The sequence below is a fragment of the Bos taurus genome, chromosome 6 (genome assembly GCF_002263795.3).
Source record: "Bos taurus isolate L1 Dominette 01449 registration number 42190680 breed Hereford chromosome 6, ARS-UCD2.0, whole genome shotgun sequence".
NCBI lineage: Eukaryota > Metazoa > Chordata > Mammalia > Artiodactyla > Bovidae > Bos > Bos taurus.
This window is the reverse complement of record NC_037333.1, coordinates 111,560,934-111,633,022: the sequence shown is the minus strand read 5'-3', so window position 1 is coordinate 111,633,022 and position 72,089 is coordinate 111,560,934. Positions and strand designations below refer to the sequence as shown.

General features: G+C 44.6%; 1 long non-coding RNA gene across 1 annotated transcript; it reads left to right on the top strand.

Moving 5' to 3' along the window:
- Positions 1-45,421: 45,421 nt before the first annotated feature.
- LOC132345591 (uncharacterized) lies at positions 45,422-58,490 on the top strand. The gene is made up of 3 exons (XR_009495044.1): positions 45,422-45,579; positions 50,791-50,898; positions 58,010-58,490. It is a non-coding gene; the product is annotated as an uncharacterized lncRNA (long non-coding RNA).
- Positions 58,491-72,089: the final 13,599 nt, after the last annotated feature.

The following is a 72,089-nucleotide window of genomic DNA, read 5'->3' as shown; positions in this document are numbered from 1 at the left end:
AACCTTTCTGACATGCCAAAATTGATATACAATAACACGTAATGGGGACTTCCCAGGTGACTCAGTGGTAAAAGATCCACCTGCCTATGCAGGAGATACAGGTTTGATCCCTGGGTTGGGAAGATCCTCTGGAGGAGGAAATGGCAACTGTCTCCAGTATTCTTGCCTAGAGAATCCCATGGACAGAGGAGCGTGGGGGGCTATAGTCCATGGGGTGGCAAAGACTCAGACACGATTAAGCAACTGAGCACACAATATGTAATAAAGTGTTTCCCCTCCCTTTCTTGTCTCCTTGAACTAGTGAAATTCCACATGTGATGAAGTAAGACCCAGAGGACAGCAAATGTAAATTAATAAAGAAAAATTAAAGCATAATTTACAGCTTTGTTAATGTAAAAATATACTTTACACTTTAGGTATTTGGAGGATTGGGCAACTTCAGAAAAAAAAATTCAACATTTATTGAAACCCCGTTGTATGCCAGGCTGTTGGCCTCTGAGGTACGGAGGTGAGCAGAACCAATGGGGTGGAAAAGGGTGAAAGCATTCGTCACTCAGTTATGTCCTACCCTTTGCAACCCCATAGACTGTAGGCTATGCCTCTGTCCGTGGGATTTTCCAGTTAAGAGTACTGGGGTGTGTTGCTATGCCCTCCTCCAGGAGACCTTCCTGACCCAGGGATTGAACTGGCGTCTCCCACATTGCAGGCAGATTCGTTACCATCTGAGCCACGAGCAGCTCCAACTCTGCTACATTTGCACTTGGGCTTCTCAACCAGATATCCTTCTCATAAGCTCAAAATATTTCTTTATCCAAGAAAACAAATCAACATCACTCTGAAAAAGAAAAAAGAATCAGGAGAGAAGGAAGATAGGGAGGGTGGAAGAGAGAAATAAAATCGTAGCCTGGGTTCCTCATAAATCAAAGTCTGAGACAATGGTTTATGGGGGGGACGTTTACTTGAGAGTGTGGGCTCTGGAGGAAGAATTGAGAGAAGAAGGACTAAAACAGGAAAGGAAAACATCATCTTCCTTCCTTCCTCCCTGCCTGCCTTCCATTCCCTGTGGACTGTCAGGCGACTGGATTCTTGGTCCCATTCAGGAGCCTTTTAACACGTTATTGACCAGAGACCTATTAATACATCTCTTTTTACCCAAACGTTATTGACTGGAGATATATCAATATGTTTTTAGAGAGTGATACAATTAACATCATAGTGGGAAGTTGTTAAAGCTTAAAATTGATCAAAGGTTCATTATACAACTTACGACGGTTGTTATCCTTCACATTGTGCTTCAATTACATTTTTGTTCCAACTTTATGTATATTATAAATGCAAGCTTATTACCATAAAATTTTCAAAAATGATGCATCCTGAAATTTTGGATGAAGATGAATTTTTTAGTGAATTTTATGCAGATACTGTCTCCAGCTAATGTTTCAGAAGGTAATAGTTCTTCAGAATAATTCTGATTCAGATGATGTGACTTTACAATAAAAAAAGACAAAAATCTTTAAGGATTGATTCTGAAAAGGAAAGTGAAAATGAAATTCAGGGTGCTGGGGAAGATTTTACAGGTGTGTGAGGTGTACCTATTGGATATAATAACCTTCAAAGTGTTAGTGACATAACAGATTTTTTGGCCAGCCAAAATAAAACTTGCCAGCCACAGGCGTTAGTTTTTGCCAAAAATCCCCTGGTTAGTAACGAATTAAAAATGCAAGGAAGGAAAGAAGAGAGGAAGGAAGGAAGACAAGCTCTTGACATTTTGATTTTGGAGTCAGAAGCATTAACAGAAGCAACACTCAAATATTTGACAGAGGCGCAGCGGTAAAAAATCCACCTACCAATGTGGGAGGCACAAGAGACATAGGTTCGATCTCTGTGTTGGAAAGATCCCCTGGAGGAGGAAATGGCAACCCACTCCAGTATTCTTGCCTGGGAGATCCCACGGACAGAAGAGCCTGGTGGGCCACAATTCGTGGGGTCGCTAAGAGTCGGACACAACCGAGCACACGTCACCATGTCTTTAGTTATTGTGGCTTACCCTTACTGATGACTTCATTCGCTCTCGAGAACAACCCTTGGAAGTAGGGATCATTGCTCATAGAGTAGTGAGCTTCAAAGTGTGGGCTCTGGAGTCAGACAGCTTGGAAAGAAACACTGCTCCATCGCTTATTAGTTATGTGACCTCAGGCAAACTGCTTACAGTTTTTCTCATCTGTGAAAATGGAGATGATAAAGGCACGTACCTCCAAGGGCTGTTTGTTGTGAGGATTAAATGAGTTAATATTTTTAAAGTACTCAAAATGGTTCTGGCAAAGAGTAAGTTAGCTATTATAAAAGCCTGTCTTTTTTTTTTCTGATGCTCTTAACTGGGCTAAAGGACAGATTTCAAATGCTTTCTGATCCATAAAATAGGAACAGCTCTTGCATTAGCAGAATTACTTTGAAACTCTTCAAAGTGAAATGTGCAAGAAACTGTCCTCAACAAGGCTACTGGGCAGCCGGGAAGCTCTGGAACAGAGAGGTGGGGCTCAGCTGGGAAAGGGCGTTTGGAACAAACCCACGCTTCACTCATCAACAGCTTCTTGTGGGATGTCTTCCCTCCATCGTTTCTCTAAAATGTAAGATCGTCATTCTGGGCAGGGTGCCAGGTTTCTCTCTCCGGGACCCAGTGAGCCAGTGTTCCCTTCTCCCTGGCCATTTGGAGCGAAAGAGAAGCCAAGATCTTGTTTCAGTCCAAATGTTCAATGTTTATGGAAATGGGTTTGGATGGTTTACAAAAGCTAACCACTCTCCCCCTTTCCACTCCAGTGGACTGATTTTAGCAATTCCGGGGTTCTCTTCCCTGTTTCCTATCCCGCTTCTTGGCAAACTGGCAAAGAAGTCTCCTCTCCCTCACGTCTCAACATCCCACAGATTCTACACGATCTGTGAGGCCATCAGCACGTTGACAAAAAAAAGTACCCCTAGCTGAAGCCTGGGAGGCCACACTTAGCACAATCAGGAGTAGGGAATATTTAGAGAGCAGGTCTATGGTTTGACAATGGGGGACGCCGTGTCGCAGCTGACTCACAAAGCCTTCAGCCTTGACCGAGAGAGAAACCGGGAAAACAGTGGGAGCAGGCAAGACGGTGAGAGACGCTAAGCCATTTTTCCCCCACTTGGGAGGTGTATTAAATATTGGCAGACAGCAATCATTGCAAAATGTGTATTTATTTATTTATTGGAATGGATGTACTCAGCCATTGCCTCTTCCCTCTGGGGGCAGCCGGGAGAGACAGAAAATGAGCCTGACTCATACCTTGCTTTTACAGCTTAAACGACTCCTCTCAGAGTCCATAAACACAAGTCATCTCTTATAGTCTCACCCGTGCTCACACCCACCCTCGGATCTCAACCCAAATTCCATTTAGATTCTAGAATCTCCAAACCAAAATGGACCAGTGTGTTTCATAGCAGTGGTAAAAGGGAAACTAGAGGCTTGCTCTCTGACTCCTTCCTGCTTATAAATTGTGTCCATCTACACACACATTCTGAAGGAGATCAGCCCTGGGATTTCTTTGGAAGGAATGATGCTAAAGCTGAGACTCCAGTACTTTGGCCACCTCATGCGAAGAGTTGACTCATTGGAAAAGACTCTGATGCTGGGAGGGATTGGGGGCAGGAGGAGAAGGGGACGACAGAGGATGAGATGGCTGGATGGCATCACTGACTGGATGGACGTGAGTCTGAGTGAACTCCAGGAGTTGGTGATGGACAGGGAGGCCTGGGGTGCTGCGATTCATGGGGTCGCAAAGAGTCAGACACGACTGAGCGACTGAACTGAACACACACACACACATGCACACACACAAGAATCCTGTACACAATTCTGAGTCAAATAATTGCACGCTTCACTGAAAAACCGTTTAAGCTTTCTGAGAATTGTGGAAATCTTCTATAGTCCCCAACCACCCCAGATCCCTCTCATTTCCCCTTCATGCTGAACTTTCTCTTCCACCCTATCCACATTATTTACAGTTACTCAACTATCAAGCAGGCTTCCCTTGTAGCTTACTTGGTAAAGAGTCTGCCGGCAATGCAGAAGACTTGGGTTCGATCCCTGGGTCAGGAAGATCCCCTGGAGAAGGAAATGGCAACCCACTCTAATATTCTTGCCTGGAGAATCCGATGGACAGAGTAGCCTGACAGGCTACAGTCCATGGGGTTGCAAAGAGTCGGACACGACTGAGCGACTTTCACTCCATTTCAGCTCTGGTTGTTTTCCTGATCCTGTCTTTGTCTTTACTGATTCACACAAGATTTTTTTTTCCCTCAATAGAATATCTCTGTCTTTTGTGTTCCATTAAATGTTAGAGCCAAGAGGTTACCCTTCAGAGTTCAACTGTCTTCATTTCCAGGTGAGATATTAAAAAAGCCTGGAGAGAAAAGTGATGTGTCTGCTCTAAGACGACTCTCCAAGTACTTACTGGATTTTGAACCCAGAGTGGAACACTCCTAAAGGAATACAGAGATATCTCTTAAACTCTTGTGCGTGTCTCCACCATTTTGGAAGGGAGTGGCCACAATGTTTGTGCAGGTTGTACAAAACAATTTACTAATAGTCACAGTTACCCACATGAGTTAGCGAAGTCAGTCACTGGATGGGGGATATGAGTTCAAAATTCACCTTAGCCTCTCTGTGGCCATGGGCAATTTGGTTATGCTCACCAACACTTTAAGGGCTTGGCTTCCTCATCTATAAAATGGGGGCATGGATACAGCACTCATAAGGTGGTCATAGGACCAAATGAGATCCTGAGTTACTGTAATAATTAAAACAGTTAATATTAATTGAGGACTGGACCAAGCATTTTAAAAGCCATTTTTCAAGGCGTGACGAGTTGCCAGAGCTTAGGCATGATGGGGGTGAGAGTGGCGGTTGTGTCTATGAAGGGGTAGAGAAATCTCTGTGGTGACAGAAAAACGCTGTGGGGGATTAGATGGATCTCACAAGATAAAATGCCACAGAATTACACCCACATTGTCCCAATGTCAATTTTCTTGTTTGATACTGTATTCGAATCATGTAAGATACAACCACTGAGGGGAAATTGAGGTAAGAATACACAAGACCTCTGTAATATTTCTGCAATTTTTGTCAATATATAATTGGGCTTCTCTGGTGACTCAGACAGTAAAGAATCCATCTGCAATGCAGGACACCTGAGTTTGATCCCTGGGCTGGGAAGATCCCCTGCAGGAGGGCATGGCAACCCACTCCAGTATTCTTGTCTGGAGAATCCCATGGACAAAGGAGCCTGATGGGCAACAGTCCAGGGGGTTGCAAAGAGTCAGACACAACTGAGCGACTAAGCACACACACATATAATTAATTAAAAAAAAAAAAACATGAAATGAATAAAATCCATTTCCAATGAAAACACTAGACTTTAGAAAGGTTAAATAACTTGCCCAAGGTAACACAAGCATTACATGACAGAGACAAGCTTCCGGCCCCACCTGCTGACAGCAAAGACCGTGTTTTCCCACTCTGCGATGGCACTGAACATGGCACCAAGTATTGCCCCCTATCCTCCATGTCCAGGCCATAATACGTAAAAACTGATCATCTGCTTCTGTTTCTGAGACAAGCAAGGGACAGCTAAGTACTTGCTCTTCTACCCCATTCCTTTAGGCATTTACAATGTGAACAAACCCTCTAGATTTCACAAAAGCCACAGAGATGTGAAAATGGTCATCACTAATGATCCTAATTCAAAGGTTTAAGGACACATCAACCTCAGAACATAAGGTGTCACCTGATATATATTTGAACCCTGTTTACCTCACCCTGGAATAATCAGCACGTTCAGTTTTGATCACACAGACTCAAGCAAACCTTACCTCTAGAGCAGGCACAGTCACTTTGGGATTTCCTCCACGCTCAGCCAGCACTCAGCTACTGAGTGCTCCGTAAATGTCCCCTCGGAGCTAGCTGGACACATTCGTCTCCAGAGCTGTTTGTGTGACCACGTGGCTCTTCCCTGCTGAACTGAGTACCATCTCTGCGCTTCTTCCCTTTTCTTCAACCCATTTCCATTTTTCTGGTTTGCTCTTTTACACAAAGCACTGAGCTAGGCTTTGTGCAGAGTGAAGAAAAGAAGTGGGTTAAGCCAAAACTCAATTAGCAGTGTTCTTTCCTGGAAGAGTGGTCCAGATGAAAAGATACAGAACATCAAAGAACAATGAAAAGGGTAATATATGATAGGGAAGACTTCATGGAGGAGGTAATACCAAGATGGACTTAAAAGTTCATTGATTCAACTCTTTTCCCCCTGAGGGCATAACCTTGGCAGAGAGGAGGTTCTAGGTACCAGCTGTTGTTCAGTTGCCCAGCCGTGTCCGACTCTTTGCGACCTCACGGACTGCAGCACGCCAGGCTTCTCAGTCTTTTCCAGCACCACGGTTCAAAAGGATCACTTCTTCAGCGCTCAGCCTTCTTTATCAGTATCAGCTGGAGTTTGAACTAATCCACTCCATATTCATCTGTTTTTATCGAGTGTGAAGAGGAACTAAAAAGCCTCTTGATGAAAGTGAAAGAGGAGAGTGAAAAAGTTGGCTTAAAGCTCAACATTCAGAAAACAAAGATCATGGCATCTGGTCCCATCACTTCATGGGAAATAGATGGGGAAACAGTGGAAATAGTGTCAGACTTTATTTTTGGGGGCTCCAAAATCACTGCAGATGGTGACTGCAGCCATGAAATTAAAAGACACTTTCTCCTTGGAAGGAAAGTTATGATCAACCTAGATAGCATATTCAAAAGCAGAGACATTACTTTGCCAACAAAGGTTCGTCTAGTCAAGGCTATGGTTTTTCCTGTGGTCATGTATGGATGTGAGAGTTGGACTGTGAAGAAGGCTGAGTGCCGAAGAATTGCTATTGAACTGTGGTGTTGGAGAAGACTCTTGAGAGTCCCTTGGACTGTAAGGAGATCTAACCAGTCCATTCTGAAGGAGATCAGCCCTGGGATTTCTTTGGAAGGACTGATGCTAAAGCTGAAACTCCAGTACTTTGGCCACCTCATGCGAAGAGTTGACTCACTGGAAAAGACTCTGATGCTGGGAGAGATTGGGGGCAGGAGGAGAAGGGGACGACAGAGGATGAGGTGGTCAGATGGCATCACTGACTCGATGGACGTGAGTCTGAGTGAACTCCAGGAGTTGTACAGGGAGGCCTGGCGTGCTGTGATTCATGGGGTCGCAAAGAGTTGGACACGACTGAGCGACTGAACTGAAGGACAGAATCTGTGTTCGAGTCAAAACAAGTGCAACAGTCCACGGTACGTTTTTAAAAGTCTGAAGAACACCATGGTAGCTCTTGTTGCGTTTAGTCACTCAGTCGTGTCCAACTCTTTGCGACCCAATGAACTGTAGCCCACCAGGCTCCTCTGTCCTTGGGATTTCCCAGGCATGAATACTGGAGTGGGTTGCCATTTCCTTTTCCAAACACCATGGGGAGGATGCCAAATATTCAGTGTAGATTCACTCCTTAACAATAAAAAATCCTTCCCATTTTCTTCAAAGGCACAGTTGAGATAAAAACATAACCAACCTACATTCATGAACAGAACATGAGTATGGCCGCAGGCAGTTGACAGATGGCCAGGCCAACATTTCTCTTTTTCCTTGACCTGCAGGAAGCACTGGGCCACCTGCGGTCAGTCCCTACAGTCATCCACCCAAACCTGGACACACCCAGTGCAGAAAGCCCCCACAGGGCTTCCTCTAGGGCCCTTGCCTGCTCTTCTATTTCCCCAAGGTACTGGAGAAGTGGGACTTCCCGGGTACTAGTGGTAAAGAGCCCGCCTACCCGTGCAGGAGAATGAAGAGATGCAGGTTCGATCCCTGGGTCAGGATGATCCCCTGAAGGCGGAAATGGCAACCCACTCCAGTATTTATGCCTGGGAAATCCCAAGGACCAAGGAGCCTGGCAGACTACAGGCTACAGTCCATGGGGTTTGAAAAGGTCAGACACGACCAAAGCAACTTAGCACGTTGGAGAAGTAGCTCCAACGGAAGTAACTCATCCTCAGAGTGGTGATGAGATCTGAGTCTCAAGTTTGTGTTTTATGTAGGCAAGTAGAGAAAATGGGCTTGTGAATTCCCTTTGAGAATAGCATATCAGGCTGATCAAACTTAAGGAAAAGCATTTGCTCTTCTAAAGCCCAACCTCTCCACCGACTTCCCCTGCACTCCCAAAGTTACCTCTTTCCCTCAAGGGCGGAAGCTGGGTGTCCATCTGCTGAGATCATAGTACAGATGTTCAGGGATGCTATTTCACCTGGATAGAATCATCTCCCAAATAGTTCAGGCTCTTGGTTATATTCATGTGTTATTTTGCATTATTTTCTCAGCATCTTTTAATTGACTATAAATAGTTGCATAGTCCCAAGCAGTCATAGCTACACAATTACAACTTAATGTTCCAATTCTGTGTTCTCATACTCGTTAAAATACACATACAGCTGTTAAAATGAGGATAGGTAATTACCTCCTACCACCTACGGTCATCTGCTTTACCATTGGCGGATGTGCAGACCCATTTTGGGAACTGCCTTCCGATGCTACAATTCTGATTATCACAGACCCGGTTTGAATCTGTAAGAAGGAAGGGGTATATTGTAGTACAGGCTCAACAAGGAAAATACAGTGTACCAAGATGTATGCAATTCAAACCTGCCAGAGAACAGCAGGAAGCACACATTCACAGGTTTTTAAATAGACATAAAAGAGCTAAGCTGATCCCTGGGGAGGCAAGTGTGTCCATTCTGGACTTGTCTTGTTCTGAGCCGCTGAGTAAATTTCTGTTTGTATTTGAAGAGGTGTATTGGTTTTTCCTCTCACTTGAAAAAAGAAGATGAAAAGAATTCTGCATGCCTCTTCTGTTTCAACAGGGTGGATGGAGTGGGCATTCTCCTTGAATCTCCATCCATGTGTTTTGTTTTGTTTCATTTGTTGGTTTTGGGTTGTCTGTTGAAAACCTCAATGGCGTTTTGTTGTATGTATCAGAATGTATCCAAGTGTCACAAGTTTAAGACCTCTTGAATCAACTCTTAAAGAAACAGCCATGCAATTCTACTAATTCATGAAGTCCCAAATGCAACCTTTCCTGTATTAGAGAACCAACATTTTAACTAAAGTTTGCAAAATATGCTTGAAGTCATAAATGGTATTTTCTCAAAGCATTTCTCGGAGCACTATCCTTTCCCTAGAAGAGCATCTAGGTCATAACTCTTTTTTTTTTTTAATACTTACTTTTTATTTATCAGGGCTTCCCTGATAGCTCAGTTGGTAAAGAATACACCTGCAATGCAGGAGACCCTGGTTCAATTCCTGGGTCAGGAAGATCTGCTGAAGAAGGGATAGGCCACCCACTCCAGTATTCTTGGGCTTCCCTAGTGCCTCAGCTGGTAAAGAATCTGCCTGCAATGCACGAGACCTGGGTTTGATCTCTGGGTCGGGAAGATCCCCTGGAAAAGGGAAAGGCTACCCACCCCCATATTCTGGCTTGGAGAATTCCATGGACTCTATAGTACATGAGGTTGCAAAGAGTCGGACACGACTGGCGACTTTCACTTTCCCTTCATTTTTATTTATTCGTTTGTTGCACTGGGTTCTAGGTGTGGCATGTGTAGTCTAGTTCCCTGGCCAGGGATGGAACTTGGCCTCCTTCTCTGGGAGCACAGAGTCTTAGCCACTGGACCACCAGGGAAGTCCCAGATCATAAGTCTTAATGTTTTCCCCCTTATAAAGGGGACATTGCAATGCCGTCTAGGGCATTCCCCTAGAGGGGTAATGAGAGACATTGGCAACACACTTTGGTGACCCAACAGCCTTTTGAAATCCTGAGCACAACCCTCATGATTCATATTCCAATTCTCACAGTTGTTGGAAAATTGCTTCATCATCTTGACAAACATTTTCACAAGAAAGCCTTTGACATTTCTTACCTCTTGGAAGATAGTGTGTCAGAGTCCCTTTGCGGGGCAGGTTTGCAGGCTCTGCCCTCGCAGAAAAGATGGAGTGTGTGGACAAGAGTGTGGAATGTTAGAAAAAATGTTTTTTTTTTTTTTTTTTGGAGGGAAGAGAAATGAGTTCAAATCCTAAGTCATACACTAAGCTGTCTGTCTTAGGGGAAACCAACTCTCCTTCCCAATAGAGATGACCTGCCTGGTATTGAAAGCCTAAGCATTGAAATACTTGGCATCCACTAAACATAGAGCTTCCCTGAAGCCAACGGACAGAAAAGTTTGGGAGGGAGCTCAAGGGTGCTTTTCTCACCTGTGGGGATATCCTAACACACTCTGCATCAGCATAAATTTTGTTTACACAGTGAGGAGCATAGATCCCCATACATTTTGAGGAAAGAATACAAGCAGAGGGACTTCCCTTTCAAACACACACAGGCACACACACACATGCTCAGAGTAACTAAAGACGGGTGGTGTACCAGTTTGTGAGTCTATGCTTGTTTTGGGCTGAAAGTGTGTATAGAGAAAGACAGTGTCTTTCTCATATCCCTTACATTTCAGGTAGAAGAACCACCGATGGATGCTGAACAAAAGTGTGCGTGCTCAGTCACTCAGCTGTGTCTGGCTCTTTGTGGTCTCATGGACGGTAGCCCACCAGGCTCCTCTGTCCATGGGATTTCCCAGGCAAGAATACTGGAGAGGGTTGTCATTTCCTCCTCCAAGGGATTTTCCTGACCCAGGGATCGAACTCGTGTCTCCTGAGTCTCCTACATTGGCAGGTGGATTCTTTACCACTGAGCCACCTAGAAAGTCATAAAAAAAACTGTAGGATCATAGGCAGTAAACAAATAAATAAAGTTCAATGATCCCTTCATCTCTACTTCTGTTAAAATATTTTAAAATCCAAGTAAAATAAAACTGACTACTTTTAAAATTTTTAAAAATTAAAGATAAAACGTACCTGCTTCAAGCTTCCTGAGGGCACCTCCAAGCTGGAGCTGCCTTCCTAAATTTTTCTGGGACCGGCTCTTCTAAATGGTCATTGCCTGTGTCTTTCTGGTGGTTAAATACTTTGAATATCCCTGTTGCTCTCAAGCCTCTGTGTCTGACTCTTTGTGATCTATGGACTGTAGCCCTCCAGGCTCCCCTGTCCATGGAATTCTCCAGGCAAGAATACTGGAGTGGGTTGCCATTTCCTCTTCCAGGAGACCTTCCCGGCCCAGGGATCGAACCCAGGTCTCCTGACTCTCCTGCACTGAGAGGCGTTTTTTTTTTTGTTTTTTTGTGTTTTTTTTTTTTTTTTTTTTTACCATTGCTGGGACATGACTGAGTGACTGAACAACAAGGATTATCATAGGGACTGAAAGAAACAACTGAATGTGTCCAACGATTCAGCAAACGATCAACAGATGTTAACCGCTTTTACTCTTCATGTCAAAGGGATTTAGTCTTCAATCTGAAACACCTTTCTTCTCCACTGATTTGAATAAATGTTTCCAAGCCCAGGACTCAGAAGACATCCCCATATACACAAACAAAAACTTACACACACACACATACACACACTGTAACATTCTTGTCACAACTAGTTTGTAGCTGAAAGATCAGAGGCCCCTTCTCCTGTCTCAGCCCTTGACATTAGGCAAACATGGTGATATCCTTGAAAATACAGAATTTCACGTTACTGCATCTCAGCCCTCCCTGGAGCCTCCCCTCCGCGCCTCCAAACTCCCTTTCATGGGCTGTCAGATCGATTTTGCAGCCTGTTTGAGCAAGTTGATTAGGGCCTGAGGGAGCTGCCCTGGCTCTCCTGCAGACCGATGAGGAGGGGGCTGGGCTGCTGAAGGCTGGGAAATCCACCTCCTTTTTTCTCTTCAAAATATGTTCTGGGGGGGCGGGGCGGAAAGTGATTTTGCCTAGTTTTGCAGCTTCCTAATGTCCCCCAGTCATTTGAGCTGGAACATATAAATTTAAGCTTCTGCCAGACATGGATTTTTTTCAGTCAGTCTGTTTTAATTGCATAAACGTTCCTCTTTGTCTTGAAGGGAAAACATGATGCAGAGTTCATTGTGAAAGGATTTTGCCTTGATTGGCATAATGAAGACTTTCTGTGCAAATGCACCATATAAAGACCAGATAAAAATCCTCTGTCCATGGGATTTCCCGGGCAAGAATACTGGAAATGGTTGTCATTTCCTTCTCCAGGGGCTTTTTCCAACCCAGGGATTGAACTCAGATACCCCGAATTGCAGGCAGATTCTTTACTGTCTGAACCACCAAAAAAGTCTTTCTTTTCAAATTGATTCCAAAAATCAAGGAGCTCTTATCTGTAACCTTTTAATTAAAAAAAAAAAAAGCATTCATGCATGCTAAGTCGATTCAGTCATGTCCAGCTCTTTCGGACACTATGGATTGTAGCCCACCAGGCTCCCCTGTCCATAGGATTCTCCAGGCAAGAATTCTGGAGAGGGTTGCCATTTCCTTCTCCACTGTAAAACATAAATAGAGGAAAAATAAATAAATAACCTTCCTCTCTCCTAAACTATTGTTTTCAAATTCTAAGGCAAGTTTTTGTAGAATTTGTCTGTATTGAAACATTGACAGTATCAAGGAGGAAGTTTGGTGGGTGGGAAGGGGTGGTGGGAGTCTCCTCTCTTGAGAAGGGACCAGCATTGTCAGGATCCTGGAAGTGTACTTTGAGCTCTCTCACACGTTCAAAGTTGCCATTGTTTTATAAAGTGTAAGATAGAGGGCAGGAGGAGAAGGGGTCAGCAGAGGATGAGATGGTTAGATCGCATCACTGACTCAGTGGACAAGAGTCTGAGCAAGCTCTGGGAGATAGTGGAGGCCAGAGGAGCCTGGCATGCTACAGTCCATGGGGCCACAAAGAGTCAGACACCATTGGCGACTGAACAACAATAAATTTATTCTAAGAAAATATGATTTAGCTTTCACCCATTAAAGCTATTGTTTAGGAATTCCCTAGCTGTCCAGGGGTTATGACTTCACATTTCACTATAGGGGGACAGGTTCAATTCCTGGTGGGGGGATCTAAGATCCCACCTGATGCAAAATGCAACCAAAAATTTTTTTTAATTAAAAATATATACATTGTTTAGAACATGTTGTGTGTTGAATTTTGTCCCCAACAAAGATACATTTGAGTGCTAACTCAGGACATGAGTGAATGTGACCTTCTTTGGAAGTCAGGTCAGATGAAATCCAGTTAGGATGAGGTCCTACTGGGTTATGGTGAGCCATAGTCTGATGACTGGCCATGAGGAAGATGGAGACAGGGAGGCCAGACATGCAGGGAAGAAGGCCACGTGAAGTCAGAAGCAGGAGCAGAGTTATGCTGCCACCAGCCATGGGATGCCAAGGATTGCTGGAATCTACCAGAAGCTAGGAGCATTCTTCCCTAGAGACTTCAGAGGGAGCATGGCACTGACGATGCCTTGATTCCAGACTCCTGCCCTCCAGAATTGTGAGAGGACACATTCATGTTAAGTCACCAAGTTTGTGGTAATTTTTTATAATTTTTGTTGTTGTTCATAGCTAAGTTGTGTCCAAGTTTTTGTGACCCCATGGACTGCAGCATCCCAGGCTCCTCTGTCCTCTATTATCTCCTGGCATGTTCATTGAGTCGGTGATGCCATCCAGTCAGCTCATCCTCTGTCATCCCCTTCTCCTCCTGCCTTCAAGCTTTCCCAGCATCAGGGTCTTTTCCAGTGAGTCACCTCTTTGAATCATGTGGCCAAAGTATTGGAGCTTCAGCTTCAGCATTATTCTTCCAATGAATACCCAGGACTGGTCTCCTTTAGGATGGACTAGTTGGATCTCCTTGCAGTCCAAGGGATTCACAAGAGTCTTCTCCAACACCACAGTTCAAAAGCATCAATTCTTCTGTGCTCAGCTTTCTTTATGGTCCAACTCTCACATCCATACATGACTACTGGAAAAACTACACCTTTGACTATACAGAGTTTGTTGGCAAAGTGATGTCTCTGCTTTTCGATACATTGTCTAGGCTTGTCTTTGTTATAATAACCCTAGGAAATAAACACAAACCCCAATCCCTGGGATTCAACAATGAAAAAAAAGACAAGCCTGCCCGCCATTTTGTGGGAACAAGACAACATGGCCGAGCCTCCTGAATAAGCTGAAGTAAAAGCTGCCTTTGAAAACCCCATCTAAGGTGAGTGGGGGGTCTGTGCGTCAGGCTCCCTGCCCTCTCATATCTGCATGTTATTTCATATCCATCTCTCCTGATTTCCACCCTGAGCATTTTAGCTCTTCAGATTCCCTCTAAGCCTTTCCACATCACAGGGCTGCTGCTGCTGCTGCTAAGTCACGTCAGTTGTGTCTGACTCTGTGAAACCCCATAGACTGCAGCCCACCAGGCTCCCCCATCCCTGGGATTCTCCAGGCAAGAGTACTGGAGTGGGGTGCCATTGCCTTCACAATCTTCACCCTCCCGCTGATAAACTCCTCTTTCCTGAGGGTGTCACCTTGAACACACTGGCCCGTTTGCAAATCAGAGACAGGAATATGAACCCCACACAGTTTTGGAGAGCTTTCCATGAGGTGATTTACGTTTAAAAAAATCTTGGCGTCTAATCGTTCTTTGATAAAATTTAATGTGTCTCATTTCCCTTCCCAGAGAAGGCAATGGCACCCCAGTCCAGTGCTCTGGCTTGGAAAATCCCATGGATGGAGGAGCCTGGTAGGCTGCAGTCCATGGGGTCGCTAAGAGTCGGACACGACTGAGTGACTTCATTTTCACTTTTCAGTTTCACGCAGTGGAGAAGGAAATGGCAACCCACTCCAGTGTTCTTGCCTGGAGAATCCCAGGGATGGGGGAGCCTGGTGGGCTGCCATCTATGGGGTCGCACAGAGTTGGACATGACTGAGGCGACTTAGCAGCAGCAGCAGCAGCAGCAGCATTTCCCTTCCCAAGAGACATCCATACTATGAGTTAAAAATGGTGAGATGGTAAGTCTAGAGAAGCCGGGCAGAGAAGAGAAGATTAGGAATTCCTGAGCAAGAAGGAGGACCCCTCCAAGGGCCAGGCATTCCGCAGAGCCGTTATAAGAGCCAGTGAATCTTTACCCACAGTCCATGAAGCACATACTGCTGTCTCCCCAGTTTTCTGGAAAGAACCTAAGTTTAGAACAGGGCTTATCACTCAGGGATATTTTGGAACAGATAACTCTTTACAGAGAAGGTCTGTCCTGTGTGTTTTAGGGTGTTCACCAGACCCCTAGTCTCCTCCCACTACATGTCAGTAATACCCCTTCCCCCAACTGGGACAACCAAAAATGTCCCAGACACTTCCAGATGTCCCCTGGGGGGGGGGGGGGGGAATTATGCTGGTTGAGAACCACTGGTTTAGAGAGATTCAGTTACTGCTCCAACATCATAAAGCCAGTACCACTGAGGGTTTCAAAACCCAAGTGGGTTTCATTAATGAAGAATAACAGAGAAAGTGAGAAGTGAGTGTTTACTCCAAGACATAGACAACTGGCTTCTTCCCTATTCCAGTGTTGCCCCAGTAACACTGACTTTTGATGAAAGCAGTAAGGGATGCTCTTTATACTTAAAACACATCCTAGGACACAATGAGACAAGGACAGAGGGCTTGAATTAGGAAGATTTCTCACAAGGGTCAAATTAGGTGATGAAGATACACAAATCCCTCCTTGTACAGAAATCAAATTTTTAGATCATCTCAAAGTCAACTACAATAAAGACATCCTCACCCAGCCTTCCTTGCAGCCACGTGACTCAGATCTGGCCAATGGATGCGAAGTGCTAGAAATACAAGCATCTTCTGGGACACGTGCTCCAAAGAATGGCATATGCTCCCCTCTTAATCACTCCTTCTTCAAGGAGGAGCTTGGCAGCTGGGTATACAGTGAGTCATCAGAGACTATGACAAGAAAGACAGCGTCTTAGACATGGCAGAGACATGAGACAGAAGCACCTGCCTGGGTGCTGACAGCCTTGCAGAGCAGAGCTATCTGGCCACCTTGGACTTCACCCAAGACAGAACTAAATTTCCATGTTTCTTTCAGGCACTTTCTCTTTGGGTCTCTGCCATAGACAGCTGAGACAATAGTTATGTCTCTCTGTACAGGGTATAAACACCTTCAGAATGATACATTAGACCTTCTGACATTAGCATTTAATAGGGCTCATACCTTAACCCAAGCAATTATTCAGCAGCTGAAGCCCGACCACTGATCCAAAGGGCTGCACATAGAGTTGGCAGAGCAGTGGTGTGAAGTATGTGAAGACATAGGCTTTGACCTTCAGTTGGCCAAGTTCAAATTTCTGCCTTCTGTTCAAAGCTGTGTGACTTCAGGGGAGTAATTTATAATCTTTTCATGCTTCAGTTCCTGTTGTTACCAAATGGGGAGTAAAATTGTACCTCTTTCAGGAACTTTTTTTGTGTGGACTAAATAAGTTAGTACATATAAAGCACTTGGAGAAGGAAATGGCAACCCGCTTTTTGTATTCTTGCCTGGAAAATCCCACGGACAGAGGAACCTGGCAAGGCTACAGTCCATGGGGTTCAAAGAGTAGAACACAACTGAGTGACTAACCAATACACAACACTATGAAGCACTGCAACAGTTCATGGCATATGCAAAACCAGCCAACAAGTATTACCCACCATTACTTCTTATATATTGCAATTTAGCTCTCATTCTCCCTACATGTGTGTGTACACACACACACACACACACACACACACACTGACCTTCCCCTCTGTTTATCTCTCCAACATAGTTATTTGATCTACTCTGTATTTGGTATTTATGAGACTGATTTGTGTAAATCTATTCATAGCTAATTAGGTTTCCCTTCTGAAATGTTTTCTCTCGAGTTAATAATGGCCTTGCATTTAATCTGCTTAATGTTCTACCAACTCATCACAAATTCCTCTCCAAACCCTATGGGAATCTCCACACACCCCTCAGCTGTTTCTCTGTTGGAAACCCTCTTCCGCAGCTTTCTAGCACTCTCTGGATGCAGTTTCTTCTGAGTCTGCTGCCAGACAGTACCCCCCAGACACTTCTTCTCATCATCTGGGGACGCCTTCCCCGCTCTGCTGGGTGGGATTCACTCTTCCCGGAGTCCCACCTCTCCCAACCTCGAGTCCTATGCTTTTTTTGTTGTGAATCACATCCTTCTCAGAAAGGGACTGTGAAGAGGGGGTTTTTCAGATTTTCAATGGCTACAAATGTCTTTATTCTAACACCACATTTGAACAATCCTGAGTTAGATATAGAACCCTGGAATGGAGGGAACTTTCCCTCTGAATCTTAAGTTGCTCCTCCATCTCCAGGCTCCCAAGACTGCTACCAAGAGGTGTGGCATCATTCTGATCCCTAATATTTTGTAGGTGTACTAGTTTCTCTCTTTGGAAGATTTTTGATCCTTTGTTTTTTTTTTTCAGTGTTCTGAAATTTCCTTCTAATATGCCTTGATCAAGGTCTTTTTAAAAATTCTTAATATTGTTTTTAAAATATGGGGAATTTTCTTATGTTATTTTCATGGTTTCTGTCCCTCATTCTCCTGCTTTGTCTACTTTCTTTGTCTCTTTTTCTACTTTCTGTAGGATGCTTCAACTTTACCTTGCAACTATTTTATTGACTTTTTAATCTTTCTAATAGTAGTATGTATTTTCTAAATTTTCAAGAGTTCTTTTTTCACTTCTGAATACTCCTTTACAGTCCCTTCATGGGTATACTATCTAGCCTTACCTTCCTAAGGAATTATTGTTAATTGTTGTGTTGTTTTAAATTTTCTTCTTTTTACCACGTTGCTTCTTATTCCTCTGGGATTCTTTCTGTTAATGGCTTGTTGAGGTGCCTATTTTTCATACTAGATGTTTTTTGCAAATATCAGATGATCTTCAGTTGTCTGTTCATATATGGAGTGAGACATTTAGAAGCAGCCCAGGACCCCTGTGTATGGACAAGATTTACCAAGTAATGGACTTCACCATAAAATGACAAGACTTGGACCCGGCCATTATGAGGGACCTCTCCCCTAAACTGTCAGTATCTGCAGATATTTTTCTTTGTGCTTGACTGTTTTTACTCAGAGAATCCTCCAAGCTCCCATCAAGGGCTGTAAGTTTGCCTATGAGAATTTCACAGTTGAATTTGTAGATTCCCACTCGATCTACATTTGTTATTATTATTATTAAGCTCCTGTGTTTCTCTATCTTACGTCTCAGGTCCCAGAGTCCAGAGTCCATTTGGTTTAACTTCTGCTCAGAGCCAACCTCCAGTTTTCTACCAGGTGGGACAGGACAGTTCCTACTTAGAGAAAAAACCTGGGCCCTTCCTGCTTCCATGAAGACTTTCAACCATCCATCCTGCTCTCAGTTCCTTGTATCCCCTACCTTCAATTCTTCCTGATGCTGTGAATCCCTCTGCAGGATTTTGTAACATACATATGTTTTCTTCTTATGTTTAGGACTTCCTTGGTAGTTCAGCTGGTAAAGAATACACCCGCACTGTGGGAGACCCTGGTTCAACTCCTGGGTCGGGAAAATCCCCTGGAGAAGGATAGGGTACCGACTCCAGTATTCTTGGGTTTCCCTTGTGGCTCAGATGGTTAAGAATCCACCTGCAATGTGGGAGACCTGGGTTGGATCCCTGGGTTTGGAAGATCCCCTGGAGAAGGGAAAGAATACCCACTCCAGTATTCTGGCCTGAAGAATTCCATGGACGGTATAGTCCAGAGTTGGACATGACTGAGTGACTTTCACTTATGTTTACCCCTGTGAGCAATTAAAGTTCAACTTATTCAGTCACACAGCCCAGTTACCAAAATTAAGTCTGCTTTTCAGCTTTTAAAAATGAATTGATATCTCCCATCCACTTTAGTCACCTTCCCTGATAGCACAGATGGTAAGGAATCTGCCTGCAATGCAGGATACCGCAGTTCGATCCCTGGATTGGGAAGATCCTCTGGCAAAGGGAATGGCTACCCACTCCAATATTATTCGACTTCCCTGGTGGCTCAGTCAGTGAAGAAACCACCTGCAATGCAGAAGACCTGGATTTGATCCCTGGGTCGGGAAGATCCCCTGGAGAAGGAAACAGCAACTCACTCCAGTATTCTTGCCTGGAGAATCCCATGGACATAAAAGCCTTGTGGGCTATACAGTCCACAGTGTTGCAAAGAGGTGGACATGACTCAGCAACTGAACACACATCCTGAAATCAACAATATACTGAAAACAAATGCTGTCCTGGACAGATCAGGCTAGTTTCACTTTACTTCCTAATGAAGGTACACAGCTTGCAGAGCTATTACAGGGTTTCCTGTCCAGAGGAGCCTAAAAAGGCAGAAGCCTAAGTACCAGGGAAGCACAAGGTGAGGTGGGCAGTGCAGCAGGATGACGGACTTGGGAGTCAGAGAGATGCAGATGAGTGACAGTATGTTCCACCTCTGCCTCCTGGGCCTCAGTTTCCTCATCTGTGCAATGGGAACACTGACACTGCACAGGACTGTTTTCAGACAAAAGAGAATGTCACAAATGACTTCTTGCTCACATTTCACTTGTAAACCTGAACGATGGCTTTAGCTCCTTCCCTTTCCCTCTGAAAAAGCTGCTTAGATCTTACTTTTTTTTTTTTTTGCCAAAATAAAAAAAAAATGCCAGAAGACCCATTTATCTTTTACATTAGAGTTCAGAAAATAAGTATCATTGGTTCAGTGACTTTTATTTTCAATTTTTTAAAGCCACAAACTTAATATTTTAAAGGGTTTGTGTTTTCTGTCCCCTCTTTCACTAAGAATGTCACTCCTACACTCTACCAAAAACTCATGCCCCTGGGTTTAAATGATTTCAGGTTATCATGTATTGACAAGTTTATTACATGGCTACTGCAGCTTGTTTTTTGTTTGGTATAGTTTTGATATATTTTATTGTTGTTGTTTAGACCAAATCATGTCCGAATCTTTTGTGACCCCTTGGACCATAACCCACCAGATTCCTCTGTCCATGGGATTTTTCAGGCAATAATACTGGAGTGGGTTGCCATTTCTTTCTCCAGGGGATCGTCCCAATCCAGGGATCGAATCCAATTTTCTTAACATCTCCTGCATTGGCAGGTGAGTTCATTACCACTGAGCCACCAGGGAAGCCCTTAGATATATGTAGTGAATGAATTAACAAGACACCACACAATGGCAAGCTGGGGTTTCCTCTCAGTCACTCAGAAAACCCCAAGGTTGACGAGCCAAGAGTGTTGGTAAAAGTTAGAATTTATATGGCTGAAATCAGATGTGGCCTTAAAACCTCCTATTAAATTTCAAGTGAGTTATTTTTAAAGTAAACTGTAAGTCTACTGCAGCAAAGAAGAGAGTATTTTATCAGGAAGCTTGTGGTAAACACCCAGATTACTCACACACATCAAGGAAACACTGAAATATATCTGGCCAGATTAGACACTAACACAACCATAAAGAAAGCAGTGTATTTCCAAGACTAGCCACACGCCATGGGCATCCAGGGGTTAACAGAGCTGGATGTGAAGCAAGCTATTAAGAAAGACAATTTATATGAGCAGTAAAAGACACTGAATAACTCCTGGTGTGTGATGTGATAGATGAGCTTGTTGGACGATTTATGTGACTAGTCCTGAGCGGAGGTATAAGATTCAACGGCTTCACCCGCTACAGTCTACTCCACGGTAGATTGTTGCAAAATTAAGATTATATGCGTGTGCATGTCATATACATGCTAATTCTATGGTAGTGTATCTTGTATAGTGGCTTCTTATAGGCAAAGTTAACAGAACGTTTGGGAGTCTTTTTCACATTAAAGCCTTAACTAGAGTAAGGGATCTGTGCCGTGTTCCCATTGCTTTATCTCTTAGTCACGTCTGACACTTTGCGACCTCATGGACGCTAGTCCTCCAGGACTGTCCGTGAGATTCCCCAGGCAAGAATACTGAACTGGGTTGCCATGCCCTCCCCCGGGGGATCTTCCCAACCCAGGGACTGAGCCTCTATCTTCTGCATCTCATGCATTGTCAGGTAGGTTCTTTACCACTGAGCCACCCAGGAAGCCCCAGAATAAGTGATCTTTCCAAATATCCTTCATCCTCTTGTGGGACAAAACCCCAGGAAAGAGATTTGTTTTACTTAATTAATTTTTTGATGGAAATATAGCTGATTTACAGCGTTGTTACTGTACAACAAAGTGATTCAGTTATACAAATACACATATACATGTGTACATGCGGATATACATTTATTCATCCTCAGATTCTTTGCCCATTTAGGTTATTACAAAATATTGAGTGGTTCCCTATACTATACACTGGGTGCTTGCTGTTTAGCTATTTTATATATAGCAGTGTGTATATCAGAGAAGGTGATGGCACCCCACTCCAGTACTCTTGCCTGGAAAATCCCATGGATGGAGGAGCCTGGTAGACTGCAGTCCATGGGGTCACAACTGAGCAACTTCACTTTCACTTTTCACTTTCATGCATTGGAGAAGGCAATGGCAACCCACTCCAGTGTTTCTTGCCTGGAGTATCCCAGGGACGGGGGAACCTGGTGGGCTGCCATCTATGGGGTCGCACAGAGTCAGACACGACTGAACTGAATTGGCGGCAGCAGCAGCAGTGTGTATATCTGAATCCCAAACTTCTAATTTATCCCCCCACACTTTCCCCTTGTGTGTGTGTGTGCATGCGCGCATGAGCACCCGCGCATGTGTGCTAAATCACTTCAGTCATATCCGACTTTTTGTGACTCTATGGACTATATAGCCCACCAGGCTCCTCTGTCCATGGGATTCTTCAGGAAAGAATACTGGGTTGCCATGCCCTTCTCCAGGGGGACATCTTCCCCTCCCAGGCCCTTGAAATCTTACTAAGATTAGAACTTTTATTTTATAATCTATGAAAATCTCAATGTTTTTGGCCAATATTTCAAACAATTGGGAGACCAGTTCCATTCTTGTGGTCTTCTCTGCCTTGAAAACCTTGCTTCTGCGTCTTCATTCATAGGAGAAAAGAGAATCCTTGCTCCACTGCGGCAACACCGACCCCAACAGAGAGCTCACATGGAATCTCCAAGGGCTCGTGGACCGTACACATTATTGCGTATTTGGGGGGAAACCAGGGGAGATGGAGAACGGGTTTGCATCATGGAAAAACGAAGAATTTCAAACTGAACGTTAGGACAATTCTCTTCGTAAAATCTCTTTGGCCATCTCTGCACCCTGGAATTGCCACCGCTCACCACCCCTGCCTCGGCACTCACTTTCTTGTTTCCTCCCCTCTCACCATTCTTCTGCCCACGTTGAGATGCTCACTCTTGGGTGTGACAAGCCTGTCCTCCCCATCCCCGGCTTCCAAAAGCAACTCCAGGCCAGGTTGACACATCCAGACCCAGCATAGCAGACACAATCCTGGCTTCCCTGGAGGCAGCTGCCCCACAAAATAGTACACTTTTCCCAGCCCAGTGAGATGTCTGACCTGGTCGACTGACATTCAATCTCAGCAAAGCCAGTAAGCCACATGGAACGGCCTCACTCCACCCAAAAAGGCAGACTGGCAGCTGTCTACTCTGCCTCCTGGCTGGTCTGTTGCCCAAGCTTTCTCGGCCTGCCTCACTCCTCAGACCCAGGGCACTAGTCTCTTTCACATGCAGGGACCATCTTTCGCCCATGACTTCTGTAGACCCCATGACTTCTGTAGACCCCATGACCCCAGTCCGTCTGGTCCATCTCCGTGTCCCATGTATTAATAAACATATTCCACTTCGAAAATCGACTACGCTGAATTCTAATCATGCAGCTCTTAAAGAACTTTAAGGATGAGCAGATTCACAGTCTATTCCAGTGTTTCTCTGCTGCTGCTGCTGCTGCTAAGTTGCTTCAGTCATGTCCGACTTTCTGCGACCCCATAGACGGCCTCCTACCAGGCTCCCTCGTCCCTGGGATTCTCCAGGCAAGAACACTGGAGTGGGTTGCCATTTCCTTCTCCAATGCATGAGAGTGAAAAGTGAAAGGGAAGTCACTCAGTTGTGTCCGACTCAGTGACCTCATGGACTATAGCCCACAAGGCTCCTCCGTCCATGGGATTTTCCATGCAAGAGTACTGGAGTGGGGTGCCATTGCCTTCTCCAAGTGTTTCTCTAATGTTTCTTAAAATTATTTTTCCTTCTTTTTTCTCCCCTCCAGGACTCACCCACTCTACTTTACCTGCATGTGTATGCTCAGTCGCTCAGCTACGTCTGACTCTTTGAGACCCCATGGACTGTAGCCCACAGGAGAGTAGGTTGCCATTGCCTTCTCCAGGGGATCTTCCTGACCCAAGGATTGAACCTGAGTATCCTGAGTCTCCTGCATTGGGTAGGTGGATTCTTTAGCACTTACACCACCTGGGAAGTCCTATATCTGTATTTAAAACCTTCAAAGTCACCTCTCTGTCAGGCACCCTCAAAGTTCACGGAGCCAGAGCCCTTTTCTTTACTTTACTGCCCTCCTCGCTCTCAGATTGGTTTCTAGACATTTTTCCTCATGTGCCCTCCCAAATCCTGACAACTCAGAAGGCAGCAAGATCTCTTCCAAAAAGGTAGAGTGGGGAGGAAAAGGATGGTTGCACAACTCAATGGTCATGAGATCGTGAAGGACAGAGGAGCCTGGCATGCTACAGTCCATGGGTCACAGAGTCAGACACGACTTAGTGATGGAACACCAGCAACTTTCTTTCTTAGTCTCAGAGACTTGCCTCTTCTCTCAGCCCAGCGTCAATGCTCTATGCCTTTCACAGAAGCTGTTGAGCTAAGGTTTAAATCATTAACATAATAGCATTTGCCTTTCGTTTCCTGAATTTAGAAAAGAGTCGTCATTTTGAAATATAATACCCTAGCTTGTGCAAAAGGAATGAGGTGGGCAACTGAGGAAGAAGCAAGTGACTTGTTTCTACACTTTTCCACTGGTGAAGGTCCTCACATTTGGCAGAAGATGGGGGCCTGTCACAGGCCCTCTGAATCCTTGGACAAGGACTTCCTAACAACTGCCGACTGCTCTGCTGGGTGTGTCCTGCTGCAGAAATAAAGAGCAGGCTGTGCAAGCTTGGCAATGGAATGACAAAGCTTTCCTAGCATGGTGAAGGGATGAAAGGGAGACAAAAAGGACATTTTAGACAAAGGTATTGCTGAGCTGGTTCTTGAAGGATGAAATTACCAGGTAATGAAACCTGGGATCAAGCTATTGCATAGAAAGGTAATTTGGGAGAGGAAGGTATATAGGGTAGCTCACAGGTTCCCTGGGTACCATTTAGGCCTGTCATTGGCTTTTGTGGGCTTAGAATGCCCCTGGACGTTTGTCTGTTCCGTTAATAGAGCCCTTGTGGAAGGCAGTGCAGGAGTCAGCCTCATTCGGCCCCTTCTCTCTGCCTATCTTTAGCAAACATGTGCCTATTTGATGAAAATATGGAGAACTTTGATGGTCTACTGTGTCAGCTGAATGTGGCCCATCAGGTTTGCTTCAGTGAATCATATTTGAATCAGTAGTATTGATTTTAGAACTGGAAGGGGAATTGGCATGCATCTAGTCCATCTCTCTGTCCTAATCTGGCTTTGAAGATGGATAGAACTTGTTTGAAACTCTCACCTCCCTCCTTGGGCCATGAGACCAAGTTAAGTCCTCACCTCCCTAAGCTTCAGTTTCATCTGTACAATAAGAACAATAACACACAATCCACAGAGTACCATCAGGATTCAATAAAACAATGGGTATCAACAGCAAAGCACAGTGCCCTGCACAAAAATAGATGCCCACAAAAAATGGCTCACATGACCATGATGCTACAGTCTTTCAAAGGTAAGATAGCTGAGTCAGTCTGCCGTGGGCTTCCCAGATGGCTCAGATGGTAAAGAATCTGCGTGCCAAGTAGGACATCTGGGTTTGATCCCTGGGTTGGGAAGATCCCCTGCAGAAGGAAATGGCAACCCACTCCAGTATTCTTGCCTGGGAAATCCCATGGACAGAGGAGCCTGGTTGGTCACAGTCCCTGGGATCTCAGAGAGTTGAATACAACTGAGTGACTAAACAGCAGAGGCAACTGAGTCCCCATGAGGTACCTGTTTGATCCATTCTTCCTAGAAGTGATTTTTTTTTTTTTAAATGTGTTCTTTAAAGGAAGAGCTGACCCGGTAGAAGTCAGCTGTCTGTAATCAGATCCTTCTGTGATATGGTTCTCTACTCCAGCTAGCAGAAGCAAGATGGTCTTGGGGTCCCAGACTTTTCCCCCAACTCCAGAACTGGGATGGTATTAAGGAAACCATGAGTAAAGCTGGAACGTCCCAGGATTTTTATTACAGTCTAAAAAGACATCCTGATTTGCCTGCAAAATCTCTACTGTTGCTTGCAGATAAGGACAAGAGTAAAGTTAGACTCGAGTCCTCGTGAAACTCCACCGAGAAATACGATCCTCTTCTCCTAGAGTTTCTCATGCAGAAAAGCACTGTGTGCCCCCAAAGTGTGGGAAAGGGGGAAAGAAACTGATGTTGTAACAGGATCTTGGAGGGAATTGAACCTGATCCTGTGTATTTCAGCATCTCTCCGGGTCCACCCAGAGTTCTCACAACCTTTCAACCCCAGGCTGGGCTGTATTTGATTAAATGAAATGTATCCATCCCACCATCACCCCCACTCCTACCCAGGGCTCTACACAGCTGTGTGCCGTGTGACAGAGGGAACCCCTCCTTCAGCCTTCTTCCCAGGGAGACCCAGAAATCCTTGTGATCTGTGTTTATTGGGTTATTTGCACCCTGCCTTGTTTCATAAGGGGTTTAAAGCAGGTTTCAGCCAAAATTAAAGAGTTAATCGCTCAGTCATGTCCAACTCTTTGAGACCCCATAGAATAGACCGTGGCCCACCAGGCTCCTCTGTCCGTGAGACTCTCCAGGCAAGAATACTAGAGTGGGTTGCCATTTCCTCCTCCAGGGGATCTTCCAAGACCCAGGGATTGAACCCGGGTCTCCTGCATAATAGGCAGATTCGTTACCCTCTGAGCCTCCAGGGAAGCCAAAATAAATAATGAATGAGTAAACAAACCAAGAACACACTATCACAGCCAAACTAAGAATTGAAAATTGAGGGCAGCGGACTTCCCTGGTGGTCCAGTGGCTAAGAATCCACCTTGCAATGCAGGGGGCTAGGGTTCCACCCCTGGTCTGGGAACTAAGATCCCACCTGTGGGCAATCAAGCTGCCCACTGCAGCAAGGGAAGCCTGTGTGATGCAGCTAGAGAAAGTCCACCCGATGCAAGGAAGACCCAGCTCGGCTCTAAACAAAGAAGAAAGAGGACCGAGGCCAGCAAAAATGTAAATGCGAGCTCAGGATGAGGCGCGGAGGGGTGCTCACAGGACACCCGCAGCACCGCAGTCGCCCCAGAAGCACCTTCAGAAGTCAGGGTGCGCGGTCACCCCTTCCGGTGAGCGTCCCCTTTCCTCTCCCACCCCTCCTTAGCCTTTGTGAGGTGGCAGCAGGCACTGTGGTGTGGACAGGGGCTGTGGGGGCCCTGCTCTCTTATACCTCGCTGTGTGGCTTCGGGTAAGTTGCTTCCCCTCTCTGGACTTCAGCCTCCTCATCTGTAAAATGAGAGAGAAGGGGAACATTAGTAACCCTTTCCCCCACCTCCCAACAGACAGATGAGAGAGAGAACGAAACGGCCTCGCCCTCCTCCTCCAGCCTTCACAGGACGCTGGGGCAGCAGGTGCTGTGTGCGGAATTCCAGGCTCCCCGGGGCAGCAACAGGGTGGGCCGGCTGAGTTAAGAGCCCACTTGGGCTTCAGGCCCCAACTTTTTAATTCTAAGAAGGAGGGTGTTCAACAGAAATAATGTGAAAGTGAGGGTGCTTAGTCGTGTCCGACTCTTTGTGACCCCATGGACTGTAGCCCACCAGGCTCCTCCATCCATGGAATTTTCTAGGCAAGAGTACTGGAGTGGGTTGCCATTTCCGTCTCCAGGGGATCTTCCTGACCCAGGGATCAAACCCGGGTCTCCCGCATTTCAGGCAGACGCTTTACTGTCTGAGCCACTAGGGAAGCCCATTTCATAATGTGAACCATGTAGGAATTTTAACCTTTCTGTTAAACACTTAAAATGAGTAAGAAGAAACTGGTGAAATTAATTTTAATAGTGTTAACTTAACCCCATATATCCAAAATATTATTTCATCATGTGTGTGTTAGTCCCTCAGTCGTGTCCGACTCTTTAGGACCCCTTGGACTGTAGCCCACCAGGCTCCTCTGTCCATGGGGTTCTCCAGAATACTGGAGTGGGTTGCCATTTCCTCCTCCAGGGGATCAAACCCGGGTTTCCTGCCTTGCAGGCAGATTCTTTACCATCTGAGCCACCAGGGAAACCTCATCCCAGGACCAAAATAAAAATTACTACCAATGTACTGTACATCTCTCTCGTACCAAGTATTCAAAATTCGGTGTGTATTTTACACTTAGAGCATGTGGCAACCTGAACTGGCTGCATTTCTGGGGTAGACAGAGCTGCCACATATGCTGGTGGCTGCCATACTGGTCGGAGGCGCCTTTGCTCTGAGGGGAAAGGAGGAACAGGGTCTCATTGTTGGGGGTTGGGGGCCCCCAGGACAAGAGAAAGACACAGACCTTGAGGATGCAAGGGGCAGAGGCTGGGGCCCACTCCAAAGACCACAGGATGGACATTACGAGGGGGCTCAGAGGAGGCGATCAGACACTAAGCATGGTGATTCCAGGGGACTGAGTGGGGGTCCCTGAAGCATGAAATCAGTCCAGTTGAGGCATCTCTGAGACCCACTAGGAGCAGAGATGCTCAAAAGGATATTGAAGGGGCAGCTTCTGACTCCTGCATTACCTAGCAAAGGAGCATGGCCAGCACGGCTGGGGACCAACCCCCTCAGAACAATATCACAGTGAGCAGGGCGCCCCGAGAAAGCCCCATCCAGTGGCTGTTACTGGGCTTCTCGGGGATCTTGGTGTGCAGTGATTCTGAGCCAGAGTTGATTCCATTTAGATAAATCTAGAAACGTGACATTTGCTAAATGCTAAGTTGCTTCAGTCATGTCCAACTCTTAGCGACCCTATGGACAGTAGCCTGTCAGGCTCCTCTGTCCATGGGATTCTCCAGTCAAGAACACTGGAGTGGGTTGCCATTTCCTTCTCGAGGGGATCTTCCTGACCCAGGGATCAAACTCACAGCTCTCATGTCTCCTGCATTGGCAGGCGGGTTCAGTACCACTAGCACCAGCTGGGAAGCCCCACGTGTGACATTTGGTCCACCCCAAATTTTTTCAAGAAATTTATACCTGTGGAGAAGGAAATGGCAACCCACTCCAGTGTTCTTGCCTGGAGAATCCCATGGCCAGTAGAGCCTGGTGGGCTGCAGTCCATGGTGTCGCAAAGAGTTGGACACAACTGAGCAACAAGCACTCACACTCACACTCACAGGTCCTAAAGTCCCTGTCCCACATCTTTTTTTTTTTTTTTTCTTTTCATCCTCAAAACAGAAAGCTGGACATGATCACAGATCCAGGAATCATATTCACAGAGGCTCATTTCCACCTGACACGGACATCTAGTCCTGCCCTGCCTTCCCTTGGGAATTCTCCATCTAGGGTTTGTCTAGGCACCAAAAGCATTACAGACACTTCCCACTCAGAGGCCTGCCCTCTGCTGGCTCTGTCTTCTTTCTGCTGTTTTTTCTCAAACAAGATGAGATGAGTGGAGCCAGATGCAGAGCAGGTGGTCCTCAAAGACCCACAGAGAAACCGTCATGACCCCAAATTCCCTCACCTGCACCAGCCACCTACCGCGGTGGCCACCATCTCCCTAGAGGGAGCACTTCAGGCAAAACCATCCCTCCCTTGTAGCCAGAGATGCAGTCCTAAAGCTCTGTAGGGAATTCTTCCCCGGGGACGTGAAGAACCTCCAAGAAACACTGGAATCCTGGACCTTGACCCCTTTAGCTTCCCACCAGAGGCTTAGTCAATGAAGAATCCAAATGTCAATGCGGAAGACCCAGGTGTGGTCCCTGGGTGGGGAAGATCCTCTGGAGAAGGAAATGGCAACCTACTCAAGTACTCTTGCCTGGGAAATCCCATGGACAGAGGAGGCTTGTGGGCTACAGTCCATGGGGTCACAAGAGTCAGACACAACTTAGCAACTAAACCACCACTAAGCTAAACCATGTTTAGCTTAGGGCTTAGATTAGTGGTTTTTTAGATCTGGAGTCCTAGATCACTGTGCATCAGGGTCCAAGGCGCCTACAAGTGAGAGCAGGGCTGCTCAAACTGGAGTGTCCGTACACATCTCCTGGCACCTTAACATGTGGCAGGCCCGGGGTGGATGCATGATTCTGCACTTACGACAGCATCCTAGCAATTCTGATGCCGCCGAGCCACACTCTAAGTAACAAGGCAGCCCAGTGCATTCCGCAGAATGAAGAACTTGTTACTTCATCTCTCTTTCTGACCCAAACTCCACTACTGCACACTGTGACCCAGTCGAGTCTTTGGCCTTGAATGTGTCAGAGCGATTCTGCCCAGGGATGGGGTGGAAGAAGGTTACCAAGTTTACTAGCTTTACTGCAGAGCTCAGTGGGTCACAGCTAGAGGTGACATCACAGGACATGGCATTTGCCACCCGACTGGGTCCACCCAGTGTCTTTTCCATCATCTCTTTGCCCCAACTCCCCCAAGACTCCTGGGTCACGGCTGAGGTCTTCTCTGTCATTGTTGTTTAGTACCTAAGCCGTGTCTGATCTTTTTGCGACCCCATGGTCTGCCAGGCTCCTCTGTCCATGGGAGTCTCCAGGCAAGAATACTGGAGTGGGTAGCCATTCCTTTCTCCACGGGATCTTCCAGACCCAGGGACTGAACCTGGGAATCCTGCATTGGTAGACAGATTCTTTACTACTGAGCCCCTGGGAAGCCTGATACTTTCTCTAGCTTGTTGCATGTAAAGCAGAGAGATTCTTAGGGAAAGAGGAAATGTGGAAGAAATGTGTGAGTGTGCAGAGCCTCCAGTGACTCTGATTTGACTGTGCAGAGCCCCCTAGAGGTTGCTGCTGCTCAGTGGCTCAGTCGTGTCTGACTCTTCTGAGACCCCATGAACTGCAGCACACCAGGCTTCCCTGTCCTTCACCATCTCCCAGAGTTGGTGCCAAACTCATGTCCATTGAGACAGTGATGTGGAGACAGCTTAACAGGTACCCAGGATGGTGTCTCTGGTCTAAATACTCCCTACCAAGGCCACATTTAGCCCCCATGAATTCTAGACATTTTACCTTCATGGATCCTTTCCTTCATGAAAAATAACAATAGTAATAATAATACAAACTTTTATTTTATGATTGTATTGACATAAACATGAATACATTAATGTTATGTATTAAATACTTACTTCCGCTTAAAAGTTCATTTTTTTTCCTTCTGATTTTACCAGAAATTAAAACATTATGCTGGACCCCTAAAATTTAAGGATTTGTCCCCAGTCTGGTGCCTACAATGTCTGATGGTAAAGCTGGCCTCACTTTAGACATACACATCCGTTTAACACTCCTAAAGACACATTTCCAGGTGAGGAAGCAGAGCAGAGAGAGACTACTACCTGACCTGTCACACATATAGTGATGGAGCTGTTTTCAAACCCAGACCACGTGGCCCAGCACCCTAGTCATAACCACTGTACCACACCACCTCTCTCCTTCAAATGTTTCAGGACAGCGCCCATGTCCTCATGCCCTTTTCTCCAGCAAACTCTCCCAATTCTCTCAGACAGGACAGGATAGTGTAGTGGACACAGAACAGAAATAGGGACTAAACTTGGGGGGTTGTTCTATTTTTGCCCCAATCAGCTATTTTAATTTTCCTGCCTCACCAACTCTCAATGGGTCTTGATTGCTCAGTCTGACAAATTGGCACAGTGATGCTTGCCACAGTAACAATACTCGCAGGGTCATGGCGAGGATCATGGTTGATGAAGAATGCTGGCAAATCAGTGTAGCTGTTATCACTGCTAATCAGTGTTAGCTGAATTGAATGTCATGCTAGCTGATTTGCGAGACATACTACTAAGTGCACTAGAGGAAACTATCACTGAGCCACACATAGTACTGTTCATATGACCAACATTCTCTCTTTAAATCTGTGCACCTGCCCAATCAGGGGTACACATCACCTTTATTCCCCAAGGTTAGGACGTGGAGGTCCCAAGAGGTTAAGGAAAGCTTATTCAAGGACACACAGGGGGACTTCCCTGATGGCCCAGTGGTTAAGAATCCACCCTGCAATGCAGGGGACATGGGTTCAATCCCTGGTCAGGGAGCTAAGATCCCACATGATGCGGAGCAAGTAAGCTAATATGCCACAACCAGAGAGTCTGTGTGGCTGCAATGAAAGATCCCACATGACACAGTGAAGATGTCACAGGCTACAATTAAGACCCAACACAGCCAAATAAATACATAAAAAGACATATGGTCAGCAGTCAAATTTTAAACACAAACCTGCCCCCTCTGATCTCTTCACTAAACCCCACACTGTACTGAGCCAGTATTTATATGTTATAAAGTGAATATGAAAATACTACTAATATCTAACTTCCACGTAAGGCGTACAAGACACAACTCTGTGTGCTTTCCATGAAACAAACTCACAGCAACCCAGGAGCAAAGTCCTACTATGACGCCCAAAGGAAAGACAGACAGACACAGAGGAGACTCACTGCCTGTGTCACTCCCAGCAAGAGACGGTGGGCCAAGTGCAGGTGTTTCTGAAGGGCTGTCTTTCAGATAGCCTGAACGGGACGGGGAAGGTAGGGCGGGGCAGGAGAGAAAGGCCAGCAAAGGGTAAGAAATAGGGCAAACTCTAGAGGGAGCTTCATCCCCCCCCCCCACTCCGATTTTGAGCTTACACTCTGGGACGCAAGCAATATCAAAATTGTGCCAACCCAAACCAAGAGACCCAGCCCTGCACACTCCTGTGTTCCTAGGTCATGAGCTGAGGCTCATCCCAGGGCATCTACAATGAAGGGACTCAAGGGAGTTAAGACAGAGCACCGACCTTGCCCCTGCACTTGGCTGAATCACAGCTCTGAGTACGGAGGTAGGATCAGAACCCAGCCAGCCTAGCTTCAGCACCCATTATCTTAGTCACTATTAAATTTACCTTTAAAGAATAAGGAGGGATTCACAGATGTAGAGAAGAAGTATTTAAATACCTAGGGGGAAAGAGGGTAGGATGAACTGGGAGATTGGGATTGACATGGACACCCTATTAATACTATGGATAAAATGATGACTCCTGAGAGCCTCGTGCACAGCCACTCCGTGCACTGCGGTGATCTAACCGGGAAGGAAACCCAGTACGGAGGGGACACACGCATATGTACAACTGACCGACTTTGCATACAGCAGAAACCAACACAGCATGGAAAAGCAACCATACTCCCATAAAAATTTGTAAATAAATAAAAGCACATAATAAATTTTAAAAAAGAAGAAAGGATACCAAACTATATAAACAGCAAGGTCCTATTGCATACGGAATCATATTGAATATAGGAAAAGAATATGAAAAAGAATGCATCTATGTTTAGCTGAGTTACTTTGCTGCACAGCGGAAATTAACACAACATTATAAATTGACTAGCACACTCGTGCTCAGTCACTCAGTTGTGTTCGACTCTTTTTTCAGCCTCATGGCCTATAGCCCACCAGTCTCCTCTGTCCCAGGGGTTTTCCAGGCAAGAATACTGGAGTGGGTTGCTGTTGGCTTCTCCAGGGGATCTCCCCAACCCAGGGATCGAACCTTACTCTCCTTCTCCTGTGTCTCCCAAATTGGCAGGCAGATTCTTTACTGAGCCACCAGAGAAACCCAAATCAACTATACTTTAATAAATTAATTGTTTAAAAAATGGTAAAGAGGGGTTTAAAAAGAAGTAACACCAAATCCCAGGGACGGGGGAGCCTGGTGGGCTGCCGTCTATAGGGTCCCACAGAGTCGAACATGACTGAAGCGACTTAGCAGCAGCAGCAACACCAACAACTCTTTACCACAGGCTGTCCTGTCTCAGTGTACCATTGCTTGGCCTGGTATTCTGAGCTCATTAAATTAAAAAAAAAAAAAAAGAGAGAAAAGAAAAGATTGCACTAATTGAATCTCACAAAACTAAAAGGCTATGAAGGGGAAAAATAGACTTCTAATTTATTTATGCAGATTATATGTTTCGACATCTGCCAGCATAGAGCCAGCAGACATTAAGTGTTTATTCAAATGGGCACACATTTTAGAGTTGTTACAATACCTGCGACTTACAAGATGAACATAATTATCCTATTTTTACAAACTCTAATGTGATCTCAATTGGTGTCAGTAAGTTTTGATTGAATTTACTGCTGATTAGAGCTGATCGTCTCTTTGAACAACAAGAAATTATGTCTCATTCAGTTCGTTAGCAAGACTAGCGCTCAGCTTACGAGCCATAGCACCAGTGGTAATTATCAAGGATAATTGATTTCTAATGTGGACATATTAATTACATAGCTATAGGAAAATTAAAATATTTCACCCTGCCAATTATTATTATGAAAAATAAACAAACCGTAGACCATGGACAAGAAAGTTTAGATCACTCTACCAACTCCCCTCCCCTTTTTCTCCCTGCTGCTGCTAAATCGCATCAGTTGTGTCCAACTCTGTGCGACCCCATAGACAGCAGCCCACCAGGCTCCCCCGTCCCTGGGATTCTCCAGGCAAGAACACTGGAGTGGGTTGCCATTTCCTTGTCCAATCATGAAAGTGAAAAGTGAAAGTGAAGTCGCTCAGTTGTGTCCAACTCTTAGCGACCCCATGGAGTGCAGCCCACCAGGCTCCTCCGTCCATGGGATTTTCCAGGCGAGAGTACTGGAGTGGGGTGCCATCGCCTTCTCCGTTTTCTCCCTGGGAAACTGCATCCCAATAATGTAGTTATGGCACAGATACACCAGAGAGAGAGGCATGTCCTAACAGACTGGCTTGAAGGCTTGAAATCTAAGGGAATCTGAAGACGACCCTCTGCAGAACAAGAAGAGGAAGAAGATGAACATGGGAAGAGAAAATTAAAGTCTCCCGCGTCATCTGGAAACAAAAGAACATGCTGGAGATGGCACAGGAGAACTCACTCAGCCAGGCATTCATTCAACAAACATTTCTTAAGTGTCTACCATGTGTCTGACACGGGTTAAGGTATCAATTCGTGACTGCTCTCAAGAGCCTACAGCTTAGGGGACTTCCCTGGCAGTCCAGTAGTTAGAATTTCACCTTCCAATGCAGGGGTTGGAGGTTCGATCCCCAGTTGGGGAGCTAACATCCCACCTGCCCTGGGTCCAAAAAACAGAAACACAGAGCAGAAGCGATATAGTAACAAAGTTCTTAATGATCTACATCAAGAACATATAGCTTAATGGGAAAGTTAGGCATTACCTATAAAACAAAATCTAAAACCTACATAAATCTAAGTACTATGAAAGGAAAAGGCAGGCCACTAGGAGAGAGACTGAGAGTGGCACATTGCTGAGGTTGGGGGTAGGGATCATGGAAGAACGCTTGAAGGAAGTGGCATTTACCATGACACCTGACGTCACAGAGAGGTGAAGAGGGGAGAGGTGCGATTGATCATGGAGAAGAGTTGGGTGCACTGGAGAAAATAAAAAATGTTCTGAAATGAAAGAAGGTATCCCATGGTGATGTTGTGAGATAGTATGGGCTAGCCTGTACAGAGCAGGGACATCCAATCGAACTTTCTGAGATGACGGCAACCTTCTGTCTCTGCATTAACAGTACAGATGTGGCTATTCAGCAGCTGGAATGAGGCCAGTGCCACTGAGGAACTCAGTTTATAATTTTCATTAATTTCATTAAATGAGGCCACCATGTTGAAAAAATTGAGAGCCTTATAGGCTCTGATAAGGACAGCAAATTTTGTTCAAAGAGCCATGAGAGCTGTTGAAGAATTTGTTGTTTTTATTTTTCACTCAAGTTATGTCTGACTCTTTGCAACCCCATGGACTGCAGAATGCTAAGCTTCCCTGTCCTTCCGCATCTCCCAGATTTTGCTCAAACTCATATCCGTTGAGTCAGTGATGCCATCCATCTCATCCTCTGTTGTTCCCTTCTCCTCCTGCCTTCAATCTTTCCCAGCATCAGGGTCTTTTCCAATGAACGGGCTCTTTGCATCAGGTGGCCGAAATATTAGAGCTTCAGCATCAGACCTTCCAATGAATATTCAAGGTTGATTTCCTTTAGGACTGACTGGTTTGATCTCCTTGCAGTCCAAGGGACTCTCAGGAGTCTTCTCCAGCACCCCAATTCAACAGCATCAATTCGTCAACCCTCAACCTTCTTTATGGTCCAGCGCTCACATCCGTACTTGAGTGCCCCGCATGCGTGCTTACTTGCTCAGTCGTGTCTGACTTTTTGTGACCACATGGACTGTAGTCTGCCAGGCTCCTCTGTCCATGGGACTCTCCAGGCAAGAATACTGGAGTGAGTTGCCATGCCTCCTCCAGGGGATCTTCCCAACCCAGGGATTGAGCCCAGGTCTCCTGCATTGCAGGCAGATTCTTTACTGTGTGAGCCACCGGGGAAGCCTGTACATGACTACTGGAAAAACCATAGTTTTGACTATACAGACCTTTGTCAGCAAAGTGATGTCTTTGCTTTTTAATTCACTATGTTTGTCATAGGTATTCTTCCAAATAGCAAGTGTCTTTTAATTTCATGGCTGTAGTCACCATCTGCAGTGATTTTAAAGCCCAAGAAAATAAAATCCACCACTGTTTCCACTTTGCGCCCATCTATTTGCCAGGAATGTCTGTGGATGCCATGATCTTAGTTTTTTGAATGTTAAAGAAGAATTTTGAAGAACTTTGTACACTCAAGAATGCCGTAGTTGGAGCCAGAAAACTCATTCACAAGGCACTCACTGGCAAAATAGAAACGGGATTTATCAGATGCCTCTGTCAACTGAAGTGAAGTTGCTCAGTCGTGTCCAACTCTTTGCGACCGCATGGACTGTAGTCTACCAGGCTTCTCCATCCATGGGATTCTCCAGGCAAGAATACTGGAGTGGGTTACCATTTCCTTCTCCAGGGGATCTTCCCGACCCAGGGATTGAACCCGGGTCTCCCACATTGGAGGCAGATGCTTTAACCTCTGAGCCACCAGGGAAGCCCCTATCAACTGAGGGTAGCATGTTATATCATGTGGTTATTGATTCAACCTGTTCTTTCAAAAACGTTCAGAGTAGGAGCGAATATGGCTTAATGCTATCTATCTTGATACTACATATAATGATTTCCAAGTCTAACAAACTATACAAAGCAAGATGTTTTATGGTGTCCATAACCTTGACCTAGAGTTGCATTCCTGAATTGACATGCCAATGGCCCATGGAGGAGAAAGGGGATAGTTGACTTTCCATGCTGGTGCAGACCCACAAACCAAGCTTGACTTTAGTCAGAAGAACTGAAGATGCCTTTGGAGAGTAGGCTTCCCTGATAGCTCAATTGGTAAGGAATCCGCCTGCAATGCAGGAGACCTGGGTTCGATCCTTGGGTTGGGAAGATCGCCTGGAGAAGGGAAATGCTGCCCACTCCAGTATTCTGGCCTGGAGAACTCCATGGACTGTATAGTCCATGGGGTTGCAAAGAGTCGGACACGACTCAGTGACTTTCACTTCACTTCACTTCTGAGAGTGGTTCAGAATTGCTTCAGATGACCCAGAATCGAGTCCTCCTGGATTCGTATCCAGCCAGTGTCAGTGGATCCAAGTAGCAGTCAACTGAGTCCAAGAGACAGGGCCCCACGTGGGCCACGATTCCAATACTGCCATTAGGATGTTGCATAACCTTTCCTATGTGTCAGACATTGTTCTAAGCAATGGGGATGATAATCATATGGACACTGTGACCATGTGAGAACAAATGAATATTCTACACATATGCACACATTCAAATAAATATATCCAGGGATACATAGAAAGTGCTTAGTGCTTACATATATATTTTCATTTATTCTACATATGTTTATATTTAGTTCTCATGATATATATTATTATTATCCCTTTTTTATCTCAATTATCTTCATTACCCCAATAATAATACTGATATTGAAATATTGTGAAAATAAATATTATACACACACACACATAGTTTAGTCCTCAAATGTATGTGTATATATGCGTGTGCTAAGCCACTTCAGTCGTGTCCAACTCTCTGTGACCCCATCGACTGTAGACTGTAACCCACCAGGCTCCTCTGTCCATGAGATTCTCCATGCAATTATACTGGAGTAGGTTGCCATGCCCTCCTCCAGGGGATCTTCCCAACCCAGGAATCAAACTCATGTCTCAGGTCTCTTGCATTGGCATACTGGTTCTTTCCCTCTAGTGCTACCTGGGAAGCCCTTGTGTATGTATGTTTGTATATATATGTGTGTGTGTGTGTATAAAACATGTATTTATACATTGTGCTGTGCTGTGTTTAGTCACTCAGTCATGTCTGATTCTTTGCCACACCAAGGACTGTAGCCCTCCAGGCTCCTCTGTCCATGGGATTCTCCAGGCAAGAATACTGGAGTGGGTTGCCATGCCTTTCTCCAGGGGATCTTCCCAACCCAGGGATCGAACCTAGGACTCCCACATTGCAGGCATATTCTTTACTGTCTGAGCCACCAGGGAAGCCCATTAACACTGGAGTGGGTAGCCTATCCCTTCTCCAGGGGAATCTTTCCAACCCAGGAATCAAACTAGGGTCTCCTGCATTGCAGGGGGATTCGTTACCACCCTAAGCTACCAAGGAAGCCCATGTTTATGTATAACATATATATATATATATATATATATATATATATCTATATCTATCATTATTAACATCTCCATTTACAATCCAGTAGCAGATTGCTACAATCCAGTAGCAGATTGGGCACAAGGGGTTACATAACTAGTCCAAGGTTGTGCAGCTAAAAAGGAGCTTCAGAGTCTATGCTCACCTCTTCACGTGGCATTCCCAACAGATGCAGAAGGAGGTGCATGAAGTCAGCTCACTGACACAGTAACTGGTTGGAGGCTGGATCTCTAACTCAAGCTGGTCCAGTCACTGAGCCATGGCCCACGGCCTCTAATGGGTCCAGACCTTATGGATATCGTTCAAGTTTGGTCCAATCAGATTATTTCCTGAGGGTTTTTTTTCTCTCTAAGAAGAAGCAAAGCAAGGAGCTGCAGATGCAATGAGCCCAGTTTTATATACAAAACAAGGGGAAGAGAGATGCCCAAAACCAGAGAGAGGGAAGAGCAAGAGGGAGAGGGAGTAAATCACAGTGGAGTTCAGATTCCTCCATCCGGTTCCCCCTGTGCCATCTGTCCTTCTTTCCCAAGGCTTGGCTTTCAGCTCTTCCTTTTGTTGTTGTTGTTGTTGTTTAATTTAAATGTATTTATTTTAATTACTTTACAATATTGTATTGGTTTTGCCATACATCAACAAGAATCTGCCATGGGTGTACACGTGTTCCCCATCCTGAACCCCCCTCCCACCTCCCTCCCCGTACCATCCCTCTGGGTCAGCTCTTCCTTTAACTCTTTCTTTTTTTCAATTTGGCTGTGCCATGCAGCATGTGGGATCTTAGTTTCTTGAAAGTGAAAGTGTTAGACGCTCAATCATGTCTCACTCTTTGCAACTCCATGGACTATAGACTGCCAGGCTCCTCTGTCCATGGAATTCTCCAGGCAAGACTCCTGGAGTGGGTTGCCATTTCCTCCACCAGAGGATCTTCCTGACCCAGGGATTGAACCCATGGCTCCTGTGTCTCCTGAATTGGCAGGCAGATTCTTTACCGTCTGAACCACTAAGGAAGACCCATAAATTACATATGGAAGTGGAAGTTGCTCAGTCATGTCTGACTCTTTGAGACCCCATGGACTGTAGCCCACCAAGCTCCTCTGTCCATGGAATTCTCCAGGCAAGAATACTTAAGTGGGTTGCCATTCCCTTCTCCAGGAGACCTTCCCTACCCAGGGGTAAAACATGGATCTCTTACATTGCAGGTAGATTCTTTACCATTTGAGTCACTAGCGAAGCCCCACCAGGGATCAAACCCATGGTCCCTGCTTTGGAAGCGTGGAGTCTTAACCACTGACGACCAAGGAATGTCTCTCTTCCTTAGACTCTGAGAGCAACTTGGGAATCTCAGACTGGTTCCAGTTGGGTTCATGTCCCTCATAACCAAAAGTTGTTCATCCAGGAAGGTTACTGACTAGCAGAGATCAGCACAGCTTTCCACCACCATCTTGTAGACCCAGGGTGAGGTGCTGAGTGCTGAAAGTAGTATTAATTAAGTCTAAATGCTTCTGTCCCCTGAGGGACTCTGAAAACAGTGATTAAAGTTCCTAGGAATCATTCACTCAACAGCTTCAGCACATTTGGGTAGTATCTGAACTCGGTGACTTTCTGCTTTCATTAAGTGACCACCACCAACAGCACCCAGCAGAATGTGGGAGCCATAGCTCAGAGGGCTTTTCCTTCGCTGCTCATCAGTCTGTGTTAATGGCATTCCCTGTTCTTTGAATCTTCGTCCACTAGGCACCTACTTAATTTTAATCATTGATAATGACATCTATAATTAAGAGGACACAAATCATCTGGAATAATGAAGGCCAAGGTTGGCTGTGCAGGTAGGGAATAAAATGGTGTGAAGTATATTTTCTGCATTTGGCCCAAGTGTGGCTTTTCTCTGAAGGTTGTCTTTCTCCTAACTAAATTGTTTCTAATGTTATTATAATTCAGTCCTTCATCACAGCTTTCCTGAGTGTCTACCACATACCAAGCACTGGGCCCAGTGTTAGGCTGTAAATATGAAACAGGAAACATCACTGTCTTCAAGGAGATTCCTCTAATGGTGGATACAGAAAGCACCTGTCTGACTCTTTTCAGTCCCATGGGCTGTAGCCCACCAGGCTCCCCTATCCATGGAATTCTCCAGGCAAGAAAACTGGAGTGTGTTGCCATTCTCTACTCCAGGAGATCTTCTCAACCCAGGGATCAAACCCACATGTCCTACTTTGGCAGTCCGATCCTTTACTGCTAGCGCCACTGGGAAGCCCTTCTGGTCATGGGATGTAATGAAACCATTATAACCAGCATGCATTCGACGTGGAGAGGAAGACAGAACCTGGAGGAGAACAGGGCCAAAACAGAGAGACTGAACCGAAGCTTCCAGATCAGGCAACCCAGGAACCCAACCAGCCCCCACCTTCCCATCAGCAAGAGTCTGTGTTCAAGTTCCTCCTCACTTAAGGAAGTCTGAGTTAGTTTCCCTCTAATGGATGGAGACAGATGAAGAGAAACTCGGGAGGCAATACAAATGTGTACACAGAGTGTTACAGGAAGTCAGAGGATGGGGTGTACCTCCATATCCAAGTAGGGGCGGGGGTTGCATAGAGAGGTCAGGGGAAGAGACATCTGAGAGGAGCCTTCAAGGATAAATAGAAGACAAACTAGTGATGGAAGGGGCTAGGCAAGGAGAGCATTCAGGTAGAGGGAACAGTCAGACAGAAACCCAGAAGGAAAGTAGAGTGAGATTCAATACGCCCAAGTCATTGCTTATAGTGTGGAAAGTAGAAGGTGAGGCTGGAGGCAGATGGTGAAACATTTGGATGTTTGTTTCACAAGCTTTTTTTTTCCTCCATGAAAAGGAGCTTGGACTTGGCCTGTAGAGGATGGAGAACCAGTGATACAAGGGAGGCGGGCCTGGCATCGTCAGATTCACACTGTAGGCAGATCCATCTGGTGCTCGTGTAGAGGATGGACGGGCAAGTCTGTCCCAACTTCTCAAGTCTATCTTGGCAGTGCAAAAGCAGCCAGAAGCTTCATGTAAATTAATGGATATGGCTGTGTTCCAATAAAACTTTATTTATAAAGATAGGCTCTGGGGCCTCCCTGGTGAGTCAGTGGTAAAGAATTCACCTGGCAATGCAGGAGACCCAGGTTCGATCCCTTGTCCACGAGGACTCGACGTGCCGCAGAGCATCTAAGCCTGGGAGCCGCAACCACTGCCTAGAGCCTGTGCTCGGCAACAAGAGAAGCCACCACGATGAGAAGCCCTCTCACTACAAATAGGGAGTAGCCTCCAATCTCCAAAACTAGAAAAAAGCCTGTGCAGCCCAGCACAGCCAAAGATAAATCTAAGATTAAAAAAAAGAAAAATAGGCTGTGGCCTGACTTCCAGATTCCCAGCGCTTCGTAAGCTCATAAAAATCACGCATCGAGAGGATCCGTCTCCTGCTCACAGCCGTCCTGGGATCTCCAAAACTCAAGTTCTCCAAAGCCACCCAGGCTCTGAGCAGCCCCTGCCTCCCTTACTGACTTCGCCTCCTGTCACTTCTGCCCCTGCTAACGTCCTCGGCCCCTGTGGGTGTCTGCTGTCTCCCGGATACTCCTGGGTGATTTCTGCATGAGGACCTCACCACCAGCTTCTCCTCCTGCATGGAATGTCCCCACCTCCAGAGCTCTGCACACCTTACTCCTCTATATGACTTGCCATGGGTTGCCATGCTCTCCTCCAAGGGATCTTCCAGACCCAGGAATCAAACCTGCATCTCCTGCATTGCAGGCAGATTCTTAACCTTTGAGCCACTGGAGAAGCCCTATGTGTGACTCATCTCTACTCAAATGTCCCTCCCCAGCAACATCTTTACCAACTACTCTGTCTAAAATTGCTCCCCCTCCTCTGCCAGCAAGTTCCATTCCCTAAACCTGACAAATTATTTTTTTTCAAAGCACTTATTACTGCTTGACATTATGTTATGAATTTACTTGTTTGCCGATTTCTTATCTGATTCTCTTGCTGAAATGCAGCTCCATTAGAGCAAGCAATTTTTTGTCTTGCTGGCTGCTATGTCCCCAGCACCTAGAATATTGCCTGGCATATCAGAGACAAAGAGTATTTGTCAAATGGCTGGATAAATAAATTTCTGCCCTGTATCTCCACAGCAATCCATATGGGGATCTTATCAGAAGAGACCAAAAGCCTAAGTTTGAAACTGTGACCCTCAGTTCCTGTGGAGAGATCGTCATGTTTCCCATTTAGCGAGCTCCGGTCTTCTTGTGGGCTCTTAGAGCCTATGATACCTCCCGTGTGCTCATCCTGGAAAAATTCGGGATGCTCTCATATCAGGATGTATCATTTGCAGTATCTGGTAAGGTCAAGCATCCAAAAATCACCAAATGAGCCTATAATTAAAGTCAAAGGGAAGTCAAGATGTTGGCTTGATAGAGGCATGACGCAGAAGGATGCAGGTCAAAGTGGGTAAGAGTCTGGGACGAGGATGGCCAAGTGAGTTTAAGAATCCCAACAACATCACTGAATGTTCACGATGAAGGGGACCTGCTTTTGAGATCACCTACCCTTCATGCTGCTTTAGCTGTGGCCCCTGGATCAGCGAGGGCTTCCCCGGTGGCTCAGAGGTAAAGAATCTGCCTGTCAATGTGGGAGATGTGGGTTCGATCCCTGGGTCGGGAAGATGCCCTGGAGAAGGGAATGGCCGCCAGTGTTCTTGCCTGGAGAACTCCATGGACAGAGGAGCCTGGTGGGCTACAATCCGTGGGGTCACAAAGAGTCAGACACACTTGAGCAACTCAGCAAAAACACTGGACCAGTAGCATCATATCGCCTGGTGTGTGTAAAAATCAACTGTTACTTCAATTTAAAGGATAATAAAAACAAAACAAAAAGAAATAGTTTGTACTTAAAAAGACCAGAGTTCAAGCCCCAGCTCTGACACTAATCAGCTGTGTGTACTTTCACATATTACTTAATCTCTCTGGCTTGGGTTCTTCATGGATTAAATAAGGTTAATAACAGCACTCACCTTATTCTGAGAGTCAAACAAAATAATGTGTGTAGAAATGCTTAGCCTGCTGCCTAGGGCAGCAGTAAATATTCAATAAATGAGAGCAATTATTATACATCAGCCCAGAAAGAAAGATATCTCAATACAACACTTAGAAACACCTTAGAGGTTTGTAAACCAAAAATGCAGGTATAGGAAAGAAATGGAGAGAGAGAAATCTTATTCCTCTAATCTAGGAAGAAAGGAGACTCCAGAGGAAGCAGAAACTGTGATGTATAAACAGCTTTGAGATTACAATATAAATTAATCAAGGGAATTATTCTCCCTTTCAGAGGATTTAGACTAAGGAGCACTGGCCTGAAGCTACAGAAGGGGAAATTTGGGTTAGATACAGCAAGACAAGAATGTTCTCAGCAGGGAAAGTCATTAGGAAATGAAGTGGGCTCCCTGGGGTGGGGATGGAAGACTCTTCCAAGGTAGTGATCAAGGAGAAATGAGAGGAGGAGGACAGAGCAGGCAACAATTGCAACATATCCATCCTTTGGGAGAAGGAGCGGGTGCTTCTAAACCTTTTAATGTGTCCGTCAAGTAGCCAGTGATTGGACTTCCCAGGTAGCTCAGTCGATAAAGTATTTGCCCACCAATCCAGGAGATGCAGGAGACATGGGTTCCATCCCTGGGTCAGGAAGATCCCTGAAGAAGGGAATGGCTACCCACTCCAGTATTCTTGCCTGGAGAATCCCATGAATGGAAAATCCTTGTGGGCTCCAGTCCACGGGCTCACAAAGAGTCAGACACACCCAAGTAGTCCCCCAGCAGTCATCTATGGTGGCCTCTTTCTTGGTGCCCTGTAAGGTCTCAAGAGAGACATGAAAGCGAGACGAGAAGGATGCTGCCCTCAGGAAGCTTGCCATCTCTTCTGGAGAAAGAGAGTTCCAGACACAGTGGAGGAGGGGGAGGGCAGGGGGTTGGGAACTAGCGCCATCTAACCTGGGGACTTCTTCCCTGCTTGGATAACACTCAAGTATTTTGTCTGCTTGGTTTTGCTTTTTGTTTTTAAATAACAATCAATTTATTTGGCTGCACTGGGTCTTAGTAGTGGCATGTGGGATCTTTAATTGCAGCATGTGAGATCTGGTTTCCTGACCAGGTTTGATAACCCCGACCTGGTGCATTGGGAGCAAAGAGTCTTAGGCACTGGACTGCCAGGGAAATCTCTCATGTGCTTTCTTTGCTTTTTGTTTCTCTCTTGACAAACATTTGTCATGGAACAACATGCATGAGGCAAGTTTAAGAATTAATATTATTGATTTTATGTGGATGGTTAAAAGTTCTTTTTTCCCTGCAGTGGTGATGATCTTACATCATGAGTTGCTGAAATGGGACACAGTTTTGGTGGGGGCAGTGTGGCAAGGTCACAGAATGAAGGGGAACAGAATATGCCACCCCTGAATATGTCACTTTGGCACATTGATTACTTTGAATTAAAGTTATCTGAGAAACAGCCAGGACAAGAAGGACATTCTGACCCTCCCTTGTCCCTCTGAAAGCAGGAGATAAATCTCCCCTGTGGAAGGTCCACTCCCTGTCCCAGGAGGGTAGAAGGCATCCTTACCACCAGAAATAGGGAATTTAGGTCTGAGAAGGCTGAACAAACTAATCTTGCTATTTCTTCACTAATTTACTACCCCAAGGCCAAACTCCTCTGTCTTGTCAAGTCTCTACAAATTTACTGTTTCTTTGTCTAAAAGGTATGAAAGCTTGGTCATTTCTTTGAGTCTCATATTTTGAGGGGGTCTCCTGTACACATGAAATGAAATTTGATTTTTTTCCTATTAATCCATGTTATGTCCATTTAATTATTAGGCCAACCAAAGAACCTAGAAGGGAAGGAGGGAAAATTTCCCTGCCTCAATAGTGAGCCTCTTCTGTACAAGAGGAAAATGGGAAAAGTCACAAGACAGAAATAAGATTGATGCCTAATGTATGCTAAGGAAATGCGGCTGAGTGGACAATCGTGTGGTAGGTTGACGTGGGCAAAGATACCTCCTTAGGATTAGGTGAGGTAGAGGCTAGACTTTAACCTGGATCGAGATACACTTAAGGCGGTGGACAGTCCCCATTGCCTACCTATGGCCACAGTACTGCGTCATAACAAAAATTCACAGCAAAACTCAATGGCCTATAACAATAGCTCTGAATTGACACTCACAATTCTGGGGGGCAGCTGGGTGGTTCTGTTGATCTGGACTAGGCTTGGCTGGTCTCTCCTGGGCTTGCCCACAGCTGTGGTCAACTGGTGTGTACGTGGGGGCCTGGGTGGTCAAGGATGCCCTCATCGGCCCCATCTCCTGTGCACCTCCCACAGTCTTAGACTCCCACAGGCTTCTTGGCTTGCTCTTGTGACCAGAACAGAGGCAGAGAGGCCTCCGAGGCCCAGGTTCAGAACTCAGAATTCTTCCTGACTTCTCCAACACTCTGTTGTTGTGGGAAGAAGATTCTGGTGACCGTCATTCCCGGCTCATCTTTGTCTGGTTGGATCCAGATAATGAAGGCTGAGGGGATGACGTTGATTTGAGAAGATAAAGACTTGGACTAAACAAGGAAAAGGAAGAGAGCAAAGAGTGAGACCTTTAGAGAGAGTTTTATGGCTTCCTTGGTAGCTTCCCTGATAGCTCAGTTGGTAAAGAGTCTGCCTGCAATGCAGGAGACCCTGAGTCGATACCTGGGCCAGGAAGATCCACTGGAGAAGGGATAGGCTACCCACTCCAGTATTCTTGGGCTTCCCTGGTGGCTCAGCTGATAAAGAATCCACCTGCAATGTGGGAGACCTGGGTTCGATCCCTGGGCTGGGGAGATCTGGAGATGGAAAAGGCTACTCACTCCAGTATTCTGGCCTGGACTCACAGAGTGACTTTCACTTTCACTTTAGAGAGAAGCAGAATTTGGGACTGGAATATGCCAGCAAAGATGGAAACTCTATGTTTCAAAATGTTTCACTGGGAACAAGACTGAGATCCTCTTTGGGGCTCTTGGAAAGGCGTTGGTAGAGGTTTGATCGCCTTGTACTTATTCTATGACTGGGACTGGCATTGCTTTGAGCGTGAGTGTGTGCAGCCTGGCAGTGGCTTGTGGGGGGACAGGACAGTGGTGCCACTGAGCCAGGCACACCACCAGCCTCAGGCCACAGTCTAATAAACATCTCACAAACACCTCAGTTCAAGTACCAGGTGGCACTTAACCAAGGGGATAAATCAATCTCAACTCTAAATGAAAGCTGGAAATGAAATGGCCTTTCCTAGAAAGAGACGGCCAATTCACCCGACCGCACATAAATTTTGCCTTCATTTGAAATTGGAAGAAATCTTGCAGATCCTTCTTCCTGATTAAAAATGTCATAAATCCCGGGGATCAGAGGGAGAACCAAACCCTCTCTGGCCTCTGAAGTCTAATGCATTCCAGAACAGGGTCCACTCAACTCGTAAAAGTCCCCTAATATGTGGTTCTGAGCCCACAGAAAATATTTGCAGAAAATCATGAGTTGCTCACTTAAGAATGTGTCTAAGGGATTTCTGAAAACACATCCTTTTTGTGAGATTCTACTTTCTGGTCTTTTCTGTCTTTGTGTGCTAAGTTGCTTCAGTCGTGTCTGACTTTTTGTGACCCTACGGGCTGTAGCCCACCAGACTTCTCTGTTCTTGGAATTCTCCAGGCAAAAATACTGGAGTGGGTTGCCACGCCCTTCTCCAGGGGATCTTCTGTCTTTAAGTAAGTGTTTACAGACACTCAGGCACTATACAGGTTTTATAACCACAGGAGGAAAATGCAATTCCAAGAGCCTTTTGGTCGTGTCAATGTCTGAAGAACAAGTACACGAGTTAGCAGGTATCCTTATCTCAGCAGTGACACTTGATGACCTCTGTGCGTGGGAAAGAGATGAACAAGGACATGGAGTGGCCTCAGGGAAATACCCTTCTAGCAAGGCAGCCAGCTTCAAACAGAAAGCGGAGCCTGCTACCTGGGGTCAGACTCAGACACCTGGATTGCTCCTTAAGTCTCACAACCCGGGGGCTGTCTTTACAGATCAGGTCATGTTGCACCTCTGCTTAAAATCCTCCAGTGGATTTTTTTCATGAGTTGCCATATGAAATTTCTCTGATTTCATATCTATTACGATCTAGCCCTTATATGTTTATCTTTCTTTTTTTTACTAAAGGCCATACCTTATTCAGATAGCTTCGATTTTCCCCTAATATCTTTTTATTTTTCCAGAATCCCATCTGGGAGACCACATTACAATCATGTCTCCTTAGGCTCCTCTTTTATATATGCATATATACATTTTTTTTAAATTGGAGGATAATTACTTTACAATATTGTGGTGGTTTTGCCATACATTGACATGAATCGCCCACAGGTGCACATGTGTCCCCCCATCCTGAATCCACCTCCCACCTCCCTCCCCACCCCATCCCTCTGGGTTGCCGCGAGCACTGGCTTTGGGTGTCCTGCTTCATGCATCGAACTTGCACTGATCATCTAATTTACATATGGTAATATATATGTTTCAATGCTATTCCCTCACATCATCCCACCCTCACCTTCTACATAGGCCAATAGTCTGTTCTTTACATCTGTGCCAAGTTCAAACTTGCCAGGATCTTGCAGCTAAGAAGAGAAATTATGAAAAGATGAAGTTTTTGATGATAAAATGAGAATAACATAGGTCCTGTGTCAGGTTGGGGGTCGTGTCTGAAGTCTTTTCCAAACTAGAATAAACAGGTTCAGACTTAGGATTTAGATGCCAGGGAATTTGTTGGTTTGAAAAAGACTTGGAAAGAACTTCTGGGCTAGAAACCACTTTTTCTCTACATTAATATTTCAATCTTATCTTCCTGGGCCACAAATAAACAGAAGGAGCTGAAGGAATAGTAGAGAATCTTGAAAGACAGCTTTGCATTCACTTTACTGTATGTTTATTGAACACCTACTATGTGCCAGGCACCTGGAAATCGAGGGGCCACATAGATACACACCCAGACTACAACCTGACTGAGCAGCGCGCAGTTCATGCGACTGTTCCTGACGGCCTGCAGCGAGCACAAAGGCAGTGAGGTGTACGCCGTCGTAAATTAGTCCGCAGGATATACATCCAGAGTGACCCAACACAAACGGTAGAATTTGGAGAACCAGGGTGTGTCGGTGGAGGCTCATCATTTGTGTCCCTCTGGTGTGGGATGTTGATAACGAGGGAGGCTGTGCATACGTGAGGGCGGGGTGTATACGGGAAAGTTCTGTATCTTCTCTTCAATACTGCTGAGAATCTAAAATTACTCTAAAAAAATAAAGCCTATCAAACATTAAAAAAAAAAATCCTCCAGTGGTTGCCGGTGTCCTGAGGGAAAGCTTCTACTTCTGCAGACCACAAGGACTGCCCAAACTCAGGTTCCAGCTCACCTCCTTGGCATTTCCTCCGTCAGCCACCAGCCCCCCGCCATCCACCACTCCCTCAGGTACACATGGAATCTTAAAACCATCGGTAAGTTCTGGTGAAACAAAACAGTCCTGGAAGCGGCTCGTGGGTCTCTGCCTGCTGTGAAACGTCTCCAGCTTCTGTGTCTTTGGTCATTTAGTTTCCACTGCTTGCAAGGCTCTCTCTGCTGCTCCAGACGGTGGAGGAAACCCCCTCATCTCAGAAGTCACCCCCTCAGAAGCCTTACTCCACCGCCCTAAGCAGCCATGTGTCCCTCCAACCCACCTCTCTGAAGCCCCGTGTCACTCTGTCCATAGGACTCACTTCCGTGTCCCGTAAAGCAGGACATCTTCCAGACAGCCACCAGGGAGAGCTGGTATAAGATAATCGACACAGTAAATTTGATAGCAGTATTTATTTAACCCTACATACTCAGATGAGTGGTTAACAAGTATATACTGATGGACCTGACATTCCTCAGAGATAATCTGCATCTCTTTAGTGAGGAGACCAGGTTAGCTTCACTCGTTTATTCATTCACCAATACATGTCTGTTAAGTGTCATCTATCTGCCGTCGTATCAAATAATCTGTTGCTCTTAAAATTTAGTGGATTGCAACTTAAAACGTAGAGGCTTCCTATTTCCACACACCTTCATCTGATCAGCATTCTGAGATTCGGGCAGGTCTGGGTTGGAACAGCCTGTGTCTGTTTCACGTGGTGTTGGCTGGGACGGTTCAGCTAGGCTGGAGGATGCAAGATCGTTTCATGTCTACATCCGGTATCTCTGCTCAGATGACCAGAGAGGCTGTGGGGTAGCTGTGTCTCTCCTCTCCTGTTCTCTGATTGTCCAGGCTCTGTCTCTGCAGGCGGTGCCTCTAGCTGGCTTGGACATGGGCTCGCAGGGTTTCCAGACAGGGAACGCAGAAGCCACAAGGCCTCTTACGTTCAGAGCTCTACAGTGTATATAAAGTTACCTGCTCCACATTCCATTGGTCAAAACAGCCATGTGGTCAGCCAGTGTTCAAGCAGTGAAGAAATAGACACCACCTCTTGATGGGGGACGGGAAGGGGATGAGGGAAGCAGGAGTCATCAAGGCCATTATACAAAGCCTAGGCCATACAGGCTGTGGTAGGTGCTGGAAAAGCACCGATGAAGAAGACACAGCTCCTGCCCTCAGAGAGTTGAAGTTGGGGAGATAATACAGTGAGTCCCCTGCTTACAAACTTCCAGGTTGCAAACTTTCAAAAATGTGAATGTGCGTTCACTTGTTCAATCATGTAAGTTCACATGTCTGATGTACAATGTCACATGTGTGCCTTCTCTACAAATGGTTGTGCTTTTGTGTACTTTACTGTACAGCACTGTATAGAGTACAGAAGTACAAGTGTCTTTATTTCAAGCCCAGGATGTCCAGAAGCAAGCGTAAAAATAGCAGTATATAGCTGACTGTGGTACTTTGGTACCCAGGCTAACTTTGTTGGAACTATGAAAAACTCGGACTTGACAAACACACTCTCAGCACAGAACTTCTTATGTGGGGGACTTACTGTAAATAGATTACTAGATGATTGCTAAATACTAAATTAGGTGCCACAAATGTGTACAGGTTGGGCACCTTTCTCCACCCTTACTTATAAAGCACAGTATTTGTAAAAGAAAAATTACTATGATTCTCCCTACTAAGGAAATGGAAACCCACTCCAGTATTCTTGCCTGGGAAATTCCATGAATAGAGGAGCCTGGCAGACTACAGTCCAAGGAGTCACAGAGTTGGACATGACTGAAGGGACTAACCATGCATGCAGCCCTACTAAGGAAGGGGTGGTAAGCGTTGGGGGAACATACTTGCCTTGTCTTCCCAAATTATTTGCAGACTCCTTGGAACCTTGAAGACATATATTCTCCACTCAGGCTTCTCTCACCATCGGTTTGTCCTCTTCTCTTCTCCCAGAATGGTCTCATTCACCTTCCTATTTTCAGGCATCAGGTTAAAACACCCCAGGAGAAATCCTTACTGCTTCTCTTGTCCAGCTACTGTCTCTTAGGGCCATCTGTGGCCACCTTCAGAAGTTCATATTTTCACCTGTACATCCCATCACCGCTCCACCTGACTCAGATTAAATTAATACCTTCTACACATTAACACAAAACCTTTTACAACAGACCTTGTTCATGAACAAGCAGCTTTTGAATGTTTAGGAATCTGATCAAACCTACGCATCCTCTCTCTAAGTAAATTCATAAGCGTATCCTTGCATTCTGCTTACAATATCAGATGGTCTACCCACCTCTAAAATCTAGGAAGGGACCATTGCACTGGTTTTGTGTTTTCATCTCTACTTCTCTATTTTTCTGCAGGATGCTCTGCATGATGCGCAAAAGCACAACAATGATACAAACACGAATCAACCAGTCCATCCATCAGGGTTTCAGGACAATGGCTGACATCTTGTTCAGTCTTCTCTGGTGAGAGCAGTGAGGTCTACTTCTTGCTGAAATGTGTATTGTCATCCCAATGGTTAATCAAGAACAAGCTGGAGAGGATTCCAGAAGTACTCACAGTCAAATCCCTCAAGCCTGTGGTGAGAGCCAGGGAGTCTGAGCATTTAGAAGAGGCTTTCTCTTTACAGTAACTCAGCAATCCTTGTCTCAGGCCGGATCACCGCCTAAGCCTGTGTCAAGGACAGGAGCTTAGCTGCTGGCCACGTGATCTCATCCTTCCCGTCCCCTGCGGTCCCCCAGACACCCACCAATCGATGGTGCAGGAGGACAGCCTAGGGACTACCAGAAGGAAGACAAAACTGTCAACCACTTTCCAGTTCCTCCCTGATGTAGTGGGAAGCGGGAGAGGCTCTGAGCCCTTCTGCTAAAAAAGCGAATGGATAGATCCAGCACAGCAGGCTGGATCTGAGACTGTTGTCCTCGTGTGGCCAGACCTGATCATCTAACTTAAGAGCATCTTTTCTCCTCTCTTCCCTTCATCTCCCTGTTCCCCAAGGAACAAAGAATGCTTTGTGGACTTGGTTTCATTAGTCTTCAGAAAACCCTGGGGGACAGACTGGGGGCAAGATGCTGAATCCTTCTTTGTCCCAGGAGACTGTGTCTGGGGGAGGGAGAGGCTTGCTAAGGTCATCAGATGCTTGCCAAGGTCACAGGATGCTCAGCTTCCAATGCCAAGAGCCTGGCTCTAACCCTAAACCAGTGCTTTCCAAACTGCCTGGCAGGCCATGGAGGGTTCTGAGAGGGACTTGGGGACAAAGGTGGCACCCGGTGCATGGTCAGTAGAAGGAGCTTTAATCTCCCATATTCTAATCAGCTGCCCCAAACACAGGCATCTCCAAATAACCTAGAGTCTAATGAAATCCACCTACTCTGTGTCTAAGAAAACCTATGTCTGGTTTCTCTGGTGGCTCAGTGGTAAAGAACCTGCATGCAGTGCAGTAGGTGTGAGTTGACGCCTAGATCAGAATGATCCCCTGGAGAAGGAAATGGCAACCCACTCCAGTATTCTTGCCTGGGAAATCCCATGGACAGAGGAGCCTGGCAGGCTATAGTCCACGGATTCACAAAGAATCAGAAGCGACTTAGCAACTAAGCAACCTATGTCTAATAGAAGCCTGTAATAATAATTTATAACCTGTTATACAATATGCATTATATATAATTATGTTATATATCATATGGTGGTTTTGTGGTTTAGTCAGTAAGTCCTGTCTGCCTCCTATGACACTGTGGACTGTAGCCCACCAGACCCTCTGTCCATGGGATTTTCCAGGAAAGAATACTGGAGTGGGCTGCCATTTCCTACTCTAGGGGATCTTTCTGATCCAGAGATCCAAGCCAGGTCTCCTGCATTGCACGTGGATTCTTTACAAGCTGAGCCACAAGGGAAGTCCATATATATCATATAATATAACCTATGATAACTCATAAGAATAAAAAGCTGCACCCAGTAAAAGCCTAAATAACCTATATTTGATAAAACTTTGCTATTTAATTGTAGTTTGAGACAAGTCTCTGGCCCCCCTTTACAACCAGATTAATGGTCCTAATCTCCTTTGATGTTGACATGCTGAAGCCCCCACAGCCAAGGGCGAGGAGAGGCTGTGTAAAAGTGACTCAGGGGACCCCACCCCACCCCGCAGAGCTGTTTATGTACAGGAAGTCCCCTAGGTACCAATGAGCTTTTGTTCGGAGTGCACATTCATAAGTCGAATTTGTTGGATGTGTGCATGCTAAGTCGCTTTAGTCATGTCTTTGCGATCCCATGGACTTCAGCCCACCAGGCTCCTTTCTCCATGGGATTCTCCAGCCAAAAATACTGGAGTGGGTTGTCATTTACCATTGGCTATGTACTGCTGCTTCTACACTTGCTTCTGGGCTTGAAATAAAGATAGTTCACTACTGTGATCTGTAGGGTGATGTACAGTAACGTACACAAAACCACAACCACATGTGGAAGATGCACACGTGTGACAGTGTATAAATGTGCATTATCTTTATCTATATCAAGATTTTGCTTATTTCCGCTCGAATGGAATCTCACAGCAAAAAAATGACCCTGGAAGAGTTTAAAGTTGCTAAGTCTCAGATTTCTCAGTTGCAAAATACTAAAAAAAAATGCCTCAAGGATGAGAAAATTGTGTGGGTAGCATTCTGCATGCAGGAGGTCCCATTTTATAAGTTTCTGTTGAAAAAGTGAAATTGGTTTTGCTTCAGTCCTCTATTTCTCATACTTAACAGGGGACTATGATCTCAGACTACTTATAATGTTTATAGAAGGAAGGAATGCACTCCGAGACTACATATAAATGATTTAAACACCATACAATGTTTCGGAACATCTACCTTATGATTCACTTGTAGAGCATCGATAATCAAGAACTGTTTATATGATCAGTAGGCAAAATGTCACCAGAATGACAGAAGGTGCCAATTAAGTAAAGTAATTTATCACAGAAACATGTTGAAAGACTCTGGAGCATTGTGCACAGGGACCATTCTATTACTTAGATCTATGTTTTACCGGGAAATTTATGTCAATAAAATGACATAAATTCATTCTCATTAAGCATAATGAGTTCATCCAACTCAACTAATAATATGGAACATCTGTCAGGGTGACCTTCCAACATGCTCTTTTCGGTTGTGTCACAGAGCTAGTTGATTTGTACTTCCTCAAGTGCACCAGGGGGTCAAGGTCAGCCGAATGGTCAGTGCGTAATTACTGGGAGACCCGCCTCTCACTTGCTATTGTGGATTGAGCCCTGTCCCTAGAGACGAGTCACCCCAATTGCGTGCTAGACAAGTCTAGTCATTTGGGATGCTAGGAGAGATGAAGTAAGGGAAGGGAGAGGGGAAAATGGAAGGAAGAAGGAAGGAAGAATGAAGTTTCATTATCCTCTATGTTTGGCAGACACAGGATGAAATCTTTATTGCAAAACTTCTCAGAGCCTTTACTATAACTCTGCATTATGACTTCCCAAGTGGAAGATTGGATAGTCAGTATTTTGTTGTTGTTCAGTCACTCAGTCAGGTCGACTCTTTGTGACCTCATGGACTGCAGCATACCAGGCTTCCTTGTCTTTCACCATCTCCTGGAGTTTGCCCAAACTCATGTCCATTGAACCTGTGATGCCATCAAACCATCTCATCCTCTGTTGTCCCCTTCTCCTCCTTCCTTCAATCTTTCCCAGCATTAGGATCTTTTCCAATGAGTGGGCTCTTCACATCAGGTGGCCAAAGTATTGGGACTTCAGTTTTAACATCAGTCCTTCCAATGAATATTCATGTTTGATTTCCTTTAGAATTCACTGGTTTGATCTCTTTGCTGTCCAAGAGACTCTCAAGAGTCTTCTCCAGCACCAAAGTTCAAAAGCATCTATTCTTCGGTGCTCAGCCTTCTTTATGATCCAACTCTTACATCTGTACATGACTACTGGAAGAACCATAGCTTTGACTATATGGACCTTTGTCATCTGTTTGCATGATGTATTGGAAAGAATGATGAAAACGCTCATGAAAACGCTTGGGAGAATATGGGATAAGATGCTCCAGCCTGGCTCCCTTTTCACTGAGTATATGACCCAACATGAATGTTCTTTGCTCAGGTTCTGCCCAAGCCCTGAGTCGTTCTCACCATAAATAGTTTGGATATCTCGTGAGAAGAGTGCTGCCGAGTGGGACTTTTCTGCCCATCCTAGCTTCTCTGGAGTCCTTCAAACCAGCATGACAGGTCTCCTCAGGACCCCGCAGTGGACTGGGATCAGCCCTCAGTTCCCAAGTGGAGGAAGACCAGAGGAAGGCTGTATAAGTAAGTCCCATCTTTGGGCAGAGCCAAGCTAAAACTAAGGGGTCTTACTCTGGCCTCACTTACCCAGTACAAAGAGCATGAGCAGTAGATGAAGTCAGTGGTCCCAAGTCCATATATCCACTAAGGATGAGCAAGGGGCAAGAATAACAGGAAATGTGGGGGCCAAAAACATGTGCCCAAGGTATTGCTGAGACTGGACCTGGGGACACAGTGACTGAAGGGGGTGGCCTGCTTTCAGAGCCAAGGTCCTGAGCAGGCTCTCAACGAGGCAGGTTGTGTGATGGGGAGCACAGGCTTACAGAATGGTGGCTGCTGGAATTGCCCTTGTTCTCACAGTCCTGGAATCAATGAGTCTGCGGGCTTCCCGGGTGGCTCAGTGGTAAAGAATCAGGAGATGTGAGTTCCATCCTTAGGTCGGGAAGATCCCCTGCAGAAGAAATTGGCAACCCACTCCAGGATTCTTGCCTGGGAAACCCCGTGGGCAGAGGAGCTTGGTGGGCTATAGTCCATGGGGTTGCAAAGAATCAGGCACGACAGAGCAACTAAACAACAAGAAGTCTGGAGTGAGCCTTTGCCCCTGCAAGCTCACTGACTCCTAGTCACCACTGTGTCTGCCTTAACCTCCAGTTGGATAAATAAAGGGCTTCCTAATAAAGCCCTTCAGGATTTAGGAGGCTAACGAACTGCCTCCTTCCTTCCAGACCCTAACCATGACTTTGCTTCTGGGCCCCAGCTGCCAGATGGCTCTTGTGTCAGAACAGAAAGAACGTGCAGAACAAGAATACTTCCACCCTCCCGACGGTGCCAACATCCCAGCTGCCTGGAGGTTCCTGAGAGGACAGGGTGGGGTGGGGACTGGACAAGAGAAGACTCCAACAGGAACATGAGAGGTGTCTATCTGTAAGAGGCTGTGGCTGCTTCTTGCTTATCTTAACCTCTACTTTTATCCCTTACAGTGATATGAGTCTTAGACACTCCTGTGTTCCTCCCATCTCTTCCAAATGTTCCTTCCATTGCGTCTAAAAAATGCTGTATTATAATAGTACTGCAATGTTTCATATTAATTTTATAACTAGCAGCACTATCATTTATAATATTCTAATTAATACTTTTACAACTGACATATGGGAGAACAGTGTATAAGTAAAGGGATAATACATATTTATAATTTTAACAGGAAGAAGATTAAAACTTGGTATCTTTAAAAAAAAAAAAAAAAACTTGGTATCTGCCTTGCAGTTTAACAAATAGGAACAGCAGACTGGTTCCAAATAGGAAAAGGAGTAGGCCAAGGCTGTATATTGTCACCCTGCTTATTTAACTTATATGTAGAGTACATCATGAGAAACGCTGGACTGGAAGAAACACAAGCTGGAATCAAGATTGCCGGGAGAAATATCAATAACCTCAGATACGCAGATAATACCACCCTTATGGCAGAAAGTGAAGAGGAACTAAAAAGCCTCTTGATGAAAGTGAAAGTGGAGAGTGACAAAATTGGCTTAAACTTCAACATTCAGAAGACGAAGATCATGGCATCTGGTCCCATCACTTCATGGGAAATCTATGGGGAAACAGTGGAAACAGTGTCAGAGTTTATTTCTCTGGGCTCCAAAATCACTGCAGGTGGTGACTGCAGCCATGAAATTAAAAGACGCTTACTCCTTGGAAGGAAAGTTATGACCAACCTAGATAGCATATTCAAAAGCAGAGACATTACTTTGCCAATAAAGATCCGTCTAGTCAAGGCTATGGTTTTTCCAGTGGTCACGTATGAATGTGAGAGTTGGACTGTGAAGAAAGCTGAGTGCTGAAGAATTGATGCTTTTGAACTGTGGTGTTGGAGAAGACTCTTGAGAGTCCTTTGGACTGCAAGGAGATCCAACCAGTCCATTCTGAAGGAGATTAGCCCTGGGATTTCTTTGGAAGGAATGATGCTAAAGCTGAAACTCCAGTACTTTGGCCACCTCAATGCAAAGAGTTGACTCATTGGAAAAGACTCTGATGCTGAGAGGGATTGGGGGCAGGAGGAGAAGGGGACGACAGAGGATGAGATGGCTGGATGGCATCACTGACTCAATGAACGTGAGTCTGAGTGAACTCCGGGAGTTGGTGATGGACAGGGAGGCCTGGCGTGCTGCAATTCATGGGGTCACAAAGAGTTGGACACAACTGAGCGACTGAACTGAACTGAACTGAATACTGTAAATTCCTGGTTTGTGTTTAATGCATTACTTCACCCTTCTAACCAAGAGAAACGCTATCCTAAATCTTATAGTAATCATTCTCTTGCTTTTCTTTATGGATTTTCCATGGTAAATCCCAAGCAATATTACATTTAGTTTTGCCTATCTTTGAACTTTGGATGAATGAAATCGTGCTTTCATAGGTATGTGTGCTCAGTCCTGTTTATGTCCAACTTTTTGCAATACTATGGACTGTAGTCCACCAGGCTCCTCTGTCCATGGGATCTCCCAGGCAAGAAAACTGAAGTGGGTTTCCATGCCCTTCTCCAGATAAAAGAAATCATCATGTATATATTCTTTTGTAACTATCTCTTGTCACTCAACTTTGAAAACCATAAAGATAAATATAAATTTCATTTCTTAAATTTTATTATTCAATGGTATTTCATTGACTGAATGCAGCATACATTATTTCTTGACTCTAGTGCAAATGAGCATTTGATTATTCTAGCATTTTGTTGTTATGAATGAAAAACATTCTTGTATTTGACCCCTACTGTGTATACGCAAGAATTTTCCTAAGACAAAGCTCTTCAAAAAACTTATTTTTGCCTGAGTATCTGCTAAAACCTTTGAGAAGCAAAATATTTCTTTAAATATTTTTTTAGCAAACATCTAAAATTTTTAGATAGAGACTTAAGTGTTTGCAAAGACTGTAATATTTGACATGGTAGAAATATGGTAAAGGGCTTCCCGGGTAGGTCAGTGGTAAAGAATCCACTTGTCAGTGCAAGAGACTCGGGTTCAATTCCTGGGTCAGGAAGACTCCCTGGAGAAGGAAATGGCAGCCCACTCCAGTATTCTTACCTGGGAAAAATCCCATGGACAGAGGAACCTGTTGAGCTACAGTCCACGAATCCACGGGGCCGAAAAAAGAGTTGGACGTGACTTCAAAACTATAAAGCAACACCAAATATGGTAAAACCTTATGATGATGCAAATTCACATACAAATCCATGAGCAGTTGGCACTTTCACCCACCATTTCCTGTTCTCAAATCAGATTTTATCTTCCGTAGGAGTGGGGCAGAGAAAGACGCTAAAGGAGCGGATGCGGCTGGGGAGGAAACCGCAGGCGACGGGCCCGGCGCATATGAAGGAAAGTGTGTGCGTGTGTCTCCAGGAACCGCCCAGCCCCGACTCCCACACCCAGGCTGACACCCTGCCTTCAACTCACAGAGATTCCTGCAGCTGCTGCGGTGTTTCTGTACATTACAGGAAGTTTCAAGACACAGAAATATTGCCATTGATATTAAAGCTGGAAAGGAATAGTATAGAAAGATCATTTGATGGTTTGAATTCTTCTGTGGTTTTAGGCAGAGTCACTTAGTAAACTAGCATTTTTTTAAATTATTTTTAATGATCCCTCAGCTGACAACTTGATGAGACCCTTTTTTGATTTTGTTGAAAGTAAAGAACTGTCAAGTATTTGACTCATAAAATCCTTTTCAGTCATTTGAGGAATGTTTTTTATCAAATTCTGGGAAACAGAACAAAGAATTTTTATCCTATGCTTGTTCCAGAAAGATTTATCAAGGGCTAATATCGTATCTATAATTTTTTCACTTAGAGTCCCCTTGCTTATAGGTTATGTAACCTGGAAAGGTTAAAAAAAGGAAATATTGTTGATTCTAATCAAATTTTGCTCATATAATATTTTTAATAAAATTCTTTTTATCCTAACATGTACTTTTAAAACATTTCCATCTAAACTTTAGAGATGAAGATAGAATCCATTCAATTTATGAGTAATAACCAGGATATAACTGAACAGGCAAAACTAATCTTTAGCTTTAACCAATCAGTCAGGCCAGACTTTGTGTCAGGAGAAAGATCTGACTTCGTATCTCAAATTAAGCGAAAGTTTGCTGTGAAACCCTGGCAAACATTTTACTTTTGTATTATGAGTCTAACATAGACAATACATAGGCAGATGAGTGGGATGGACGCGTACATGGCACATGATAGAAATATAGTCTTGCTCTAAATTTGTCTTGTGGGTGAAATAAGACAGTGCTACCTTTGATATTCACAAGAGTGATGCGTTTTGGAGAGTAGTTGGTGATTTCAGGAGGCAAGGAAAATTGTCGTCTCTGAGGCTAGATTCAGAATATCCTGATGTGAACCAAAATATTCCATTGCTAACACAACACTCTGCTCTTAACAGAAAATTTACAAGACCACAAAAATCACAAAGCCCCACCACAGGTTAATGGTATCTTGATTGACAGAAGCCTCAGGGCAACAATATCTCGCATTGACTTTTTGGCGCTCCCCAGGGATTTTTTTACATCCCAGAGAGATGCACCCAAGTGAGAGAGGGTCAGTGAGAGGTTTTCTTTTGTAGCAACAGAATAAGGATGATTGTGAAAAGGGAGAACCAGCAAAGTTTGTTTTTTTCTCTAAAGTGTGTTATCAGACAGAACAATTTTAGAAAAGAGTACAGATAGATATTGAAGATCTAAAAATTAATTCACTCAAAGACACCTACGCTTGCAGAGTCCTGGAAAAATCTTCATGAAACCCCAGGAAACATTCGCACTACAGTGTGAAGACAACTGCCAAAGAACAAATACTCTGGGGTAGAATCGAGGGTCATAAGATGTGCGTAGCGTCAACTTTATGAGATAATCACAAACCGTTTTCCAAAGTGATTCTGCCAATGAACACTCCCACCTGCAACATACGAAAGCTCCTATTACTCCACATTCTTGCCAAAAAACTGGTGTTTTCAAGTTATTTGCTTGCCAGTATAATAGTTGCAAAATTTTATATCCTATTTTAATTAGTGTTTCTTCCATTACTAAGGCGATTGAATATCTTTTCTTGAGTTTATCGACCATTTACATTTTCTCTTTTGGGAAATTCTTCTTCCTGTGTTTAGTCCCTTTACCCATTGGAATCACTGGGGGTGTTTTTCTGGTTGGTTCTCAAGAGCTTTTCTTCAAACATACTGTACATATTAGTACTGTCTCAATTTTATGTATTAAAAACATAAATACATGTTCTGTATCTATGTTTGTTCTGTTACTCACAGAGTTTTAGAATGAATTTATGGTTGCCCCAGGGAAGGATAGGGGGAGGGGAGGGATAGTTAGGGAGTTTGGGATGGACATGTACACACTGCTATATTTAAAACGGATAACCAACAAGGACCTACTGCATAGCAGAGGGAACTCTATTCAGTGTTATGTGGCAGCCTGGATGGGAGGGGAGTTTGGGGGAGAATGGATACATGTATATGTGTGGCTGAGTCCCTTTGCTGTCCACCTGAAACTATCATAACATTGTTAATCGGCTATGCTTCAATACAAAAAAAAAAGTTTTAAAAAAAGTATGTTCTCTTGGTTCATAGGTTACATTTTTACTCTGTTTATAATATACTTTTATGAACAGAAGTCAATTTTAAGATATAGAATTTGTCAATATTCGCCATTATGATTTGTGCTTTTCAGATCTTAAGAAATTCTTCGTATCTCAAGATCATAAAGACATTCTCCTATATTTTCTTGTAAAAGTTTTGCCATTGACACTGAGTACTCAATCCATCTGAAATATTCTTTTGTCTGAGACAAAGCAAGGATCCACTTTCACTTCTTACCATCTAGATAACAAAGCATCCTTGCACCATTAACAGAGTTTCCCATCTTTTCCCCGCTAATCTGCAGGGCCAGCTCGGTCATCTAACAGGTTTCCAAATATGCGTGGATCAGATATTGGACTCCCTGTTTTTTCCCACTGGCCTGCCTAACTGTCCCCATATTAATGCCGTAACACATTAATTACTACAGTTTTATTATGTCTCCTTATTCAGAAGGGCAAATCTCTTCCTCCTGATTTTGGCACTTTGTCTTTTGCAGCGGTGACTGCAGCCATGAAATTGAAAGACGCTTGCTCCTTGGAAGAAAAGCTATGGCAAACCTAGACAACATATTAAAAAGGAGAGAAATGACTTTGCCAACAAAGGTCCACCTAGTCAAAGCTATGATTTTTCCAGTAGTCACGTGTGGATGTGAGAGTTGAACTAGAAAGAAAGCTGAGTGCCAAAGAATTGATGCTTTTGAACTGTGGTGTTGGAGAAGACTCTTGAGAGTCCCTTGGACTGCAAGGAGATCTGACCAGTCCATCCTCAGGGAAGTTAGTCCTGAATATTCATTGGAAGGACTGATGCTGAAGCTGAAGCTCCAATACTTCGGCCAACTGAATGGAAAAACTGACTCACTGGAAAAGACCCTGATGCTGGGAAAGATTGAAGGCAGGAGGAGAAGGGGACGACAGAGGATGAGATGGTTGGATGGCATCACCAACTCGATGGACATGAGTTTGAGCAAGTTCCAGAAGATGGTGAAGGACAGGGAAGCCTGGCGTGCTGCAGTCCATGGGGTTACAAAGAGTCAGACACGACTGAGTGATAAACTGACTTTTGCAGCAGCTGCGAAAGCACACACGCTTAACTTAGATCTCCCTTCAAAGAGAGAACGCGCCCTAGGGAGTGCACTCAGCGCGCCGTTTCCAGCCAGAGGTGACTTCAGCGTCTTCATCATCTTCAAACCCAAGGCTGTGCACTCCATGGACAGGCCCAGCTAATGACCAAACACAAAGGTGGTTGAGGAAGGGCTCCCACTGGCCTGAGTGGGAGTCACTTCAGGCAGCCATATACCCAAGTCCCCCTTGGACTAGTGGAGACCTCTGATAGCTACTCTGCAGACCGAAGCTCTCCTTGCCTGGTTCTCCCTTCTTCCTCCTATCTTTTCACAGGGGTAGAATCAATCTGAAGGGTCTGTCTGCCCCCTCCAGCTCCCTCTTTCCTGTATCTCTCATGGACATTACACTCAATAAACCTCTAACCTCATCTTTGCATCTTCTTCCCGGAAAATTCGACCAATGTACTTCATGAAAACTTTAGAATGTTCTCATCATGTTCTATTAGAAAACCTGTTGAGATATAAACTAGAATTGAATTGAATCTATTAATCAGTTTAAGGAGAACTGACATCTTTACAACATGAATACTTTCTATACATAAACATGCTATGTCTGTTTAGCTGGGTCTTCTTAATGTCCTTCAATAAAGTTTTTAATTTGTCACCAAAAAAGTAATTTGTGTGCCATTGTTAAAACCTTATTTCTTTGTAGTTTGCATGTTTGGTTGGGATGATATCTGGATAGTTAAATTTTTATTTTCTGATCTTTTGAACTTTCTTTTTTGGATCTAAAGAAATGTTCTAACTTTTACATCTTAGATCCATAAGCCTTAATAAACACTCCTACTAATTCTTTTCACTTCTTTGTATATTCATTTACATTTTCTTTGTAGACAGTATTATATATGAATTATGGCAGTTTCACGTCTACCTTTCCAAACTTTGAAATTAATTTATAATTCTTATCTAATTACATGACTTATGGCTTCTAGAAAAAGGTTGAATAGAAGAAGTTAAAGGACCATCCTGGTCTTGTTCTTGAACTTAAAGAGAATCCTTTTATTTATTTATTTATTTTTTAAATATATCTTTGTTTAATGATTTTTCTCCTTTCGGACATTCAGGTTTTTCCCCTCAAAATGTGCTGAAAGGTCTGAATAAAAGCTTCCAGGTGACATCCTTCCAAAACTATCCCCCCTTTCCTTTTCCACTCAGATCTATGTGGACATTGAAGGGACATGTTCTCTTGTAGGCAGATGTCCTCTGGTCTGGCTTTTACAAAAGCTAACACACATGCACAAGTTCTAATGGAAGGTTACCACGTCACGTTTATGTTTTGTTACCAATACATCAGTTCATTTCAGTTGCTCAGTTGTGTCCAACTCGTCGCAACCCCATGGACTGCAGCATGCCAGGCCTCCATGTCCATCACCAACTCCTGGAGTTTACTCAAACTCATGTCCATTGAGTCCATGATGCCTTCCAACCATCTCATCCTCTGTCATTCCCTTCTCCTCCCACGTTCAATCTTTCCCAGCATCAGGGTATTTTTAAATGAGTCAGTTCTTTGAATCAGGTGGCCAAAGTATTGGAATTTAGCTTCAGCATCAGTCCTTCCAATGAATATTCAGGACTGATTTCCTTTAGAATGGACTGGTTTGATCTCAAGAGTCTTTTCCAATACCACAGTTCAAAAGCATCAATTCTTTAGCACTCAACTTTCTTTATACTCCAACTCTCACATCCATATATGATTACTGGAAAAACCATAGCTTTGACTAGATGGACCTTTGTTTTTTAATTTTCTACCTTTGAGTATAGCATTGGCTATACATGTTCTGTCAATTATTTCATTAACTTTAGAAAAGTTTCCTTCTACTGATAATTTCCTAAGAAGTTTAAGAAAAATAATTAACAATACATTAGACCCCAGTGTACCCTGCCCCAAATTATTCAGTCTTATCTTTTTCTACAGCTATTGCTGCAGTTGAACAGAACTTGTATCTGAGGCACCATAGTGTTGTATTACTGAGAATTGAAAACCATTGCTGCTGTTATACTTTATACATCCTATTTTATCCTTTTCCTATTTTTTTTCTCCTTTCCACTTACTGACTTAATTGAATTCCTCTTCACTCCACACACACATCCAACTTTTTCTCCTTTACTAGCTTGGAAATGTACTTTATAATATGGTGTTAGTTTTCTTGAAAATTTTAAACTGCTTATTTAGCTTTTCAAAGGCTGGTGGCTCAGACAGTAAAGCGTCTGCCTACAATGTGGGAGACCTGGGTTCAATCCCTGGTTTGGGAAGATCTCCTGGAGAAGAAAATAGCAACCCACTCTAGTACTCTTGCCTGGAAAATCTCATGGACGAAAGAGCCTGGTGGGCTACAGTCCATGGGGTCGCAAAGAGTCGGACACGACTGAGCAACTTCACTTTCACTTTTCAGGGAGATATAAAACTTTACCTTCCTCCTGAACAACATTACTTTTGAGTGCTTTTAACTGCAAATATCCGTCCTGATTTATACAATATAAATATCCATAATTTTATTTCTATGCCAAATTTTTATACCTCCATAAATTAGACATTGTAGACTCTGCCTTTTATAGTCAAACTTTGGAGAGTTACCTGTAGGTTTACCATTATCTTTATTCACATTTCTATTTTGCATTTCATATCTTTAGGATTATTTTTCATCTCTCTGAAGTGCATTTTTTAGAAATTCCTTTAGTGGAAGCCTAAAGGAAATTAATTAGTACAGATTTTGTTTGATACGTTTTTATTCCAAAGTTATTTCTAAAAGATCATCTACTTGCATTAGAGTTATAATTTAAAAGTTATTTTCTCTTGACACTTTGAAAAAACTTTTTTCTTCAGCCTTATAACTTCCTTTGATACTATTTTTCCAGTTTTATTGAGATATAATTGACCTACAGCACCACGTGTATAGCATAATGATTTGATTTACTTATTTAGTGAAATCATTGCCACAATAAGTTTAGCTGTGTTACCATTCAGAAATCAGTTGTCAGTCTAATTTCAGTTTCTTTGTACATTTCTTTCTTCTCTCACTGGTTTTAAGATCTTCTCTTTGTCTTTGCTGGTGCTAAGTCGCCTCAGTCGTGTCCAACTCTGTGCAACCCCATAGACAGCAGCCCACCAGGCTCCCCCGTCCCTGGGATTCTCCAGGCAAGAACACTGGAGTGGATTGCCATTTCCTTCTCCAATGCGTGAAAGTGAAAAGTGAAAGTGAAGTCACTCAGTTGTGTCTGACTCTTAGTGATCCCATGGACTGCAGCCTACCAGGCTCCTCCGCCCATGGGATTTTCCAGGCAAGAGTACTGGAGTGGGTTGCAATTTCGCTATGTATCTGCTGCTGCTGCTGCTGCTGCTGCTGCTAAGTCGCTTCAGTGGTGTCCAACTCTGTGCGACCCCATGGACCACAGCCTACCAGGCTTCTCCGTCCATGGGGTTCTCCAGGCAAGAACACTGGAGTGGGTTGCCATTTCCTTCTCCAATGCATGAAAGTGGAAAGTGAAAGTGAAGTCACTCAGTCTTGTCTGACTCTTAGCGACCCCATGGACTGCAGCCTACCAGGCTCCTCCATCCATGGAATTTTCCAGGCAAGAGTACTGGAGTGGGGTGCCATTGCCTTCTCCTGCTATGTATCTAGGTGATACTTTTTTTTGATCTGGCTTGGGGTTTATTTGGCCCTGTAGATGTGAGAAATAGTATGTTTTATTGGCAGTAGAAATTTTCAGAGTTTTTTTTTTAATGTGACTTTTCCCTGTTTTCTACCATCTCTTTTTGGAACTTTCATTAGACTTCCTAACTCCTTTGTGTTCTTCTATTCTCATTCATACTTTTCTTGGCTCTCTGAGAGGCACTCTATGTAATTTCCTCATACCTATCTCCCAAAACCCCTGTATGTGTGTGTGTGTGCTTAGTCACTTAGTCGTATCTGACTCTTTGTGACCCCATGGACTGTGGCCCTCGATGTTCCTCTGTCCATGGGATTCTCCAGACAAGAATACTGGAGTGGGTAGCAATTCCCTTCTCCAGGGGATCTTCCTGACCCAGGGATTGAACTGTGTCTCCTGAATTGCAGGCAGATTCTTTACCATCTGAGCCGAGAAGCAACAGACAAATAACAATCGAGGGGGCATCCTCCAATAAATGTCAGTAATCCTCAAAAACATAAAATCATCAAAAAGTCAAAATCATCAAAAACAAGGAAAGTCTGAAAAACTTACAGCCAAGATAGTCCTAAAAAATATGACATTTAAGTGTAATGTGGATCCTCCAGGATGGAAGCCTAAAACAGGAGAAAAAAAAAAAAAAAAAGACATTAAGGAAATTCAAGGAATTCTGAATAACTTATGGACTTCAATGAATAATAATGTATCAATATTTGTTCAGTTCAGTCACTCAGTCGTGTCTGACTCTTTGCGACTCCATGAATCACAGCACGCCAGGACTCCCTGTCCATCATCAACTCCTGGAGTTCACTCAAACTCACGTCCATTGAGTCAGTGATGCCATCCAGCCATCTCATCCTCTGTCGTCCCCTTTTCCTCCTGCCCTCAATCCCTCTCAGCATCAGAGTCTTTTCCAATGAGTCAACTCTTCGCATTGAGGTGGCCAAAGTACGGGAGTTTCAGCTTTAGCATCATTCCTTCCAAAGAAATCCCAGGGCTGATCTCCTTCAGAATGGACTGGTTGGATCTCTTTGCAGTCCAAAGGACTCTCAAGAGTCTTCTCCAACACCACAGTTCAAAAGCATCAATTCTTCAGCACTTAGCCTTCTTCACAGTCCAACTAAATATTCGTTAATTAATTATGATAAATGTTCTCTACTAATGTAAGATGATAATCATAAAAGAAACTGGTCCTGTGGTTATATGGAAATGCTGTGCTAGCTTTGCAATTTTCTTGTAAATCCAGGACTGTTCTAAAATGTAATGTTTATTAATAAAATACTTTATCTAGCATTTTTAGGTGTACTATCATGGGAGGAGTCTTATCTAACATCTAGTCATCCATATTTCCATAAATATTTCCACTCTTTATTGAGAGCTTTATTCCCATATGTAATTTTCACCTTGATTGGTATATAAGGGTTCTCCAGAGAAATAGAACCAATGGAAAGGAGATAAATATAAACAGACATAGTTATATAAACAAACATCCATATATTATCTATGTGTATACACTGGGGTTGGCCAAAAAAGGTCACTTGGTTTTTCTATAACATCTTACAGAAAAACCCAAGCAAACTTTTTGACCAATCCAATCTTATTTATTATAAGGAATTGGCTCACAGGATTATGTAAGTTGAGAAGCCCTAAGACCTGTAGTTGGAAAGTCAAAGATGCAGAAGAATTGATGGTGTGGATAGCATTTGAGTGTGAAGGCTTGAGAACCAGGAGAGTTGATGACATAGGTTCCAGTCCAAAGCCAGCAGGCTCCATACCAAGGAAGAGCCCAAGTCCCAGCTCAAAACAATCAGGTAGGTAGAGTTCCCTCTTCCTGAACTTCTCTGTTCTACCCAAATCTTCAGGTGATTAGCTGAGGTCCAGCCATATTATCTTCCCAGATGGCTCAAGTGGTAAAGAATCTGCCTGCCAATGCAGGAGATGCGAGTTCAATCCCTGAAGCAGGAAGATCCCCTGGAGGAGGAAATGACAACCCACTCCAGTATTCTTGTCTGTGAAATCCCATGGATAGAGGAGGCTGGGGGGCTATAGTCTATGGGGTAGCAAAGCGTCAGACACGACTGAGCACACACATGCACCCATATTAGGGAAGTCCATCTCCTTTATGTAGTCTACCAAATTCAAAAGTTACTCTCATGCGGAAACACCCAGGATAATGGGCTAATGTTTGACCGTAAGCCTGGGTACACTGTGACCCAGCCGAGTTGACCTATTGAATGAATCGTCACGGTGGAAGTCAACAACGAGCCAGGCTGCAGACCTCCAGCCCTGGCAGCTGAGACTCCAGCATCCATGCTCCTTTCAGCATAGGGAATTCAGCAGTGGGGTCTACTTGGGGACATGTTTTGGGGGGCATAATTTCCAACAATGATGAGGGACCCCAAACAGCCACCCCCTGAGCCCCTTGTGAAGACTGGACACAATTGTGTGTGGAATGCACTGTGTAGGCTGTTCACTTCTGCAGAGGTGAAGGACTGCCATTATTCCACTTATTCTCCTGGGGACTACCAGCATTCACATTATCTTCATTTTTTTTCTAGGCAGAAATGAAAAGATAACATATCTGAAAAGCTAAGCCCGTATGAATTCATAAAGAGAGGTTAGCTGACATCGTCTGCATCAAAGAGAAGAATAGCAGAGCAAATTTCTGTGTTGCTTCTGGCACACAAACCATTTTCTACTGCATTATCTTGTGTAATCCTTACCAAAATCCCGTACAATAGAGGCTATTATTATTCTGCTTTTTGTAGATGTAGAGAAAGCCCAAGAGGGGTTAAGTGACTGGCCCAAGATAACACTGCTAGGAAATAACTGAATTATATTTTTAACACCAGGCTTCGATTTCTAAATCTGTATTCTTCTCACTGTATCACAACCCCTCTCTTGAGAGGGAACAGTCAACTCAGCCCTGGGCAGCATAATTACCTGTAAAGAAAGACAAGAGAACCAAATTCCCTGTGGATCTCCTGGGCACAAGGCCTCTCTGAGCCCCCATTGCTTTGATTACAGGAAATAACCTTCACTCGGTCTCCATGACCTTCCCTGAGTTGCACTGGGCAGACTCAAGCAGTCATGAATTAGGGAAGGGAAAGGGATACGAGACCAGGCAGAAATTAACAGTCAAGAGCAGCCTTGGGTCAAGGTCCTGTTTTCCCATCCAAGGATACACAACAGTATCTTTGAGCTACTTTGCAGATACTGCAACCTCTTCCAGTTGGGAGAAGTTAAAGACTGATGATGGTATACTGCCCACAAGCATGCAGACCCCAGACCAATTGGACTTCAGATTTGATGATACTGACCCCTACTTACCTCACCACCAAATCATCAGAAGAACATCTATGTGCTGATCATGCTCTCTTTGAACGATTACTATAAAACTTCTCACTATCTTCCCCAAGTTGGGACATAAGGTTTTGAGGGCATTAGTCCGCTATGTCCCCCTCTGCCAGGCAAAGCAATAAAACTACCCTTTTCTATTTCACCCAAAACCCTGTATCAGAGACTCAATTGGGCCTCAGTGTACAGAGAAACTGAGTTTGGGGCATCATTTGCGATTAGCTGAAGATTCAGGTTTTTGGTTCTTCTACACTTAGAAGAACATATCCAAGTGAGGGGTAACAGTATCTAAGGAATCCAGTTTCCTGTGACTCATAAATTCATGCATTCCACCACCATCCATCCATCTGCCCAACAAACTAAAGGTTTATTATGTGCTGAGCACCATTACAGGCACTGAGATCACGTGACCTCAGCCTCACCATCAGCATCATCAACATTTTCTCCCCAATTACTGTGATTATGTGTGTGCCATAGGTGTCTAGGTAGAATGTCATGAAGTCCAAGATTGCAGAACGTGATGCCAATATGGTATTGGTCATGACTTTGACACATGTACTCACCAGAGCAGACACTGGAACACAGCATGAAGGAGACACAGTGAATTGGAGGGGGAAAAATGAAGCTATGCACAATTAATACATACAATATGCACGCAGGAACAAACACACTTTGTGGGTGGGTATTAGGAAGAAGTCATGATATCCAAATTCATAAAACTGTAAGGAACTTTTGCTCCTAAGTAGGCAGACGGATGAAAGATCTTCAGGTGATATAGCAAGGCTGGGTCGGTCCCATCACTTCAAGACAAATAGATGGGGAAACAATGGAAACAGTGAGAGACTTTATTTTCTTGGGCTCCAAAATCATTGCAGATGGTGAGTGCAGTCATGAAGTTAAAAGATGCTTGCTCCTGGGAAGAAAAGCTATGACCAACCTAGACGGCATATTAAAAAGCAGAGACATGACTTTGCCGACAAAGGTCTGTCTTGTCAAAGCTATAGTTTTTCCAGTAGTCATGTATGGATGTGAAAGTTGAACTATAAAGAAAGTTGAGCACAGAAGAATTGATGCTTTTGAACTGCGGTGTTGGAGAAGACTCTTGAGAGTCCCTTGGACTGCAAGGAGATCCAACCAGTGATCCTAAAGGAAATCAGTCCTGAATATTCATTGGAAGGACTGATGCTGAAGCCGAAGCTCAAATACTTGGGCCACCTGATGTGAAGAACTGACTCATTTGAAAAGCTCCTGATGCCAGGAAAGATTGAAGGCAGGAGGAGAAGGGGGTGACAGAGGAAGAGATGGTTGGATGGCATCACCGACTCAATGGACATGAGTTTGAGCAAGTACCAGGAGTTGGTGATGGACAGGTAAGCCTGACATGCTGCAGTCCATGGGATTGCAAAGAGTCGGCACAACTGAGCAACTGAACTAAACTGAACTGCCTTTCATTTTTTCTGATTTCCAGAAAAAATTCAATATGAAATTCAGCATTCTGCACCCAGTGGTGTGGATTTTACTTTTCACACTTGTATATTGTTGTTCAGTCACTCAGTCATGTCCAACTCTTTGCGACCCCATGCACTCTTCCCTGTCCTTCACCATCTCCCAGAGCTTGCTCAAACTCATGTCTATCGAGTTGGTGATGCCATCCAACCATCTCATCCTCTGTTGTCCCCTTCTCCTCCCGTCTTCAATCTTTCCCAGCATCAGGGTCTTTTCCAATGAGTCAGTTCTTCCCGTCAGGTAGCCAAAGTATTGGAGCTTCAGCTTCAGCATCAGTCCTTCCAATGAATATTCAAGGTTGATTTCCTTTAGAACTGACTGGTTTGATCTCCTTGCAGTCCAAGGGACTCTCAAGAGTCTTCTCCAATAGACCTTGAATAAATGTTGATTTCTTTTGTTTCCCTTGGCTCAGAAAGATAAGTTTGGAATGTTTTTCAGAGGGATTGCTTTAATTTGGAAAGCAATATAAATTCCTCAGAAGAGAGAACCACAAAAATAGAAAGTTTCCCTGACCTCTTCTCTGTCTAAACAAGGCCTCTTACTCCTCTCTAAGTATTGTGTTGGTCACTCAGTCATGTCTAACTGCTTGCAACCCCATGGACTGTAGCTTCCAGGCTCCTCTCTCCGCAGGATTCTCCAGGCAAGATCACTGGAGTGGGTTGCCATTCCTTTCTCCAGGGAATCTTCCAGATCCAGGGACTGAATCCACGTGTCCTGCATCACAGACAAATTCTTTACCGTCCAGGTTACTCCTCTCTAAGGTGCAGATGAGATGTGACTTCTGTCAGGGAAACTTCTTCCCATTCCAACAAGCACCTATCGGATCCATGTCTCTGCCTTGCAACCTCCTGGACTGCATGCCTGGGGAGGTGAGCACCCCTCCCTGTGGCCTCTGCAGATATCCCTCCTCTGTTGTTACTGTGGATGAAATGCCATGTGCTTAGCTTAGATGAATCCATTCTTTTTTAAACTGGACTCTATCCCCACTTCACCACTGAGCCACAGCAATTTTCCTCCCTCATTTATCTTTACATTTTCACTTTCTACTTGGTTATTCCCCACAGCAAACTCACTGTTATTTTCATCCAGCTTTCAGAAAACCTCTGTGAACCATGCTCCTGTCCACTGACTCCCCACTGATCTGTCACATCTGTGCCCTGTCCTTCATAGAACTTTCCTCAGCCCGAAAAAATAGCCCTTCCTCTCAAGAGGCAGGTCACAGCCAGATCATAGTCAGCCAGACTGACTCCCATGAGGTACCAAAAAGCTGGCCCACTGCCTTAGGGTGGGGAGGACTTTGTGGTGCAAACTGTTTTCCAAAGCATCACTATAGGCGTAGATGGAAGATAGTCATCAGCTGAGACTGCCTCTATTCCTGTGTAGTTTTATCCCTGCTCTATTCTGCTTCCCTTCCTTCACCTTCTCTGAAAAACATCTTCTCAATAAGTCACTTGAATAAGAATACTCAGCCTTGGACAGGCACTCTGTTTGTAAAAAATGCTCTGCTTCTAGGGAACCGAGCCTAAGACAGTTGGTACCAGAAGTGAGTGGTCCTGGGAAACTCTAAAGATGGGATTCTCAAATTGAGTCGCTTATGGCTGAATGGTAATAGGGACCCCATTGCTGGTGGTAGGTGGAGTATAAATCATTCCTAACATATTCAAGTGTTGGAAAGGCCGAAGGCTCTTACCTTTGATGAACAGTTGGAAAGAGGTAAGTTTACTGGTACCTTGTCTTGACACCCAGGAGATTCCGAAGAAATAAAATAGAAGAAATGTTGGGAACAAAAGCAGAGTACTACACACACCCGTGCACTCACCACCACCAGAGGGGTGGGCAGGGCACCTAAGCCGCCCCTCCAGCCTGGCCCCCGAGCACACCCCTACTCCCACCCCATATAAGGAGCAAGCTGGCTCCCTGCAGCGAGGGAACAAGCAAGGGAGCACGGTGCCTGTTCTCACTCCCCTCTGCTGCATCAGGGACCCCAGTAAAGTCCTGCCTAAAAAAAACCTGTAGAATCAGGTGATAGTTACTAAGCAACATTGATCTATTGCGAAGGGAAAATGACAGGGTCAATCTTCTAGGAAAATATTCCAAGCAAAGTGGG